The sequence below is a fragment of the Canis lupus genome, chromosome 13 (assembly GCF_048164855.1).
Source record: "Canis lupus baileyi chromosome 13, mCanLup2.hap1, whole genome shotgun sequence".
Lineage (NCBI taxonomy): Eukaryota > Metazoa > Chordata > Mammalia > Carnivora > Canidae > Canis > Canis lupus.
Genome location: NC_132850.1, coordinates 52,137,921 through 52,210,009, shown reverse-complemented (window position 1 = coordinate 52,210,009; position 72,089 = coordinate 52,137,921).

Below are 72,089 nucleotides of genomic sequence, written 5' to 3'. Positions count from 1 at the left end.
GAAACATTGATAAATTAGACTACATGAAAATAAAGAACTTCTGTTCATCAAAAGATACCATTTTAAGAGAGTAAAAAGGCAAGCCACAGACTGAAAAAAGAGATATGCAATATACATTTCTAACAAAGGACTCATTCAAAATGAATAAAGAAGTCCTTTAAGTTACTAAGAAAAAAAAAAACAGGAAAAAAAAAACTACAGAAAAATGGGCAAGAGACTTAGCATGCACATCACAACAGAGTATCTAAATGGCCAATACATGTCTGAAAAGTTGGTTAATCTCATTATTCATCAGAGAAATGCAAATTTTAAACCACAATTAGATACCACTTTTACCCACCAGGATGGCTAAGAGTAAAACAACTAAGTATTGGTGAGGATGTGGCGCAACTAGAAATCTCATATGTTATTGGTGGGTGTGCAAATTGGAACAACTTTGGAAAACTGAGAGTGCCCAATAATGCTGAATATGTGAATACATTATGACTCAGAAATCCCACTCATCAGCATGCATTCAACAGATGTGCATACATGTGTACACAAAAGACATAATTGCTCATAGTACTAGTTAACTAGTTATAATAATCAAAAACTAGAAACAACCCAAAGTCCCTCAATATTAGAGTAGACAAATTATAATAAATGGAATGTTATAAAGTGTTGAGAATTAATTAAATATTGTTCTATGCAATAATACAGATGATTCTCCCAGAAATAATGTTAAACAAAAGAGGTCAGAACCAAAATAATATATATGGAGTGGTTCCATTTATATAAAGTTCAAAACAGGGGCACCTGGGTGACTCAGTGAGTTAATCATTTGACTCTTGATCTCAGCTCAGATCTCGATCTCAGGGTTGTGAGTTCAACCCACGTTGGGCTCCATGCTGAGTGTGGAGCCTACTTAAAAACAACAACAATAACAACAACAACAACAACAGCCAATCAAAAAAACAAATAAAACAAACACCAAAGGCAACTACCTTACACGCATTAGCACAGAGAGTACAACAAACAACAACAACAACAAACAGAAGATAGTAAGTGTTGGTGAGGATGTGGAAAAATTAGAAGTCTTGTGGCTATTGATGGGAATGGAATATGATGCAGCCACTCTGGGAATATGGGTTCCTTAAAAAATTAAAAATAGAATTCCTATTTGATGCTGCAATGCCACTTTTGGGTATATATATTCTCAAAAGAATTTTAAGCAGGGTATCAGAGAGTTGTACACCCATGTCCATAGCAGCATTATTTACAATAGCCAAAAGGTAGAAGCAACTCAACTGCCCATTACAGATGAGTGAACGAAGCGTGGTCTATACATACAATGGAATATTATTCAGCGGTGTAAAGTAAAGAGATTCTCGGGACGCGTGGGTGGCTCGGCGGTTTGTCACCTGCCTTTGGCCCAGGGCGTGATCCTGGAGACCTCGGATCGAGTCCTGCATCAGGCTCCCTGCATGGAGCCTGCTTCTCTCTGTGTATCTCTCATTAATAAAAAATAAATAAAATCTTTAAAATAAAAAAGGAAAGAAATTCTGACACATACTACAGTGCAGATGAGCCTTGAAGACATGCTAAGTGAGATAAGCCAGTCACAGAAGAACAAATACTGTATGATTCCACTTCTATGAGGTACCTAGAGTAGTCAGATTTATAGAGGCAGGAAGTAGGAGGTTGGAGGGAGGGAGAAGTGCAGGGGTATTATTTAATACGAAGTTTTAATTTTGCAAGATGAAAAGGGTTCCGGAGATTGGTTGCACAATGATGTGAATGTACTTAACGTTGCTGAACTGTAAAAATGACTAACGGGGTACATTTTATGTTATATGATTTTACCATAATTAAAAACTTTTTAAAATAATAAACAAAGGCACAATGACTGTAGTGGTTGACATAGTACAGTGTTACCTTTGGTGAGGGGCTAGAGAATGGGAGTCACCAGGGAAGTTTTGGGAGTTCTAGGGATGCTCTGTTGCTTGATCTCGGTCGTAAGAACCAAGAGTTTTTAACTCTTAAAAATTGATCAAATTATATACTTTGACTTGTGCACTAGCTTCAATCAAACCAACAGTAAAAATTACTTTAAAAATAAGTTGAAGTAGGGACGCTTGAGCGGCTCAGTACATTGAGCATCCAACTCTTTGAGTTCAGCTCAGGTCATGATCTCATGGTCATGAGTTCGAGCCCAGGTAGGGCTCCACACTCAGTAGGGAGGCTGCTTGAGATTGTCTCTCTGCCTCTGTCCCTCCCTGACTCGCTTGCTTGTTGTGGGTACTCTCTCTCTGAAATAAATAAACAAATCTTAAAATAAATTGAAGTAAAACATATAAAAATACTCAGGGATTTGAGGGGGTAAAAGATGGGTAATGAGTGGGTACTTAGCTAATATCAAAATGTTGACACACAAAAATTCTGGTAGACGAAATTTGCATTTTTAAGAGGAATCATAAATATACTATAATAATCATATTATGCTTATGACTTTTTAAAATCACAGTGTCCCAAAATACGAATAAACTTTATCTCATTAAAAATAAATAGCTCCTAGGTTACCTGGATGGCTCAGATGGTTAAGGGTTTGCCTTGATCTCAGGGTCCTGGGATGGAGCCCTGCATTGTGCTCCCTGCTCAGTGGGGAGTCTGTTTCTCCCTCTCCCTGTCTCTCCCCTCTGCTGGTGCTCTCTCTCTCTCAAATGAAAAAATAAAAATCATTTTTAAAAATTCCAATTTAAAAAATAAAAAATAAATAGCTTCTATATGATGGAAAAACAATTTATAAACTCTAAGAATGCATGACAGCAAAGAGCTTATATTTTAACACATAAATAACTCTTAAAACTGAAAGAGAAAAGTAGTAACACTCTTTTAGAAAAATGGACAAAGGATATGAGGAGCTAATTCAGAAGAGAAAAAAAGAGAAAAGAAAAAAGCAAGTCCTAGAAAAACACATAAAATAAGTTCAATACCATAAGTAATCAAAGAAATGCAAATTAAAACTATTATATAAATGGGTTCATCAAATCGGTGAGGTTTAAAAAGAATCTCAGAACCTGGTATTGGCAAGTGTATGAAGAAATGGGTACTCTCATACTCTGGGATTGGGATTATAAACTACAGAGCAGAATAACAATCTGTATCAAAATTTAAATTAAGCTTTCCCTTTGGTCTAGCAATTTAATTTCTAGTGATTTACCTTTAGGTAATTAATCACCCAAATATCCAAAAGATGTCCACTGTACTGTACTTTATAAGAGTGAAATATTAGAAAAAACTGCAATGGGGCAGCCCAGGTGGCTCAGCGGTTTAGCGCCGCCTTCAGTCCAGGGCGTGATCCTGGAGACCCGGAATGGAGTCCCACATAGGGCTCCCTGCGTGGAGCCTGCTTCTCCCTCTGCCTGTGTCTCTGCCTCTCTCTGTGTCTCTCATGAATAAATAAATACAATCATAAAAAAAGAAAAAGAAAAAACTGCGATATGTATCAAATCAGAGTTGGTTAATACATCAGGATACTCACATACAATGGAATGCCAAGTAGTCATGCGAAATGGCTATATTTATTGTCCTATGTTGATGAATTTAAAAAGGCAATTACATAAAAACAAGCATAATATCATCCCCTAGATGTAAATGTATTTATAGGTACACACACATACACACCTATCTGGGAAAAATGTCCACCAAATTTTAATAGTCATTATCTCAGGGTCATGAAGTTCAGCTTTCTTTTTAATGCTTTTTAATGTTTGAATATGTTCAGTGAGCAATACATCACTTTTTATGATAAGAAAAAACAATGGTATTCTCTTTTCAAAAACAAAAAGTCATGGGACAATAATCTGGTCTGTTTTAGTCACAGGTAATACTTTCACATTCCTCTGAGGCTTGCCATTTTCCCGCGTGGCCTACTAACCCCCATTAAAACCACAAATCAGATTGAGGCCTGAAAGATGGAGAAGCTCTCTGGGCTTTACTTAAAGTCTTTGCGGCATTTACAGGGAGTGGTACCACCGAGGCCACCAGAAGGCTGCCTCCCCGCCCCCAGGAGTGATCTCTGGGCCTCCTCCCAGGAAGTCAGTGCCTGGGGTCCCCAAGCACCCCCACCTCCTACAAGGTTTTTTTGTTTGTTTGTTTTGAGGAGTTCAGGGATGTCTGGTGATTTGCATTTCTATAGGCCTTTCACTAGGGATCTCAACGCTGGGAGCCCTGAATTCTCGTGCAAATTCTGGAGGCCCCGGGGGGCCGTGGAAGAACTGGTTGGTTTGGGTTTTAGGGGAGACCTAATGCTGTCTATCCAGGACAGAGCATTCCACCAAAGGAAGTTTGAAATGTTCCATCCTACCCCTAATCTCTCCTCGACCGTGTATGCAAATCCTACATAGTTATAATTTTCATTTTAATTAGCAGCTAGGTGACGGTAACCCAGTTAACAGAAGGAAGCAAGCAGAAGAAAAAGGAAACTTTTGGGATCTGGTTCCCACAAGACACTTCCAAGAATCCAGAGTTACCACACCACTGAAATAAGAACTTTAATAATAAGTTTTGACTTTTTCTCCAGGGGCTCCTGCCAGTATAGACATTTCAATGCACTGGACGTTCTTTTTCAAGGGGCAAAGGGTGATGGATTTCCCATCTTTTTTTTTTTTTTTAAGATTTTATTTATTTGTTCATGAAACACAGAGAGAGAGAGAGGCAGAGACATAGGCAGAGGGAGAAGCAGGCTCCATGCAGGGAGCCCGATGCAGGACTCCATCCCAGGACTCCAGGATCACGCCCTGGGGGGGAAGGCAGGTGCTAAACTGCTGAGCCACCCAAGACTCCCCAACCAATCTTAAATAGTTACAGTTTTGAAAACTGGAGATGCTCAGAATATTGCCCCGAAAGTCTCAAAAATGGGCATCGGGACTTACCTGCACACAACCCTCCTCCCTGGCCCACAGAACACCTTTCCTTTAGAGAGCAGCCTGCCCAGGAAGCCCAGCAGGGTCACGTGCACCACCCTCATGCCAGCTCCCCGCTCCTTCATGGCACCTCCAAGCTAATCTGGAAGCTTGATTATAAGCCAAGGGGAACGGTTATATAACTCTGAAAGTTTAAACTTGGGAAAACACACACACACATATCTAAACAAGAGCCCAGTTAAAAGGAGAAAACCATAGCACTGGATCCCGTTTCCCTATTTTATTGCCCTGTAAAGCAGTAAGAACTGTATTAATTGTTCCATCTACCTGTGTGTCGTCCTGGCTGCCCAAATGGCCATGTCATCCAACTAATTAAAAAGTACTTGCTGCCTCCCAGGGCCCTTCAAATGTTATATGTGCAGATAAATGTGAAAATTTTTATAAATGGGGACGCCTGGGTGGCTCAGCGGTTGAGTGTCTGCCTTTGGCCCAGGGCATGATCCTGGGGTCCCCGGATCAAGTCCCACATGGGGCTCCCTGCAGGGAGCCTGCCTCTCCCTCTGCCTGTGTCTCTGCCCCTCTCTCTGCGTCTCTCATGAATAAATAAACTCTCATGAGTAAATAAAATCTTAAAATAATTATTATAAATGTCTACTGCACTCATCTTTGCATTTCTTTCTTGTGATAAGTACTGAAGGGTGCATCTCTCAGCCCAAGAAAGTGAAGATGGCTCCTTACCTGGAGCCCCTGAATGCTGCTGGTCAACCGGAAGCACCCCTTCCCCCTGCAAGAGAGCCTGAGTTCAGGGGCAGTGGCAGAGCCTTTAGGAGTCGCCTGGAATGGGAGCAACCTGAGGGGGATGGGCCAAGATCCCAGCGACATGGCCCAGCTTCCAGAACTCCCCTTTGGGCTGTGTGCTTCTGTTTTCCATCACCTCTATGCTGCCAGAAAGTTCTGTGGAAAGCAGCAGGGTCAGGAGGGAGTCTGAGCAGCTGCGAGGGGGACAGCTTTTCCAGGTGGGTGCAGGGAGAAGGAAAGAACATGCCTGCTGGGTGCAGGGAGAGCAGGAACCTGGGCCTCAGGTGCAGAGAGAAGGGAAGGACGTGCCTGCTTGGTGCGGGGAGAGCAGGAACCTGGGCCTCAGGTGCAGAGAGAAGGGAAGGACGTGCCTGCTTGGTGAGGGGAGAGCAGGAACCTGGGCCTCAGGTGCAGAGAGAAGGGAAGGACGTGCCTGCTTGGTGCGGGGAGAGCAGGAACCTGGGCCTCAGGTGCAGAGAGAAGGGAAGGACGTGCCTGCTTGGTGCGGGGAGAGCAGGAACCTGGGCCTCAGGTGCAGAGAGAAGGGAAGGACGTGCCTGCTTGGTGCGGGGAGAGCAGGAACCTGGGCCTCAGGTGCAGAGAGAAGGGAAGGATGGGCCTGCTCCTCTCAGTGCGGGGAGAGCAGGAGCTGGGCCTCAGGTGCAGAGAGAAGGGAAGGACGCGCCTGCTGGGTGCGAGGAGAGCAGGAGCTGGGCCTCAGGCTAATCCCCGTGAGAACTGTGCGCGGTGGAGACAAGGGCAGGAGTCCAGGAGCCGCCCCTGGGTGCTGTCCCACGAGACAGCTAATTCCACCGCCCTGTCCTGCCGGGCTCTGGGGGCCAGGGTCGTGCGGCGGTCGGGAGACAGCTTGGAACCAGGAGGGCCCTGTCCCTGGAACGACCCCCCCGCACCCCCCCCCCCCCCCCAGCATCCCGCACGCTCCAGGAATGGGCAGCGACTCTCCCCAGACTCGCTCTTCCGGCTGACAGTGGGCCCCTGCCCAGGGTTCTAGGAGGTTCTGAAGGGGAAGACAGGGGGCTTAGCCCAGCGCAAATTCGAGCATGTTGCTTTGGCAAAATGAGAAAAAGAAGGTCGAGGCAGTGAGATTTTCAAAAAGTTAAATGTATTCAATGTAAAGATTGCTCTTGTGCTAATGCTGGGGCAGGGGGGGTCTGATGTTTTGATTTGCTTTACTGGTGGCCGAGTAGGTGCTCGGACTTGCTAAGGCCCTTACAGCCGGCTTGCCCGTCGTTTTTTTTTTCCTTCTGATTTTATTAGCCCATGAAAGTCCAAATTCCCGAGGAGAGAAGCATCCCAGGGCCTTTTGGCCTTTTCTTCTGTGATGATTCCACCTGTATCTTATTTCAAACGACAAGCACCAAACCTTTGTTTCATTTAGTCATTTGACAGACATCAAATAAGCTGCCACTGCGTGTTGGACAAAAACTTTGTCAAGATGTCATGTTCCCTTGCAGGTGATAAAAGGATTTCGAACATTGCAGAAACGAACAACATAAAACAAAAGTATTAAGTGGCTATCGAATTTTCCCTGACACACTTGCCAGGATACATCTGTGCACAGATCAGCCACTAGCACTTCACCAAGAAACTTCCTCTTTGATCATGAAGCCTAGTTATTTTTTCTTAACAATATTATCATTTAAAAAACCATGACTCTACAGGGCACCTGGCTGGCTCAGTGGTTGGGCATCTGCCTTGGGCCCAGGGCGTGATCCCAGGGTCCTGGGATCGAGTCCTGCATCAGGCTCCCTGCATGGGGCCTGCTTCTCCCTCTGCCTGTGTTTCTGCCTCTCTCTCTCTCTCTCTCTGTGTCTCTCATGAATAGATAAATAAAATCTTTAAACAAACAAACCAAAAAACCATGACTCTAAATCCTCCTCCCCAGTCAGTTTGAAGTGACCACAGCTGCTCTCTAGATGTGCCTCTCCGCTTGCTTTACCAGTGAGTGTGTGTGGTGGAGACTTCCAGAGCTTTTCGGGCTTGTTCGGGACTGCAGCACGACCTAGTCAATCCAGACTCATATGGGGACTTACTAGTTTACCCTTCTTTCCCTTGAGGCCTGACGCAGCTGCTGGGGCCATCTCTGTGTGCTGCTCGGTGCCAAGTGTGGGCCAGCTAGAAGCAAGCTGTAGAGCCCAGGCTTTGATCTGGATGCTTCTGCGGTTGAGCCCTGGCCTGGTAACCTCAGGCCTCTCCAAGCTCCACTTCCCTCCGTTGTGATGTGAGATCATTCTAGTCCTTTCCTTGTGGGGCCACAGTAAAAAATAAGTGACATAATTTGTGTAAATCACTGGCTCTGGTGCCCACCACAGGGCAATAATCCAATGGTGATTGTTATCGTCATTGCACATATCAGTCTGCTAGGGCTGCTCTGAGAACCACAAACTGGGTGGCTGAAAACAACAGAAATGGGCCATCTCACAGTGCTGGAGGCTGGAGGCTGGAGGCTGGAGGCTGGAGGCTGGAAGGAAGGTGTTGGCAGGGAGGGTTCTTTCTGAAGACCGTGAGGGAGAATCCGTTCCCGGCCTCCCCCAGCAACTGGTGGATTGGGGCCCATCTTTGGTGTTCCTGCTACCTCACCCCCACGTCTGTCTTGACATCACGTGGTGTTCTCCTGGCGCATCTCTATCATCACACGTCCATCTTCTTAGAAGACACCAGTCCTACTGGATTAGGGGCCCATCCTACTCACTAAGATTTCATCTTAATTTAATCATATCTGCAAGAACACTATTTTTTTAAAAAGATTTATTTACTTATTCATGAGAGACACGGAGAGAAAGAGAGGCAGAGACACAGGCAGAGGGAGAAGCAGGCTCCATGCAGGGAGTCCGACATGGGACTTGATCCCGGGTCTCCAGGATCAGGCCCTGGGCCGAAGGCAGCGCCAAACTGCTGAGCCACCCAGGCTGCCCAAGAACACTATTTTTAAATGAGGTCACATTCTGAGGTAAAGGGTGTTAGGATCTCAATGTGTCCTAGGGTGACACAGTTCAATCCACAACATGGGGGGGGGGCGGGGGAGGGTAATAGGATTTTGCCTATTGCTGCTATCATGACTGTTTTCATCTTTTTTCTAACACTGGTTCACCTGCCACTGTGCACAGAGCATCACCAAATGCTGGCTGCATGGCAGTTTCTTCAAGCAATCTCCACCCAGCCCTCTGTTGGTGGCTCCCCTCCACCATCTGGGGCTCCCCTGGACCAGAGCAAGTTCTCCCCTTCTTTTCACCAGCTTCTACCCCAGAAGACCCTCTTGCTCCCCACTCCCCATGCCCTCCAGCACCTCTCCACCTTCTGCCCAGCACAGCACATTGGGTGAAGGGTGATGGCTCATGTGGGAGCAAGCAGCAGCCTGAGCTCACATGCTTGCAGCATGCCTGTAAAACAGAGAGACCTTCTGAGACCCTCCCCATGAGGTCTATGTGCTGCATGGCCACTCTTCATCCGACCACCCTGCACCCTGCACACCGTGGTCCTGGCTACCTGGAGCTGCCTGCCAGTGGCCGACCCTCCTCAGGCATAACTTGCTTTTGCAATCGCTGGCCTTCCTCAGGGTGGTGTACCCATGTTCCTCTTCCTTCTCTTTTTCAGTTGGCTTCCCGTGTTAAATACATGAGGGAAATTTCACTGATTAAGGAAAGCCTGTGGCCTAGCCTGTTGTCGGCGGATAAAATAATCACTACTGTATTTTTGGCAAATCCAGATTTTTCTATGTCTGGGTTGGCTGAAAGTAGGAGTGCACCCAGGCATAGCTCTGAGCTTAAAGGTTTGGGTGTGACTCTTAGTGCCAGAGAAAACGATGACAGACAATTTCAGGCCATGGATTTCTGACTGCTGGCAGGACCTGTAGATCGGGATCTCTCACTACCTGAGACCCAGCCTCTTCCCTCCCTGGAGGGTGGCTTCAGTGGGCCTGGGATACCAGGGAATCACATCTTCGCATCCCTCTCAGCCCCTCCCTGAGACCGCAGGAAGGAGTGAAGCTCTGGGGTGCTCCGGGGCTCCCAACCCCGGGAGCTGAATTGCCAAGCCCAGAAGAACCTTCTGACTACATTTATGATCCTACCTTCAAGTGAGGGGGAATAGAAAGGCAAGGTCTTTGCCTCTCCTTTAGAATTGCCAGATTTAGCAAATAAAAAAATATAGAACAACCCATTAATTAGACTATCCAATAACATCAAATCATTTTTTTGTCACCCTTACCATTTTTAAGTGTATGGTTCAGCAGTGTTAAGTATGCACATGACAACAAATGGTTTTTTTTTAATGTTAACTGCATCCCAATCAATATTTGGGACATACTTACACTAAAAGATAATTCAGTGTTTGTCTGAAATTCAAACTTAACTGGGCATCCTGTTTTTTATCTGGCAACTCTACTCCACTGGCCCTGGCTTATTTCATTTGTTTGTATTTCAGGTTCCTTGTCTCTATGAAGAGAAAGTATCCCCAGGGAATTGAGGCTGCCCTGCTCCCTGACCTCCTAGGTGAGAGGCTGGCAGCCTGGAACATATATACTGAAACCTTATTTTGTGTAGTCAAGATCCTGAACAAAGTGATAAGGAAGTGTATCTTTGGCACTTCCCCCTTTTCTACAGCATCCACTTGTTACCCTGCCCCTCCCTGGGCAGCCCCCTTCCAAGTCATTAACTCATCCTAGTCAAGCACTAACTGATAAAGGATACAGTGTTAGCTGCTGATATGATTAAAATGTGACCTCCTCTCAGCCATACTTCCCCCCACCACCACAGTGGACTCAAATGATCAAGAAAGGATGATGACCAGAGAGAGTGGGAGATGTTGCTGGTGTGGGGTGAGCCTGTCCAGTCCCTGGGCTGTGAAGCCCAAGATGCCGATGACCGCTCACCTCTGCCAAGACCCCTGTCCTTACAGATCTTCTGAGAGGAAGGAGTTATTTGCAAGAAACTCTTCAAGGACTCCTCATTTATTTTTATTATTTTTTAAAGATTTTATTCATCCATTCATGAGAGACACACACAGAATGGCAGAGACACAGTCAGAGGGAGAAGCAGGTCCTCTGCAGGGAGCCTGACGTGGGACTTGATCCCGGGACTCCAGGATCACGCCCTGGGCCAAAGGCAGGCGCTAAACCGCTGAGCCACTTAGGCGTCCCAAGGACTCCTCATTTAATGGAGAATTCAGATTGCCCTTGGTCTTCTATTTTTATAGTATCTAGATTCCCAGGTTCTAGTATCTAGAACCCCAAGTGAGAAATCTTTAGAGAATGAGTAGCTCTAGTCTAACTTCATGCAAACCTCTTGTGGCCTTAAGGCTCGGTGACAGACACAAAAAAGCTTTCTCTTCCTCGCTGTGCCAGGCGTCCTGGTTAGATTTGGGAATACCTGCCCAACTTGTGTGTTTCCACTGTACTCAGATACACATCAAGGTGGTGACGGACAGTGTGTTAGACACAATTAAAACACACACAGTGACCCACATGCACAACCAGTTCTTCCTTTCAGGACTTTTCTTGCAACCAATTATAGTGGTAATTAAATAAGGCCATGTATACATCTCAATAGGTTGCTATTAGAATAGCAACTCAGTTGAAAATAGATTGAGCACTGCCAAGCACCAGGCCCTGTGACAGAAGGTGAAGTATAAGGACATCTAAGCCATGTCCCCTCATGGAGATGCTTATGGTTAGCAGCACCAATCACAGCACAGAGTGGCTTGTGCTGTGGTAGAGGGAGGCTCAGACTGTGTAGGAACACCGAGGACAGTGATCCCCCAACCCAGGCGTGGAGAGATTGAGAGAGGTAGGCAAAGGAGGCAATTCCTAGCAAGATTGGAGAGAGCAAATGGCAAGTTAAAAGCATCCCTTCTGTGGCAGAGAAGGCTCTAAAATAATAGCCAACCCAAGTCAAGGTTAACGCGGGGCAGTAGAGACTTGGCCTGCCCCTGTCCCTGGCTCAGCTCTATCAACTCCACTATTCTGGCCCAAGACTTTCTTTTGAGTCTCCCCCAAGTGAACCTACCAGTCATGAGTAGACAGAAAAGTGGAATCCCTTTTCTTAAGCTTCCTATTTATTCATTTCAGCCAAGCAGTTAATTAATTTTGGGAGAATCCCAGAGTGATTCTAGCACTCCCATCCAAACTTCAATTAATGAAAAGCTTTACTGAGGTTGTTCTCCAGAGCATTCAGATTTATTCTTTCTTGTTTTAATACTGAATAAGCTGCCTTTGAGGCCAGCGGCTTAGGGGGCTGCTCAGTTGTTTGCTGGTTTCCATTTTCTGCAGCTCAGCTGTAACTAAGGATTTTGACCACCAACTGGGCTTTCAACACCACTTCTGCTCAAGAGCCTGGTCCTAAAGGCTATTCTTGGCTCAAAGAGGCCCTGTCCTGCCCCTGCCTCTATAGCCGTTTCTTCACAGCCATGTCAACAGTCATTCTGTTCACCCACTCGATTCACACATGGAGAACATTATAACCCAACTAAAATATCTGAAAATGAGTCAATGATAAGATTCTTGGAAGAGGCTTATATAATAAAACCTCAAGAGGGAACTCACCAAGTATTGATGTCAGGAAGGAGATGCGAACCCAAAGGCATCTCAGTCCAACGGAGAGCAGATGGAGGGCAATTGTTACATGTGGGCCTCAGGGTCCCTTTTGGATGAGAAGATTCTGCAGGCATTATACTGTCCCAAACCACATCAGATATATTTAGCCTGGGAAGATTTGCTTGAGGGATACAATAACTAGATACATCAAAATTTAAGGAGAGTGATTAAGAATAGCTCGAAGCAGGCAGAGAATATCTTTGGACAGTATATCTGCTGAGGCATGTGACATTAGAGGATCAGTAGCCCTCGGAGGTTCAAGTGTAATCTGTTCTAAGGTTGCCTTCTTCATTAATCCATCAGTATATGCATACCCTCTCCCTCTCTTCCCTTCTCTCTCCCTTTTTCATCTCTTCCTTCTACTTCCGCCCTCTCTCTTTACTTCCCTCCATCATTTACCATAGTACCCCCTCTCCCTACTTTGACTTCTACTCACTATGGGTCACATTTTACTATGGCACCTGGTTGATTTAAGCATGATTGAATTTGGGGCACCTGGATGGCTCAGTCAGTTATACATCTGCCTTCAGCTCAGGGTCCTGTGATCTCAGGGTCCTGGGATGGAGCTCTGTGTCAGGCTCTCTGCTCAGCAGGGAGTCTGCTTCTCCCTCTACCCCACCCTCTGCTCATGTTCATGCTCTCTCTCTCTCTCTCTTGCTCTCTCAAATAAGTAAATAAAATCTTTAGATATGATTAAATTTGCCTTTACCGTATCAATCACATCCTTATCTATTTCACTAAGACAAGGCCCAGACTCAGAACCATAACAGGGGTTAATAAGGCCAAATTCAAACCTAGAGGCTCAAAGAAATCTTAGAAAAGAGAGCTTGTTAAGGTCACATAGGCTGGAAAAACTTGTCAATAAAACAGTAGTGTTACTTTTCCATAGAAGAAGCAAACGAAATCTATATCACTAGAAGGATAGGAGTCCCACCAGATGGAAAGGTGAATTATTGGCACTAGTTTGTGCCTCCTGTTCTGAAAAAACAAATGTGCACACAATCCAATGTTCCTTTAAGTGACTTTTGTAGTTCTTTCCTTCCTATGACTATCAAACTTTTGAACCAGGTGGCAAAGACACCACTGCTTCTGTTTTCCTACCACCACTCTCCCTTTCTCCTCTGACTCAATGAAGCAACAGCCTCAGGAGTCACTCACTTTTGTCACTATGTTCACATCTAGTCCTCATTTCTTTTCCTTCTTTCCTTGATAGTAACCAATGATCAACTTCTTTACTTTGGGGGGCAGGGAGCAGATTTTATACTTATTTCATTTTTTTCAAGATTTTTTTTTTTTAATGTTCACTCTCTCATCTCAAATATAGACAAATACTGAACTGTTCCAAGCTTAAATACTTACCTAATACATAGCTAACATGTTGAAGCTTTCAGAAACAAAATAAGGTTTCAAAGCCAAACAGTGAGCAAGAGCTGAAATATAAGTAGCCAATAGGGATAACAGGATTGAATTTAGGCCTTAGCAATATGCACACAATATCCCATGCAATATGCAAGGAGAATTGGAACTCAGTTACCTGAATAAAATGAAGATCCAAGAATGGTTACCCACAGAAAACAAACTAGAAAAACTCCAACTACCAGGACAATGGAAAGAAATTTACTAGACATTGGGCCTGTGGATAGGGAAGAAATCATTCACAAAATCTAGAACCCAGACCAATGTCAAGTAGGCTGTGATGTAGGGAGCACAGACCAAAAGAGTAACATTAAAAATTGCTCCTGTATCTATTAATCATACAGGATCCCAGGACAGGCAAAGATAGACCAGCTGCTAAAGAGGTTTCTGGGGGCACCTGGTTGGCTCAGTTGTTGAGCATCTGCCTCTGGCTCAGGTCGTGATCTCGGGGTCCTGGGATCAAGTTCCGTATCAGGCTTCCTGCAGGGAGCCTGCTTCTCCCTCTGCCTATGTCTTTGCCTCTTTCTCTGTGTCTCTCATGAATAAATAAATAAAATCTTTAAAGCTTTTTTAAAATGAAAGAAAATAAAATAAAGGTGTTTCTGTCACCCAGGGTATATCACCTACTAAAACCATATTCCTGAGGATTACTTCATAATCAATAGTTAGAAATCACGCAAGGAGACAAACGACCATGGAGAGAACTAAGAATTATGAATAATAGAAATGAATCTGAAAAGATCTTTAAAACAAATTTTGGGAAAAACGTCGAATGTCATAAGGCAAGAGTATAAAAACTACTGGTTTATTTAAAAAAAAATACTTTTGAGGGCAGCCCCGGTGGCGCAGCGGTTTAGCGCCGCCTGCAGCCCGGGGTGTGATCCTGGAGACCCGGGATCGAGTCCCACGTCGGGCTCCCTGCATGGAGCCTGCTTCTCCCTCTGCCTGTGTCTCTGCCTCTCTCTCGCTCTCTCTGAATGAATAAATAAATAAATCTTTAAAAAAATACTTTTGATAAAATACCATAATTTACATACAAACACTGATGAACAAATAGATGGAACCATGAGCTGGATACAAAGAGAGAATTAGTCACTTTGAAGATAAATCTGATGATATCACCAGAATATAGCACAAAGAAGGAGAAATGAAAAATCTGGAAGAAATGTAGAAACCAGAACCTATAATGAAAATTTATGTTATAAGAGGAAAGAATGCAAGAGACATAATATTCAAATATCTGAGAATATTCCAGAATTGAAGAATGATAGGTATTCTCAAGTTGAAAGAATGTTTGTATCATGAGCTGGATACATTTGCTTTTATTTATTTATTTTTTAAAGATTTTATTTATTTATCCATGAGAGACACAGAGAGATGCAGAGAGAGAGGCAGAGACACAGGCAGAGGGAGAAGCAGGCTCCATGCAGGGAGCCCGACGTGGGACTTGATCCTGGGTCTGCAGGATCATGTCCTGGGCTGAAGGCGGTGCTAAACCGCAGAGCCACCTGGGATGCCCCCCCCCCCTTTTTTTTTAAGATTTTATTTATTTAAACATTTCCTTTTAATTCCTCATTGAGACAAATAACATTCAAACTTCAAAACAAACACAAAGAAAAGTTATAAAAGCTACCAAAGAGTTAAGACAGAGTATTTTTTAAAAGACAATTAAAATGACAGCTCACTTTTTTATCAGTGAAAGTAGATACCTAAAATGTAAATTTTTTTCTTCAAAAAGCAGGTGGAGAACACTTTTTAAAAAAAAACTTTACTTATTTATTTATTTATTTATTTTGAGAGAGAGTATGAGCAGGGGAGGAGAGAGACAGAGGGAGAGGGAAAAGCCAACTCTCAGCTGAGTGAGGACCCTGATTTGGGAGCTCAATCCCAGGACCCTGAGATCAGGACCTAAACTGAAGGCAGATGCTTAACCGACTGAGCCACCTAGGTGCCCCAGAAAATACTTTTTCTTTTTCTCTCTTTTTTAAAGATTTTATTTATTCATTCATGAGACACAGAGAGAGAACGAGGCAGAGACACAAGCAAAGAGAGAGAAGTAGGCTCCATGCAGGGAGCCCGACGTGGGACTCAACCTGGACTCCAGGATCACACCCTGGGCCGAAGGCAGGTGCTCCATGCTGAGCCACCTGAGTATCCCCAGAAAATACTTTTTCAATTAGAATTCTATAGCAGCCAAAGCATCATTCAAGGCTGAGAGAAAATAAAGACATTTTCAGACTTTCAAAAATTTAGAGAATTGACTATAGACTATCAGTCAAAGAACTATTGAATGATGCACATCAAAAAAAGAAATCAAAACCAAAAAAAGGTATGGGATGCAAAGAGTCATAAGGAAATTAATTGTTAACAAATTAGTTGGAAAATTTTAATAAGACTTTAAAATTTAACAAGGAAACTTCCCTTTGAAAGAAAGAATGGAGAATAAAGAAAATTCTATCAACACAAAAGCAGACAAGAAAGAAAAAATAAAACCACTAGTTTCTTCTAGTAATATAGAAGAAATAAGTCTAAATATAAGTATAAATATATTCATCATAATAGTAACATTAAACTTGCTAGTTAATACATGAAGGCACTCAATGGAAACAAACAAAATAAGAAATTCATGCATACAAGAGTCACACCAACATTAAAAGTAACGGCAGGGGAAAGTCTATAGCAGGAAGCTACTAATTGAAAGAAAGATGATGTAGTAATCTCAATATTATATAATGTAGAATTTAGGAAAACAAATATTAGTACAATTAAAGAAGAGCACTATATATTGGGAGAGAAAAAACAAGAAACAACCCACCAAGAAGATTTAGCAATCATAAACCTGCTTAGACCTAACAACATAAGTTTGAAAATCTACAAAGTAAAAATCAATCCATTTCAAGAAGAAAAAAAAAGCTTCTCTCAGAAACTTCTAGCCTGAGATATAAGGGCAGGATACCTGCAACTTAATATCAAATGACTTCAAAACCAAATTCGATCTTGATCTAAACCCGGACATAGATATTAAACAAATAATATCAAGCAAGCGTGATACATATTAACATCTTGGGGAATTAGGTGAAGAGAGTAAGGTAATTCCTTGTATTATTTTTGTAACTCTTTTGTAGGTTTGAAATAAAAAGTTTCAGAGTTTAAAAAAAAATACTCATGCACAGGACTCCTGGGTTCTTCGGGTCAAGCAACAAACTCATGATTTCAGCTAAGGTCATGATCTCAGGCTCCTAGGATCAAGCCCTACATCAGGCTCCAGGCTTACTAGGAGCCTGCTTGAGATTCTCTCTCTCCCTCTGCCCCTCCCCTTACTCATGTGCCCACGCTCTCTCTCTAAATAAAATAAATAAAATCTTAAAAAAAAAACATACTGATGTGAGTGCTACAACTGATTTCACCAGTTAGAAATTCTACTTTAAAAATTAGAGATGGGGATCCTTGGGTGGCGCAGCGGTTTAGCGCCTGCCTTTGGCCCAGGGCGCGATCCTGGAGACCTGGGATTGAATCCCACGTCGGGCTCCCAGTGCATGGAGCCTGCTTCTCCCTCTGCCTATGTCTCTTCCTCTCTCTCTGTGTGTGTGTGACTATCATAAATAAATAAATAATTTAAAAAAATAAGTAAATAAAAATAAAAATTAGGGATGTAAAAAAAATTAGGGATGCACTCCTAGCAACAGCATTTATTTAACACTTCTAGGTGATTCCAATATTTTTTAAAACCCCAATAAATCAAGCATATAGAAAATAAATAAAGATAGAGAAGATGTGACTAACACAATATTATCAAACATAATCCACTAGATCAATTGAGCAGATAGCTCCATTGAAAAAAAGAGCAAGACATTTAAATGGGCACTTCCCAAAAGAATTGACCATTACCATGGTCAATAAACGTGAGAAAAGCCCAACCATTTTTGTCACCAGCTAAATGCAAATTAAGACCACGATGAGAGGCCACTACACCCCTACCAGACTGGCTAAAATGGAAAAGATAATATGAAGTATTAGGGGAGATGTGGAGCAACCAGAACTCCTAAGCACCACTGCACAGAGCGTGAATTGGCACACCTGCTTTGGAAAACCGCTTGAAAGTATCTACCAAAGCTGTTTATGGGGCACTTAGGTGGCTCAATGGTTGAGCATCTGCCTTCAGCTCTGGGAGTGATTCTGGGGTCCTGGGGTTGAGTCCACATTGGGCTCCCCCCCGCCAGGGAGCCTGCTTCTCCCTCTGCCTACATCTCTGCATCTCTCTGTGTGTCTCTCATGAATGAATGAATGAATAAATAAATAAATAAATAAATAAATAAATAAATAAAGCTGGTTATATGCATGCCCTATGAACCAGCACTTCTACTCTTGAGGTATAGATCCAATAGAAAAGCATATGTGTGTTCACCAAAACACTGATACAACACTTCTAGTAGTAGTACTATTCATAGTAGCCAAAAACTTAGAAAAAAACCCCTAAATCTTCAATAGTAGAGTGGAGTAAAAACTGTGGTAAATTCATACAATAGAATACCATATATCAATGATAATAAGTAAGTTACAATCACAGTGAACATAAATGAAACGCAGAAATATAATGTTGAATAAAAGACATCAGACACACAGGAGTAAGTGTTGCATGATTCTATTTGTACAAAGTTCAAAACCCAGCAAAATCAATCAGTAGCATCAGAAGGCAGGACGGTGGTGGGAGGGTGAGGACATTAATTACTAAAAACACATGATTTTTCTGGGAAATAATAGATATGAAGAGAACTCTCATTCAGGAAATAGAAGCCAGGGCAGCCCCGGTGGCTCAGCGGTTTAGCACTGCCTTCGGCCCAGGGCCTGATCCTGGAGGCCTGGGATCGAGTCCCATGTCAGGCTCCCTGCATGGAACCTGCTCCTCCCTCTGCCTGTGTCTCTGCCTCTCTCTCTGTGTGTCTCTCATGAATAAATAAATAAAATCTTAAATTAAAAAAAAAGGAAATAGAAGCCATATTTTTTTTCACTCATTAATGAAACATGTATAAAGTTGACCAGAAAATATATCTCAACAAATTCCACAGAATAAATAAATATGGTTCTCTAAGTATAATGCAATTAAATAATATATGCTTATCGTGGAAAATTTGGAAAGTACAGGAAATAAGAACATTAAAATTGAAATTGCCTATACTCTCAAAATCCAGACATTTTCACTCAATATTTTAGAGCATACATCTCTTATTTTTACCTTGGTCTATTTTAACATGGCTGAAATCATTCTATATATATTGTTACCTAGAATAGCCAGGGTAATCTTGAAGGACAACACTGAAAGATTAACCATAGCAGATATTAAGATGTATTATAAAGGGCAGCCCTGGTAGTGCAGCGGTTTAGCACCGCCTGCAGCCCAGGGCATGATCCTGGAGACCCTGGATCAAGTTCCACGTCAGGCTCTCTGCATGGAGCCTGCTTCTCCCTCTGCTGTGTCTCTGCCTCTCATTCTCTCTGTGTGTCCCTATGAATAAATAAATAAAATCTTAAAAAAAAAAAAAAAGATGTATTATAAAGCCGCAGTAACCAAGACACCATGGTACTGGCACCAAGATATTCAAATAGATCCATGGAATGGACTTGAGAGCCCAGAAACAGACCTACACATATTCAATTACTTTATAACAAAGGTGTTTCTGCAATTCAGTGAGGGCAAGAGTAGTCCTTTCAATAAGCAGTCCCCGGGATGCTTGGGTGGCTCAGTGGTTGGGCTTCTGCCTTTGGCTCAGGGCATGATCCGGAGATCCTGGATCGGGTCCCACATCAGGATCCCTGTGGGGAGCCTGCTTCTCCCTCTGCCTGTGTTTCTGCCTCTCTCATGAATAAATAAATAAAACTTAAAAAAAAAAAAAAAAAGCAGTCCTGGATCAACTGTATATCTATATGAGAAAAATGAGCTTTGATCTCCCTTAACACTATACATAAAAATTAATTCAAAATGGATTATAGATCTTACCATGAAAGGTAAAACAATAAAGTTTCTAAAAGAAAACAGAAGAGAATATTTCCATGACTTTAAGAAGAGTCAAAGATTTCTCAAGGAGGGTAACAAAGGCACTAACCACTAAAACCAAGGCTGATTCATCGGACCACATTAAAGTTAAGAGCACTGTCTTCCCCCAAAAATACCATTAAGAGAGCAAAGAGAAAGGCAAACCACAGACTGACTTCACGATGCATATATCTGACAAAGTATTAGTGCCCAGATTATGTAGAAGCCTATGAATTAAAAAAAAAAAAGATAATCCAAGTTTTTAAGTGAGCAAAAGACTTAAACAGGCATTTTGCAATAGAGAATATCCAAATGGCTAAAAAGCATATAAAAGTTACTTAACATCAGTACTGCACCAGGAGATGCCAATTAAGATCACAATGAAATACTATCACACACCCACCAGAATGACTAAAACTAGAAGGCCAACAAGGCAAAGTATTGACAAGGTTATTGAGCAACTAAGACACTCAGACTTCACTGGTGGGAGTGTGAATTAGTACAACCATTTTGGAAAGCTATTTGGCAATCTTGACTACAGCTAAGCTATGATTACCCTAGGACCCAACAATCCCACTACTAGGTATACAGTCAGAACTGAGCTTGCCCACCAAGAGACCTGTGAGAGAATTTCCACAGCAGCTTAATTCAAAATAGCCAAAAATTGGAAACAACTCAACTGTCCACCAACAGTGGAATGGATAAACTAGGGAATATTCACACACTAGAAACAATAAAGAGTAACTCCTGCTACACACAGCACAAAAGAATCTCACAGACATGTGAGATAAGCAAAAAAAAAAAAAGGCCAAACATTAAAAGAGCACATATCCTGAGAGTCCATTCATGTGAATTTCAAGAATAGGCAAAACTATTGCATGGAGGGAAGAGTCACTGGGGTTATCTTGCCTGTGGCAGCAGATGGTATTAACACGGAAGGGACATTAGGAAGCATTAGAGAACTTCGAAGATATTAAAGTTATTTTTTATCTTTTTTTTTAAGATTTTATTTATTCATGAAAGACACAGGGAGAGAGAGGCAGGGACAGGCAGAGGGAGAAGCAGGCTCCATGCAGGGAGCCTGACGTGGGACTCGATCCCAGGACTCCAGGATCACGCCCTGGGCTGAAGGCAGATGCTCCACCACTGAGCCACCCAGGGATCCCGCTATTTTACATCTTGAATTGAAATGTCACATATGTATATACTCGTGTGTGTGTGTGTGCATGTGTATATGTGAGATGGAAAAATTCACTGGTCATACACTTGATATCTGTGCTCCTGGTCGTATATACGTGGGTGTGCATGTATGGGTGTGTATATATAAAATAAAACATTTCAATAAGAAATTTGAAAACTTTAAGTTAGGAATCTATTGCACTCTAATTGATACATAGAAGGAAAGAGGAATTCTACTCTAGATCTCCATGAATGGGAAGAAAAAAAATGGAAAAATTTGCTGGGAAAAATGTAATGGATTCAAGAATTGCAAAGTTTATTTTTAACTTGATTTGTGTAGCTTGCCACTGGCAAACTTCCACACAAGCACAGCTCTAGAATGTGCAGAGAACTCTTCTAATCTACCCGCTGGTGAGCACAAACCAGTTCAACAGTGAAACTCCTCTTTAGTGGGAGCAAACTCAGTTTCAAAGGAAAGTGAGCCTCAGCAGAGGGAAATTTGTAGGGAAATAAGGAAATGGTTGGACTCCAAAAGAGTTTTTGAATTGGTTTGGAGGAGTGAAGAGGAGAAAGTCTTCCAGGATCCTCCATCCTTCTTAAAGTGCAAGCTCTCCAACCCTCTGCTGCTGGAGCCAAGGCTGTGCCTGGAGGCATCAGTGGATGGGCATTCCAAGCAAGTCAGGTGCAAAAATCCCACTGTCCCTTGCAGTAAAGATGGTTTGGAGGTTCAGAAGTAAGGGAAATAAATGGCAGGAAAATAAAAGTCAAGGTATTGAATTCTGTAAATCAGTGGGAGAAACTGCTTACTGGTCTCTGCAATAAGCATGTCAGGTAGGATGCCAGGATATGATCAAGGAGAATGAACCAGCATGGATAAAGCTCTCAAGAGAGAAAAGAAGAAGAGAATCCAGTCTAGAGCCAAGACAGGGTTGTCCCCTGGCCACCAGTGGCTGAAGTTTTAAAAATATCCTGGTGGAGTGGGATTGGGAGTTACCATCACAATCATCATCAATAACTATGCTATTTTACATATAATTCCCATTTAATCTGCAATAGTCCTACACATATAAAGTAGTACTATTATTATCCTTATTTTACATATCAGGAAACTGAGGCTTAGAAAAGTGAAGTAACTTGCTAAAGGTCAACACAGCTAGTCAAACACCAGAACAATTCCCAGTTATACCTGTGGGACTCATCTGTGGCCACACCCCACTCACAGGAACTGGTCCAGCCCAGTGAAGGTGAGAAGGTTGAGCTGTTGCCAGGCCAGGATCCTGGAACTGGGCCAGATAGATAACAGGATCTGAGAGTAAGGGCAAGATCATGTCTAGTGCTTTAAGTGTCTACGATCACCGCTATGCAAGTGGCTAGTTAGTGGTAGTGTGGCTCAGAACTTTTCATTGCTGTGTCCTGGGCTTTGATGAAAGAATGAAAGTAAGTGGAGGCTTGGCAGTGGAAGGATGGTTTTGGGATTGATTGCCTCTGCAGTGGATATGCAGAGGGAGGTCTAGGCAAAGGGTCTCTGGGGGATGTGGGAAGAAGGTATTAGGGGTGGAGAAGAGACCCTGCCAGGAGAGGACTTTCCAGCAGATGCTACCTCAAGTTAGCTGATTACACTTAAAAACATCAAACAAGCCCGATGAGACGTTTTGGTGCTTATAATAAGAGGGAGTTGTGGCTCAGAATCAAATATTACAGTTCCAGAAAGAAATGCATTGTTACATGAGAAAAAAGTTAGAGAAGGAGCGGAAAGATGAGACCACGTCCTTAGAATAAATGCACCAAAAAAAAAAAAAAAAAAGAAGAAGAAGAAGAAGAAGAAGAAGAAATGCACCAATTGCACATTTGCAGCCTTCCCAGCTCTCTGCCATTAGCCTGGGAAACCAGGGACCCTGCCTTGTGATGTTCTGGAGCAGGCCCCAAAACCCCTCTCCAAACTCCGGATGTCGAACTTAGCCTAAGGGAACAACATGGAGCAAACCAAAATACGGATTTACGGTAGTTATCAAATCACTCAAAACAGTTCTCCTGGGTATTTGCCAGTTGCCTGCTGTCAATCACTCGGCATCTAAAGCTGAACTATTTTTGTCTTCCATGTCTGAAATAAAAAGATTCCAATACGGAAACAGTTTAATTTTTTAACAAGTGTACCTTGTAGCAAAATCTGTCCCTCACCTTATGCTGAGGTGAAGGCGAGTAGAAGGCATGGCTGTTACTGATATTTTTTTAAATTACATTCAATATATTAATTATGATACTTCATGAACTATCAAACTGCTGCCATCTGAAATTCTTCCTGTGGAATTAGAGACAGCCTGGACTGGAAGTGAGTGGACACAAAGGGCATCATATTCCTGCCTTCAACTCTCACCCCCTCTGCCCTTCCCGTCTATAGAACCCCCCTCCCCGCCCCCGGCTTCCATTCCCATGCCCCCAGTAGGGCTTTTCCAAGGATGGAAATCCAATATGACTGCCTCTGCAGTGAGGCCACAGGCCTGGAAATGAATACCAAGAGATAAGGTTGACTAGAAGCCACCTTATAGGTTTGGTAAAAGGCAGACTCTTGTGTATGAATGTTACTTTGATGTTAAAAAAAAAAAAAAAAAAAAAAAAAAAGTTAACCATACCGTTTTAACTGATTGCTTGCCAATGCTGTGATTTGCAAATACAAAAGCAAACACAAGGCACTATAATCCCATGTTTCTGTTCTGAACAGCTATCCGATGGTCCAGAACTTTTTTTTTTAAGATTTTATTTATTTATTCATGAGAGACACACACAGAGAGAGAGGCAGAGACACAGGCAGAGGGAGACACAGGCTCCATGCAGGGAGCCCAACATGGGACTCGATCCCAGGACTCCAGGATCATGCCCTGAGCCAAAGGCTGGCGCTCAACCGCTGAGTCACCCGGGCTGGCTGGTCCAGGGCTTTCAAAGTCCTCCTAAGTTTATAGTTCCCTAAAAATTTGTTTGCAGACTTCTAGGAGTCTATAGCCTACAATTTGAAAAAAGCTGCTCTGGATCACATTTTTAAAATCCCGTTGGGATTAGGATTATGTCAAACTCAAGAATGTTTTGGGTGGGGATCCCTGGGTGGCGCAGCGGTTTGGCGCCTGCCTTTGGCCCAGGGGGCGATCCTGGAGACCCGGGATCGAATCCCACATCGGGCTCCCAGTGCATGGAGCCTGCTTCTCCCTCTGCCTGAGTCTCTGCCTCTCTCTCTCTCTCTGTGACTATCATAAATAAATAAAAAAAAAAAAAAAAAAAAAAAAGAATGTTTTGGGTGCCATTAGGTTTCCGTAGAAGACAGTAAGACTTGGTAGCCCAGTCCCCATGCAGTGCGGGGTCTCCCCATCCCTTGTAACTCTGCTCCATGGAGCCGCGTGACAGGGTCAGATGTCCTCCTGTGGTGACACCTCCAGTACATAGACTCTTTATTCCTTCCCCTTTCTGTAGCTTTCACAAGGCTCAGACTAGAACAAAGGCTCCCGTCTAATTCCACAGAATGAATAAAAACAGGCCAAGGCCACATTGTTACGTGGGCCTTTTAGAGGTAAGCTTGCCTCACCTGCAAGCTTGAGAGTCTAACTTGTGGTAATGAAAGTGATTTTATCTCCTCCAAAGTATTGCTTTTCTCAACAGTTCTATGCCTCTCTAGGGCAAAACCAACCAAAGGAAAAAGCACTTCTTCCAATAATTACATGGGGTTTCTGGGTCCAGGTTCAGCATTTTTACCATCTAGCTTTAGCTGCCTTTCCAGCAGAAGGATCATGGACTCAGAAGACTGGTAGGACACCAGATAGAACCAGCCCTTCACTCCACGCAGCCAAGAATGAACACTTCTAGGAATTTACTAGCCCACCAGTCAGTACATTCCATTATTGGGGAGGGGAGAAGCAGGTTTGCTGACCAACACAGTGGTAACTCCAGAAAAGCCTTGGTCAGACCCTGTAACCATGGCTGCCCATTCCGTGAGCTTCAATACAACCATCTTCACTCTTCTCTGTACCTGTGTGCGCTTATCAATGAGTGTGTGCATGTACGTATGTGCATGTGAGTGTGCGCACACATACAATCGTACAGAGGCTAAGTCAGAGTTCTTAAGATAAGGCACACTCTTTTTGAGATCTTTTTTCAATGACTTAGATGATTGAGGTACTTGAGAAAATCATTACAGTAAAACTAAATAGTGTTTTGGGTACTTGCGAACTAAGGCTTTGATCTTCTATGATGTAATGAGAAAGACTTTGGTAGGCTTTCCATAAAAGTTGTTCTAGGCACTTGGTATACTTAATGAGAAGCAGCAGGCCAACTTCTTGGGACACCTTGGTTCTCCAAAATAAACATCCAAACGCACCACGATGGTGGGTGTGGGGGTTGTGTCTGGGGTAACAAAGCCAAAGAGATGAGAACATGACAAGAAAACCAACTCCCGGGGCGCCTGGCTGGCTCATTCAGTAGAGCATGTGACTCTTGATCTCAGGGTTGTAAATTCTCAAGACCCACGTTGGGGGTAGAGGTTACTTTAAAATGAAAACCTTTAAAGAAACAAACAAACAAAGAAACAATTCCTTGGCAGGAAGGGAGCAATTTCATACATGTGCCTTCATATAATGGTCCTGATGCATCTCTGTGTCACAAAATCAGGAAGTGGAAATCTCTGGCTCAAACTAGAAAGGTGGCGGCCCAGAAACCACAGGAAGGAAATGACTGTGTGGGGAACGGCCTGGCTACTCTGTAACCATCCCAGAGAAAGCCAGTTGAGCATTATGTTTCCATCATTGTCTTAAATTCTGGTGGTGGGAAGTAGAGGAAAACATCACTATTTGGGAAGTGGCTATAGGAGTAGAGAGTCCGGGTTCAAAAAGAAGAAAATTAGTATTCCTACTGTTTATATACCCCAAATAGAATGTAAATTAGGGGACCAAATGGCCTACATCCTAATAAATTCCCTTAGACAGGATCATCATGATTTTTTAAAGTCTGTAGTAAGCACCATCCGAGATGCTGTTAATTCAAGAACAACAGATTGTAGACTTAATGCTCACACGATAATTAATATCTTCAGTATTTATTTTTCTTATCATAAAACTAACACAAAAATGAGTAGTAAGAAAAATTAAAATCCCACTGCCAGTTCATTCCCTTTCTCCTCTCTCTCTTCCTGGCTGACCCAGTCGTGCCCTGCAGGACTGTGCCAGGATCTCTGGGATCTGGAGGGCCCGTGGTGCCCATCCCAGGGGCCCACATCAAGGGGTCTGGCGGACTTGGAGGGCACGAGAGCGCCTTTGTCTCTGTCATTGAAGCTGAGTGAGAGCCCTGCCCGGGCCTGCCCCTCCCCACAGCAGGCTGGGTCCCCAGATTGTGCGGATGACTGTGGTTCCTCTGGACTGCACAAAGAAAGACTTCATTGTAGAGGGGATTTTGATCCCAAATTCAAATTGGGCGACTCCCTCCTCTTGCCTCACTCCCTTGCATTCTTCTCTCTCTCCCTCAGTATGTTTTAAATCATGCTAACTTGCTCCTTTGAATGAAAGGTCTGTCATTCTCCAAACAGTCCCTGGTGTTCCCCCAGAGGAGAGGTGACCAGGGGCAGAGTGGCACAGTGGCTAGACCACAAGTAGTGAAGTCGGAAAGAGCGGAATTGAAATCTGAACTTCACTGTGTAAACTTGGGCAAATCCCTTAACGTCTCTGAGCCTTTGTCTACTTACCATTACCCCAGGTTAGCTAACATTTGAGCTAATGCGTGTTCAGAGCTTAGCACCTTGTCTGGCACATAATGGGCCTTAATAAATGGTGGTGATTAATAAATGGTGGTTATTCCTTCACATCCCTGGAAGTTCAGCTTTCAACTAGGGTGGTGTTTCTCAGCTTTGGCTACCCATGGGGATCACCTAGAAAGCACTGACAAATCCTGATGCCCAGGCCTCACCCCCAGCCTCATTACATCAGAATCTCCGAGGCTGGGACCCAGATACTGGGCTTTTAAAAACTGCCCAGAAAAAAAAAATAAAATAAAAAAAATAAAAACTGCCCAGGTGATTCCACTGTGTGGGAAAAATGAAGAAGCACTGGAAATGAAGCTGTGATAAACCACCAAGGCAACTTGTCCCTTTGCTGCAGTAAACATACTACTCAGAGAGGAGCCCCCTCACTCCAGGAATCCCCTGGGAGCTAATTGCCAAGGTGCATCATGCAGTCCAGAGCTAAGATACCCCAACACCGGCTGGTTGGAAGGCAACCGAAGCATTTGCAGCCCTCGCGGGGGGTCTTGGGGCCTTGGCATCCCTCCTGACACCCTGGATAAGTGGAAGTGGCTCACTTTCCCTCTGCCCCAGCAAGGAAACAGGCTCTGATCTGCTCTTCCCATTGAGACCGTACCTGTCTGCTTCTAGCAAAGAGCAAGCCGGCCCTGGTCCTCTCACCTTGGGACACCTCACCATGCAATGTTTCTATTTTCAGATTGTCCCGCTGCATTCATAAGTAACTCCTGGGAAATACTGAGTAGGTCCCAGGGCTGTTTACCTTTATGCCCAGGAAATAGACAGGGAGTTCAACAGACCCAATATCTGCAGTCCCCAGAGGCTAATTATGCTGATGACAAACGTTGAAAGAAAAACCCAAGCTGCATTTGGGTCACAGGAAGCCCAAGGGTGGGATTTTCTAGAGGCCACCAGTGCCCTGCCCTCTCCTGCTTTTCTGATGGTGAGAATTTTGTTCCTGCGCATAGATCCACAGGGAACTTCGGGATATGGAATTTGGTGGCCCTTTCTCAAGTGTCTGTGGCAGAGAATAGGGTGGAGGGAAAATGAATAAGAAGAGCAGAGAGTAGAACAGACCTTAAAACTCTAAAGCAGAGCACTTTGGCCTTTTGAATGAATCTCTGAAAGGAAAAAGAAATAGGGAATTTAAAGATGGAAAGAAGGTAGAATGGAGAAGTTAAAGCAAGTGAAGAAAGGATGCTAAAAATATTCTTTTTTCATCTCTGAGTACTAGAATGATGGGTTTTTCTCTTTTTTTTTCTACTAAAAAACTATTTAAGGAATATAGGTTTCTATACAACAAAATAAACACTCTTAACCTAAAGAAAGGATGGGATTATAAATCCGCACAATCCAGATGGGATTATAAATCAGCACAAAGCCTTTGGAAAAGAGTACAGCTGCCCATATAGCACAATCCAGCAATTCCAATTTTAGGTATATCCCTAGAGGCACAGGCGCTCATCAAATATACAGATAGGAATGAACCGTAGGGACAAGTGTCCACAAGGATGAAACTCATAAGCATAATATTGAGAAACAACATTAACCCCAAGGCTGCACCGAAAAAGATGGTATAGCACTTACACAAACACCTCCCAAAAGCAATAAATTGTTTAGTGATAATCACATGTGATAAAAGTATATAAAATCCACAAAATTTAGGATAGTGGTAATTACTTGCAGGAGGAAGAAGAAGAGAAACAATCACTGAGCCTTAGACTCCTGAGATAGACTTATTTGTGTTCCCCTGAAATTCAATTCATGTTGAAACCTAACCTCTAATGCAATAGTATTGGGAGGTGGGATCTTTGGGAAGTGAGTAGGTCATGAGGGTGGAGCCCTTGTGAATGGAATTAATGCCCTTTAAAAGAGGCCCCAGAGAGCCCCTTAGCCTCTTCCTCCACGAGAAGGCACTGTGAGAAGTCTGCCCTCTGTGTACCAGGAACTGGGCTCTCACCAGCCACAGAATCTGCCATGCTTTGATCTTAGATTTCCCAGCCTCTAGAACTGGGGAAAATAAATGTTTGTTGTTTATGGGACCCAGTCTATGATAATTTTGTTCTAACAGTCTAAATGGACTATGACAGCACCTACATCAACCTGCCTGTTGGACATCTCTACTTGGCCATCCAAGCAGATACCCAAATGCCTTGGGCCTGGAAATGAGCAATTTCTTCCCTTCCACATTGCTTTTTCTTCTGTGATCTCTTCCCACCCTAAATGGTACCCACCTACCCAGTGGTTAGCATCATAGGAGTTATCTTTGTCTATTTCCTTATCCTCTTGCTCCATATTATATAAACTCTTGAACTTTTTCAATACTTCTTTATATGTCTCAAGTTTTTTGTGCATTTTCTCCCCAATCTCTACTGTTGGAGCCTCTCTATATCTTTCCTAGATATCTACAACAGCTTTTTTTTTTTTAATTTTTATTTATTTATGATAGTCACAGAGAGAGAGAGAGGGGCAGAGACACAGGCAGAGGGAGAAGCAGGCTCCATGCACCGGGAGCCTGATGTGGGATTCGATCCCGGGTCTCCAGGATCGCGCCCTGGGCTAAAGGCAGGCGCCAAACCGCTGCGCCACCCAGGAATCCCTACAACAGCTTTTTAAGTAGTCTCCCAGACTTTAGGTTGGGTGCCCTTGATTTCCCCTGCCACTTACCACCAGAATGATCTGTCTGGAAAAGAAATCTGACCGCATGAATCTCCTGCTTAAAATCTGAATGTCTGCTCACCACCTACAGGATCAACTTCAAGTACCTTAGCATCACACTCAGACCTTGCCAGAATCTGGCCCATTTTGACCCTCTAACCTCATCTTTACTCCTCCTGACTCTCAAAAATTTTTTTTTAATTTCATTTATTTATTCATGAGAGATACACAGAGAGAAGCAGAGACATAGGCAGAAGCAGGCTCCCTGTGGGGAGCCCAGTGAGGGACTCAATCCCTGGATCCGGGATCAAGACCTAAGCTGAAGGCAGGCACTCATGGAACCATTTGTAGTTCACCCCACACATACAAATCCTCTGCTTCTAGTGTCTAGTGTCCACTCATCCTTTTAAGACCAACATATCATATCCCAAGAAAGCAGTTGCTTCTTAGGGCCAGCAGATTGTTGCCCAAGTCAAAATAGTGCCCCCAAGTTTATCAAATATTCCATTTCTTCCTAAGAGAAATCAGAAAGCTCAGTTTGGGGGCATCTGGGTGGCTCAGTTGATTAAGCATCCACCTTCAGTTCAGGTCATGATCTCAGGGTCCTGGGAACAAGCCCTGTGTTGGGCTCCCTGCTGAGCAGGGAGTCTGTTTCTCCCTTTCCCTCTGCCCCTCTCCCCTTCACTCATTCTCTCTCACAATAAATAAATCAATAAATCAATAAATATTTTTAAAAGTAATTTCAGTTTCAATGACAAACCACTGATTTTTATGGGAAAAAATGATGATGTTTCAACATTGCCTCAAGTTTTTACAAACACTGTAGACTCAAACAAAACATCTCTGAATTTTTAATTCAAGCTGAGCACCATTTTGCAAATTTTGAGGTATCCTACCCTGTTTCCTAAATTTGCTTTTTAATAATTTACCTCATCATCACATATTCTTATTTCTCGAAGAGTAAAGCTCATGGCTCTCTATACAGATTTAACCAACAGATTGCCCAAAACTACAGAAGCCAAGTTCAGCACACGTTTTCAGAAGAAAATAAATATATTTTAAAGCCTAGACATTAATATTTAGAAATACACTGAAAAACTGGTATATACTAGATACCTGTTATGACTTAGCTCAAGTATTCTTTACCTTCCCCTCAACCCCAGTGTTATAGGAAATTGAGTCACATGTGTCTCTCTCGTGTTCCTATAATTCTCTTGGAACAACTCCACCATTACATCCACCATATTGTTCTATATTTATCTATTTAAGTGTTTGTCTTTCTCAAAAGAGTATACACTCTTGGCAGGGACAAATAAAATATGTATAGTATAAGGTTGTTAGGAGACTTTAGTCTCCAATTGTGTCATTTATGACACAATATAATAAAGTGTCTAGAACAGTGTCTGGCATATAGTAGAGTATGTACAAGTGCTTGTTTAAAAACTCATTTTTTGTAGCCTAGCCTAGCATCCATTTTATAGTAGTTGTAACTATTTAAGGAGTGAAAAAAGTAAATGAATGAATTCAACTTGAACTAAAAATCTAGTTGTATGATATATATCCCTCCTGGAAACAGCCGCAAACCGTAGTGAAATCTTCTATTCATATATCCTTCAGGGATTCCAAATATGAATTAAATCTCCTTATAACAAACCTGAGGACTGGGTAATTGCTATTGTAAGTAGGCCACAGCTGGGACTTGGAAATGTTTTATTTTATAGAGTTTTTATTGTTGTTCTACTTACATGTGTTGGAAGTGAATTTAAGAGCTCTTCTAAATCATGCATATACTCCCCAAACCCATGAAGACTTAAAGAAAATGCACAGGACAATAAGGTCATGTCCTTATTTCTCTATTAGCAGAACTACAATGCATGCAGTCATTTCCAAGATGCCTCGAGGGACTGGAACCTTTGGCTTCTGACCTCCTGTGATGCCAAGAAGACAATTTCTGGTTTTAAGCAGCGTCCTTCCAAATTATTTCTGACTCTGGGGCTCACCAGCCTACGCCTTGTGCCCAAAGTGAGGTCCTTTAAAACATGATTTTAATCTCAGAAGTCCTTTCAATGAACAAATTAAACTAAATTAAATTAACTAAAAATAATTTAGGATATTGCAAAAAAGCAATATCCCCTGCACCTGAATTTCCCCCTGAATGGAATCCCAGGACATTTTCTTTTTTTTTTTTTCTTTTTTTTCCCCCCAGGACATTTTCTACAGAGTTCTAGAACAACCCAAAATGGCAAGTTCCTATCTACTTTGACACTGGCTCGACATCTAGCTGGCTAAATGTGACTTGGTTAGTTCAACAACTAGCTGAGCACTAACCCTGGGTGACTCTGTGCTGGCAGCAGGGGTGGCAGGCACAGTGGCTAAGGCACAGACCAGTTCTCTGAGAGGGAAATTCACAGGGAAACAGACCATCACGTCACCCTGCAACCGTGCTCCTTGCAGACAAACTAGAGAGTACAAAGGGGGTCCTGTTGTCTGCAGTTATAAGTCAAAACCTATCAGGGCTTTCATAAGAGTTTTGCAGCTAATCTCTTCTTAGATCTTCCCCGAGTGTTTCAGAATAAGACGCAAACCTTTCTCCACAAAGAGAGAACAAAACAAAATCACACCTAATCATCTCTTACTGAGATGTCTTCCCAGATTTGAGTTACTGACCATTTACTGCTTCAAAGCAAATGGCTTTAAAAGCTTGCCATGGCTTTCCCTATTCGGACAAGTGTCTGATCTTGTTTTTATCTTTGCTTAGTTATTTGCTCTAATAATAACTTGTGGCAGTGAGTTCTCCTGGGTTACTATTCACTGTGAAAGGGAAAGAACTCTTTGTTTCGTTGGTTTAGATTCATGGTGGAGCCATTATGCTCTGCTAAGAGAAAAGCTAAGTACACATAAGCTGGTTAACAGCCACTAAAAGGAGCCATTCATTGCTCTGCTGGGAATATGGATGGCGAAGAGGGTCAGGAGTCCTGGCACCTGGTCCCCATTCTGCTTCCCTGTACAAGCTATTCCAATCTTTCGATATCTTCATCAATGAAGAGAGAATGTCTTTTAAAGGCATTTGAAATGTTACCTAATAGGCTCTGTGATCCACAGAGGAGCTCCTTGCTCTCTGAGGGTTCACTGCAGCATCGTGGCACACACATCAACAAAGGAGCACCTGGAGAGGCATCAAAGAGGCAAGGACCATGTATTCTACACTATATGTATTTGCAATCTTCTCCCGGGGAAATCTTTCTCTACTTCTTTACTTCCAACCACTTCATTTGCCCAGTCTCTGGGCAGTCTTTTGAACCAAGGTTTTTAATAATCCATTATCAAATCAATGGATTTATTGGACACCTAAATAAAGCCTTAGGGCTAAGAACTCGAGGGCAGTGGCTGTCAAGTATGGTTCAGAAACCCCTGGTGCTCTCAGACACCTCCTTGGGGCTCCATAAGGCCAAAAGTCAAGCATGCATCCTTTCAAAGTGGAAGGTAGCTTAATGCATTTTTAACATTTTTTTTCACATTTTTTAATTTAAATTCAATTTAATTAACATATAGTGTGTTGTTCGTTTCAGAGACTGAATTTAGTGATTCATCAATTGCATACAACACCCAGTGCTGCCCATCACCCAGTTATTCCATCCACCCATCCAATTCTCCCGCCCTGCAACCCTCAGTTCATTTCCTATACTTAAGAGTCTCTTGTGGTTTGTCTCCCTCTCTGTTTCCATCTTATTTTTCCTTCCTTTTACCTATGTTCTGTTTTGTTTCTTAAATTCCACATATGAGTGAAATCATATATTTGTCTTTCTCTGACTTATTTCGCTTAGCACAATACTCTCTAGCAGTTCCATTTATGTCCTTGCAAATGGCAAGATTTCATTCTTTTTGTTGGCTGAGTAATATTCCATTGTATATATGTACCTCATCTTCTTTATCCATTAATTTGTCAAAGGACATCTGAGCTCTTTCCATATTTTGGCTTTCAAAGTGTAAGGTGGATTAATGTATTTTAATGTAACACAATATCAAAGGCTCATTGATACAGTTTCAGGTTCCAAATTGCAACCAATCTTTAAAAAACTATCACTTGTCAAGTTTTTATGTAGAATGAAAAGAATAACCACAATTATTTGAAAAGATTGTTAACATATTCTTCTCAGGCAGCCTGGGTGGCTCAGCTGTTTAGCGCTGCTGCCTTCAGCCCAGGGAGTGATCCTGGAGTCCTGGGATCGAGTCCCACGTCGGGCTCCCTGCATGGAGCCTGCTTCCCCCCCGCCTGTGTCTCTGCCTCTGTGTGTGTGTGTGTGTGTGTGTCACAAATAAATAAATAAAATCTTAAAAAAATATATTCTTCTCTTTTCCAATAATGTATCAAAGTGAGGTTGGATTGTCTTCATATCCTTTAACTAAAACAACGTATTGCAAGAAATAGAATGTGAAAGCACGTGTGAGAATCTAGCTGTCTTCTATGAAGCCAAACACTACAAAAGCCTGAAAAATGCAAAACAATGTCACTTTTCTCACTAACTTTCCTTTGTTTTGGAATATATATTTCGTAAACCGTGCTATTTGCATTGCTATGTATTAGATATATTATTGGTATTTTCAAATGAGTTAAGTAAATTTTTTAAATGTCTATTTTCACTTTTAATATGGAAAATATCAATAGATATAACCAACATAAGCTCTTTGTTGTCTTCAATAATTTTTTCAGTTAAATTGTTTATGTGGTAAGTAAATTCATATACAAAGGAATAACACACAGAGATATGCTTTTGCTCTTACTCAGTGTCCTAAGGAACAATGGTACCATCTTTGCAAAGCTATAGTACAGTATCACACCAGGTATTGACATTGATACAGTCAAGATTCAGAACATTTCCATCACCAGTAGGATTGTCCTTCATAACCACCCCACTTTTCTCCTACCTACCCTTTATCTGTTCTACATTTCTATAGTTTTATCATTCCAAGAATGTTATATAAATTAAACCACACAATATGTAACCTTTTATTTTTAAAAGATTTTATTTATTTATTTGTTTGTTTATTTATTTGTTTATTTATTTATTAAAGACTTTATTTATTTATTCATGAGAGACACACACACACACAGAGAAGCACAGACACAGAGGGAGAAGCAGGCTCCATGCAGGGAGCCTGATGTGGGACTCAATTCAGGGTCTCCAGGATCACACCCTGGGCTGAAAGCAGCACTAAACTGCTGAGCCACCCAGGCTGCCCAATACGTAGCCTTTTAAAATCGGCTTTTTTCACTCAGCATAATTCCTTAGAGATTAACCCAGGTTTTTACATATATTACTGGTTCATTCTCTTTTATTGCTGTGCCATAGTTTAGTTTGCCATTCATTCACTGAAGGACATTCAGGTTGCTTTCAGGTTTTGGCTACTACCAATAAAACTTCCATACACATTGTTATAGGGGGTTTTGTGTGAGCATAAATCTTCATTTCTCTGGGACAAATGTCCAGGAGAATAACTGCTAGATCATATGGTAGTTGCATGTTTATTTTTTAAAGAAACTGCCAAATTGTTTTCCAGAGCAGCTGTACCTTTTTACATTCCCACCAGCTAACTATAAGTGATCCAGTATCTTCGATTATATCTCTACCAGCATTTGTTGTTACTGTTTCTTACTTAGGCATTCTGATATGTTTGTAGTGATGGCCCAACATAGTTTAGGTCTGCATTCCCCTAGTGGCTAGTGCTATTGAACATTTTTATGATGCGATTATTTGCTTTCTGTATTTCTTCTTTGATAAATGTCTCTTCATGTCCTTCATCCATGCGTTAATTGGACTGTTGAGTTTGAAGAGTTCTTTACATATTTTATATAATGGTCCTTTGTTGGATATGTGGTTTGCAAATATTTTTTCCGTTCTGTAGTTGGTCTCTCTTCCTCTTTAACAAGATCTTTTGCAGAGCAGACTGTATGCCATTAATTTCCCTTTCTTGCATTATCACGCTGGCTAGAACTTCTAGCCAGTTGAGTAAGAGTGGTGAGAGTACACATCCTGTCTTATTCCTGATCCTAGGGGAAAGCATTCAGTCCTTTACCATTAGGTATAATGTTAGCTATGGGTTCTTTAACAGATTGAGGAAGTTCATTTGTGTTCTTATATGCCCAAGAGTTTTCAACACAAATGAATGTTGAATTTTGTCAAATGCTTTTGCTACATTGATATGATCACATGATTTTTTTTTCTTCTTTAGCTTATTAATATGATGGGTTACACTGATTGATTTTCAAATATTAAACCAGGCTTGTCTCTCTGGAATAAATCCCACTTGGTCATGGTATAGAATTCTTTTTATATATTGCTGAATTCTATTTGATAATATTTTGTAACAGATTTTTACATCCATATTCATGAAGCATATTGGTTTGAACTTTTCTCTACTGTCTTTGATTTTGGTATCAGGGTAATATTAGTTTCATAAAATGAATTGGGAAGTGTTCTCTCTGGCTATTTACTGGAAGTGATTGTATATAATTTGTATTAATTCTGCTTTAAGTGAGTAGTAGAATTCTCCAGAGAAACCATCTGGACCTAGATTTCCTTTATGAGTGATTTCTTTATGAATTCAATTTCCTTAATAGTTATAAGCCTATTCAAATGATCTATTTCATATAGTGTGAGTTATAGTTGTTTGTGTTTTTTGAGAAAGTGGTCCATTTTGTCAACTCAGTGGGCGGGGGGGGGGGGATGAGGAACGGGAGATGGAAAGCCCATTATAGTTATCCATATTTTGTTCATTATAGGCTGGCAGGGATGAAAGTTCCAGCTTCCTACTTGGCCTTTTCTGACATTACCCTGGTGGGGTGTTTGGGATGCTTCATTACCTCAGCCTGCTGAGGTTAGGAGTCTGGACTGCACAACTGGCCTTTGCTAGATGGATTTTGGTAGGGCTATGGTTTTTGGTTGGAGTGGAGTGGCCATTGTCTAAAAGTTTCCTATCTAGCAAAGTTGCCCCTCTCTTGGTCCCTTAGCTAAGGAAAGGAGACTTCTGTTGGAGTTTCTCTTATCTGCATACATTGGTGTCTCTGGGTTGCAGCTCCCTTAACTCCAAGTCAGGGATAATAGGAATAGGAAGCAAAAGGTAAAGCCAGACACCTGCCACTGCATCATCCATTGGGTTCCTAAGTCCTTAGCCAGACTACCAACTTCTCTCCACATTTCAGAGCTTTCTTACATTTGCTTTATGTATAATGTCTAGGGCCAGTTGGTCTCTCTTCCTTCTCACTAAATGAAAAGAATATGGAAAATTTTGTCTTACCCATATTCCAGAAGCAAAAGTGTCCTCAGTAATTTACGAGTATGAAGTTTGAGGACCACTGGTCTAGGGTATATGAGCTACATAAATTATAGATCTTTGCTCTTGCATTTGTAACCTTGCTCTGAATGTGACATGTCAGGAATTTTAAATATTTAGCTCTTTCTGTTAAACTACATACATTTTTTTTTTTAAAAAAGAAGCTACCACCAATTACATGTGGTCAAAAAAATTCCTTTCTGGTTTTTCTGTTATTGTAGAGGCTTGCTTTTCTGCTCTGCCCCCCAGCATATCATACTGCACCACATCACACTGTCATGACTGGGATAGCAACAATTTACATTTGTATCGCCCATGACTACTTTCAAAGTGTTCTCATGTACATTATGACATTTGATCCACACAACAGCCATATAAGGTCAGTAGAACTAGCATTATCACACCAGGGCTGACATTTGGCTGGCACACACCAGTACAGTTGTACTGGCTGTAAAATAACAAAATATTTCTATAAAAGTTGCTGCCTTAAGTCCCCAGATATCCCCCTGCCACCAGTTCCCCCCACCTCCCAATGATCCTGCAGTTAAAAGGTTAACGCTGGGATCCCTGGGTGGCGCAGCGGTTTGGCGCCTGCCTTTGGCCCAGGGCGCGATCCTGGAGACCCGGGATCGAATCCCACGTCAGGCTCCCTGCATGGAGCCTGCTTCTCCCTCTGCCTCTCTCTCTCTCTCTCTGTGACTATCATAAATAAATAAAAATTTAAAAAAAAAAAAAAAAAAAAAGGTTAACGCTAGGCCAAGATGAGACCTTGCCAGTGTCAAATCTGATTGGGTGGTACCTGAGTCACTCCTATTTGCCAGATGCCTTAACTGTCACCTCTTAGTCTCCTTCTCATGAGATGGAAGCTCTGAGAACAAGTGACCTGTTCCTGTCTCTGAGCAGATCCTTCCTGAGCCAGTGAATGGATGGAGACTTCCAGGTAGTGGGGCTGACAGGTAGCCCCCTGAGGCACCCCCTCATACACCTGCTTATTTCTCCTGCCTCTCTGGGCCTTGGCACCTGCTATTTTCCAAACAACTGAGAGTGCCTCTGCCTGAAGCCTTCTCTAGGAACCTGGCCCCCACCATCTTCCCCTTCTAAACTGCTCTGAGCCCACACATACCAGCTCTTTTTTTCTGGGGCCCCAGGGCGCGGGAGGGGGGAGGCAACTCTATAATGAATCATGCATGTGTGTTTTATATTCTACCCAAAGATCATACAGTCCTTAAGGAGAAGGACCAAGTCCCAAATCAGCTGGAAGACGATGTTAGGCACATAATGGGTTCTCTCGAGCTCATAAGGAATACTGGCTGATTGGCAGGTTATCGGAGGCAGAGCACAGATGTGGACGGGAAATGCGTTCACACAACACTCTGCTCCCCTGGCTGGTTTTCCACCCACTTACAGTTTCATGCACATAAACACACCCATGAAACAAGATACACAGCACTCCAAGTGTGTTCTTGTGCCTTTGTGCACGGAAGGACAGGTTTTCACTTGACAGTTATATGATTGGTGTGTGCTCCCTCCCCACATAATTTCTTAGGGTACGTACATTTATCAACGACACCAAAGAATGACATAAACTCTGGTGAGTAAAGGGGGAACTGGAACTTAGCAGAACTCCTCAGCTCTGCCCATCTGGGGATGCCTGGGCCGGCAAGTGCCGGCAGAGTAACCAGGCCAGCGGCCCAGCGTGGAAGATCCCATCTGTGCTGCCACATGTCCCCCAAGTGGCCCTCCAGGGACAACACTATCGTTTTCAGAAAACATAGCATGAAACCCCCTCAGTCTATGGTGGCCAACTTGGTGTGATATGACCCTAATAGAAATGAGATGGTTCTTGGTTTCTGAGACCTGACAGGTGGAGGTGACACTGACCCATCCATTGATGGCGGTGGCTGGACAGGTCTGTGAGGGGACAGCCCGGATGAAGAATTCTTCTTGACCTGCCGCAGCCCAGCACCCTGCATGGGACACTCAGACAGCCTCCCTCAGCTCCGGGCCCTTCCTGGGCCCCCTCCTGTCTGCCCCAGGGGCTGCCCCTGTCAGGACCTTTGAGGTAAAACCTGTTCCCAACACGCTTAAGATTCAGAAAATTCCTGTGAGTGGCCAGCTCTGCGCCTTAGCCTGCAGTTTGCTTCTCTCTTGAGAAAGACACCAGGTGAGGAGGAAGGTGAGAGATTTGAAGACAACAAGGAAGAGAGGCGCCCCGGGGTGCCTGCCAGCGCTGTGGGGGCCACAGCCCCGCCGTCAGTGAGCGCAGGGGTGGCTCCGGGCCCTGAGGGGACGCCGCACAGGGACACGCAGACACCCGCCCTGCGGACAGGACGCTTCTCGGGCCCCGGCACCTACATGTTTGTTTTCCCAGAACTTCACGAGAAAACAACCTGAAGCATAAAGCTTGCCGTCTCTTTGCTGCCTTCAGAGTGGAAAAGTTGGGGTGACAGAGGAGTGTACGTGTGGCAGGGCGTAGACAGCAAGAGTGGCCGGCGTGGGCCGCCTGGAGGGGCCCCCACAGCCCACTTCCCGTAAACCAAGCCTAGTAGCTGGTTCATGCTCTCCCTCTCCCTCTCCCTGTCTCGTAAACAAGCCCACAGACACACGCATACACAACGTGCACGCTGCCCTCGCTTCTAAGCCAACATGCCCCTGGTCTCCTCAGGTCAGAAGCCCAACTGAACTTAGAAACTCCTCAAATCCCTCTGCCCTGTAACCTGTGTCTTATGGGCCTTTTTTAAAAAAAAAAAAAAACAAAAAACAAAAAAAACAAAAAAACACAGGCCTTTTTTAAGACAAGGCCACACCCCCAGACAACACCCAGCCCGCCCGGGCGCAGCGGTGCGGTGACCAGACTGGGTGTCGCGTCCCTCAATCCCACCGCGGGCCCGGGCCTGACCCCACCACACTCGGGGCCCTCACCTTGGCCCTCGTGTGGGCTACGGCTACGGGAATCTTACTTCACACAACCGTGACGGCGGGTGGCTGCAGTAAGTAAAGAAAAACACAACAAAACAAAATCTCTTTATGTTTTTTCCTGTTGTAAACATTCTATCCCCCAAGGGTTGGCCAAGTGGAAGGAGAGCGGTTTTCCCCACGATAATTACATCTTGAAGAAAACTGCAGCCCCGTGTCTGAATCCGCAGTGCCCAGGGAGTTGTTTATTTGACGCGAGCCACACCCACTGTTTAGTTCTCTGAAAGCCTGAGGACGGTGTCCAGGGGCCCCCACACCCGGCCGGCACCCCGACTGTTCCAGGCAGGACGCAGGACGGGCCCCAGTGGGCGCCCGCTGCTCTACCCGCCCAGCCGTGGGCGGCCCAGGTGGAAAACAATACCCTCTTTCATGGGAGGCAGGTGGTTCCATTGCAACATAGAGTGAGAAGAATCAAGTCCAACTGTGAGAGGCTGTTTTGGAAATGGGAGGAAATGTATTTCCAGAGGGAAGGGGCCGACCACGTGCTGCTGAAGCGCCCAACCTTCATGCCACTGCAGGGCCGCCAGCCAGCTGGTAAACTCAGGCACGGCCGAACCGGTCGTTAAAATACTGAAATGCTCTGAATCTGAGTGGCAAATAGCGGCTGTCCCGAGCCCCAGCGGGTCCCCTGCTGCCTGGGCCTACCTCTGCACGTGTGGTGCAGGTCCCTGGACTTTCTCACAGCCCGACTTCGGAGGACCCGGCCCAGGAACTTGGTCTTCCCTCACTCGTGCTGTCAGTTCTGACTCTTCAATTCTTTTTAATTGAGGTATAATTGACATATGACATTATATTAGTTTCAGGTGCACCATATAATGATTGGATGTATGTGTACACCGCGAAGAGCTCACAATAAGTCTAGTTAGCAGTTGTCATCATGCAAAGAACATGCAAAAAACAACAAAACATTTTTTCTTATTCAATCTCTTGGCAACTTTCAAGTATGCACTATAATATTATTGACCACAGTCACCATGATGTGTATCACTCCCATGACTTACTTACTTTATTTTTAAGATTTTATTTATTTATTCATGAGAGAGACACACAGAGAGAGGCAGAGACACAGGCAGAGGGAGAAGCAGGCTCCATGCAGGGAACCCGACATGGGACTGGATCCCGGGTCTCCAGGATCACGCCCCGGGCCAAAGGCGGTGCTAAACCACTGAGCCACCCGGGCTGCCCGACTTACTTATTTTATGACTGGAAGTTTGTAGCTCTTGATCCTCTTCACCTGTTTCACTCATCCCTCAACCTCCCCCACCCTTCTGGCAACTATCATTCTGTGCTCCATATCTGTGAGTTTTGCTTTGTTTTTTAGATTCTACATGTAAGTGAAATCATATGGTATTTGTCTTTCTCTATCTGCCTTATTTCACTTAGAATCATACCCTCCCGCTCCATCCATGGGTCACAAATGGCAAGATTTCTTTCTTTTTGATGGCTGAGTGGTATTTCATTTCATATATATACTACAGCTTTTTTAATCCACCAGTGGAGACTATGGTTATTTCCGTATCTTGGCTATTAGAAATGATGCTGCAATGAACATAGAAGCATATATATCTTTTTTGAGTTAGTGCTTTTGTTTTCTTCAGGTAAATACCTAATCGTCGAATTGCTAGATTGTATGGTAGTTCTATTTTTAATTTTTTGAGGAAGCTCCATACTGTTTTCTATGGCTGCCCCAGTTTACATTTGCACCAACAATGCGAGAGGGTTCCTTTTTTTCCACATCCTCATCAACACTTGTTATTTCTTATACTTTTAATACTAACCAATCCAACAGGTGTGAGGTGATATCTTACTGTGGTTTTAATTTGCATTTCCCTGATGATGAGTGATGTTGAGCATCTTTTCATGTGTCTGTTGGCCATCTGCATGTCTTCTTTGGAAGAATGTCTATTGACATCCACTGTCCACTTAAAAATTTGTTTTTGCATTATTGAATTGTAGAGTTCTTTATATATTTTGGATATTAACCTCTTCTTGGATATATGATTTGCAAATATTTTCTTCCATTCATTAGGTTGCCTTTCATTTTGTTGATGGTTTTCTTTGTTGTGCAGAAGCTTTTTATATAGTCCTATTTTTAAATTTTTGTTGCCTTTGCTTTTGGAGTCAGATACAAAAAATCTTTGCCAAGACAACATCAAAGAATTTATTTCCTATGTTTTCTTCTAGGAGTTTTAAAGTTTCAGGTCTTACGTTTAAGCCTTTAATCCATTCTGAGGTAATTTTTGTGTATGGCACAAGATGGTAATCTAGTTACCTTTTTTTGCATGCAGCTATCCAGCTTTGCCAACATTGCTTATTGAAGAGATTGTACTTTCCCCATTGTCTATTCTTGGCTCCTTTGTTGTAAAATAATTGATCATATATGCCCATGCATATTTCTGGGATCTCTATTCTGTTCCATTGATCTATGTGTCTGTTTTTATGCCAATACTATACTGTTTTAATTCATATAGCTTTGTTATATGGTTTGAAATCAGGGAGCATGATGCTTCAGGCTTCATTCTTCTTTCTCAAGATCACTTTGGTTTTTCAGGATATATTGTGGTTCCATACAAATTTTAGGATCATTTCTTCTATTTCTGCAATAAATGCCATTGGAATTATGATAGGGATTACATTGAATCTGTGGATCGCTTTGGAGGTATAGACATTTTAACAATATCAATTCTTCCAATTCATGAGCATAGTATGTCTTTCCATTTATTTGTGTCATCTTAGACTTCTTTCATCAATGTCTTATAGTTTTCAACAACCAGGTCTTTTACCTCCTCAATTAAATTTTTTCCTAAGTATTTTATTCTTTTTAATGCAATTGTAAACGGGATTGGTTTTTAAATTTCTCTAATAGTTCATTGTTAGTGTGTATAAGTCCGACAGATTTTTGTATGTTAATTTTGTATCCTGCAACTTTACTGAATTTATTAGTGCTAATGGTTTCTTGGCGGTTTTTACAGTTTTCAATGTATAAAATTATGCCATTTGCAAATAGTGGCCATTTTACTTTTTCTTTCTGATCTGAATGCCTTTATTTCTTTTTCTTGCCTAAATGCTCTGTTAGGACTTCCAATACTCTGTTGAATAAAAATGGCGAGAGCAGACATCCTTGTCTATTCCTGATCTTGGAGGAAAAGCTTTCAGCTTTTCACTGTTGAGTATGATGTAAGCTGTGGGCTTGTCATTATGGCCTTTATTATCTGGAGTTAAGTTATATTCCCTCTTGAGAGCTTCTATCATAAATGGATGTTGAATTTTGTCAAATGCTTTTTCTGCATTTATTGAGGTAATCATAAGGTTGTGATCCTTTGTTTTGTTAATGTGGTATATCACACTGATTGATTTACAGAGAACGATGCCTGTAGATTCAGTGTGTCCAGTGGGAGGAGGTGGGGTCCGGACCTTCCTACACCACTGTCTTGGACAATGGTAAATATTTTTCATCACAACCTGTAGCACCTCTTCTGTAAAAGGTCACACAGACACACACCCCAATCAGAATTAATTGCCCTTTGAGAAATCAGATAGCACATTGCTTATACTTTGGGCATTTACCGCAGTCTTTCATCTTATTTCTGTTATATGGGTCATTTATATTCAGGTCTCCTCCTTCCCAGGGCCTGTGTACCCTTTATCCAGGGTTCCCCAGCGCCTCATACAGACTAAATGCCACATACATGTGGCATTGGTTTGAATTAGGGTTGGCTTAGAGGTGGAGAAACAGGATGAGACAGAAGTCCTGTTGAGACAAGGGACATTTCCCCGTGTGCATATGTGCGTAGGGCCTGAGGGGCCATTTCTGCCTTCTCTGATGATCTGAATGTAGAGAATGAAGACGGGCTTGGGTGGAGGTGGAGAAGCCACATATCAGGACAGCCAGGAGTAAGAGCAGCCAGACTGGAATGGTGACAGGCCTTTCCCAGGGCTTGACTCTCCCATCAGGCTTTTTGGCTCCACTCAAAATGAGACAGCCTGTTGGAAATGTCAACTTCTGGTTACTGAGGCTCCAAAGGAAAGTGTTTTTATGTAGTTACCCAGGAGGTGCTTGGCCAGAGAGACCCCAAGAACACCTGTAATTCAGCCATTTGGCCCTCAAATGGATAAAACAACCTACCATTGGCCTGTCCTTCCAAGGCCTTCCAGACTGGTGAGGCTTCCTGGGAATGGAAGAATGACAGAATGGGAGCGGAAACCTAAGAGAGACTGCAGTCCTGCCCCCTCTGAGGCCACAACTGGGGTAGAGTACAAGTGGGAGGGGTGGCTATGGGGCAGCAGCAGAGCTAGAGCTCATGGAGCCCAGATCTTATACTATTTGGGGGACATTCTTTAAGAGAAATAATCTAAAATTACGAGGACAAAATGAGGTACAAGGTCTTGGAAGGAGCTCACATAGGTAAGGGGCCTGAACCTTATGCTTCATTAGCTTTACAGTAAATTTACCTCTGGTACAATCCTCAAAAAAGCAGGAAAAGGTGGCTACCGACTTTCTACAGCTGCTGTAACCAAGGACCACAAACTGGGTGGATTCAAACACCACAAATGGACTGTCTCACAGTTCCAGAGGCTAGATGTCTGACATCCCAGTGTGGGCAGGGCTTCACGCCTTCTGAGACCTGTCAGGGACTCCCTCCTGGTTTCCTCTCAGCTTCCAGTGCTTTGAGGGCAGCCCTGGGCATTCCTTGGCTTGCAGCTACCTTACTCTGCTCCCTCCGTGGATCACAGAGCACCTTCCATGTGTCACTGTCTTCACATGGCCTTCTAAGGACACCAGTTACTGGGTTAGAGAGTCCACAAGCTGGCAAAACACTATGGGCACAGACTGACCCCAGAAAACACCGTGTGGATGTATCCACAACCCAAGGATCGTGAGAGCCAGCTCCCAGTGCTCATGGAGCTAAGCCAAGGGGAGGGTGGTTCAAGCAGCAGGTACTGTGGGCCAGAATGCATCACTGATTATGGTTTTCTTTCCACTAAAAGGTTTGTCCTCTTAATTATGCTTTGCTTAATCTCTAAAATGAATTTAAGTTTGTTGGGCACATAGCAAGGGGTGGGAGCAGCCTGGAGAGCTCTAGGTGGCAGGCAGACTGGGATTAAAAACAGACAGATCATCACAAGAAAGGTGACCCACGTACATTCAGTAACTGGGCCTGCCCAGCAAGCTCGACCATGGGCTGGCCTGGTTGCTTCAGCGTTCTAATTAACCAAATGCTAAAGAGGCCATTCCATTTTCAGAGTCATGATTCAATTAAATACATCCAACATTTCAAATGCTACTCCACATGGGTCATCTATTGTCATTCAATCACCCTCTCAGAATCCAGGAGTGCCCCCAAGGACATCATTTTGAGTGTGAATCATCCATGGATATAGTACTGCACTCGTGAGTGATGTGGGGACTGACGACATCTTGCTGACCCTGTGAAGAAGTGGCTTCCCGGTCTCTTAGGTCAGGATAGAAAATAATGGTCATGTGAGCTTGTAGTTGTTTGAGTTCCAGATTAAGAAGAATATGATGGTCGCCTGGGTGGCTCAGTGGTTGGGCGCCCGCCTTCAGCTCAGGTCATGATCTGGGTCCAGGGATCAAGTCCCGCATCCGGCTCCCTGTGGAGAGCCTGCTTCTCCCTCTCCTATGTCTCTGCCTCTCTCTCTCTCTCATGAGTAAACAAATAAAATCTTAAAAAAAAAAAAAAAAAAAAGCAGCAGCAATATGATAATGGACGTTTGATTGCATCCGCCTGTGAGGGCAAAGAACAAGCTCATGGATTGACCAGTTGTGGTGAGTGCATGTTTGATCGTACCGGGCTAGGAAAGGCAGGATCTGTACCCACACAGCCCCCACCCACCCAAAGGAGAAGGGCAACCCCTCTGGCCATCGAATGGTACCATTAAGACCCTGTGTGACTCTTTGACTGGACTTTGGACCATCCTGCTATGGGCTCATGGGCATTCACTGAAAAAATCTAAATTTCCACCCATTCTGCAGGATAGGCCCCTGGCCCTTGTCCTACCTTTCTGTGGGATAACAGAATTTCTCCTTTCCCTGTGCTTCCACTCAGAAGCAGCTATCAGAAAGCAAGGATGCCCCTCAGAGTCCACCGCTGACAGCCACCTCCTACTAGTCCCACTGGCATCTCCAGCCCCACGGAGGACCACAGAACAGCAGACCACGGATGTGGATGCATGCATCTGCTATATTCAATGGGTTCGGCGGGTGTGCCCCACAGGAAACGTCTGTTTGCAGCCACCACCATGCTGGTCATGAGATAAGTGCTGGTAGTTGAGGCTGAAAGCTGCTCCACGTCTGCTTTGGGTATGTCACCTCCCTCTGGGGCTTTTATTTGGCCTCTGTGCTGATCCCCAAGGCACTGAAAACTGGAAACATCTGTTCAATAATTAATATATGAATCAACAAGGACCAAGTTTATTTTCGCTCTTGGTATAGCCCAGGAACCAGTAGAGTACCCCACTCAGGAGAAACCCTAAATAGTTTTGAGGTAAAGGAACAAATGAGTCAATAAATGAATGAATGACATATCAAAACAAGTGTCATTTTGACAGTAGGAACAGAAAGGACCCAGGTGAACCAAAGCAACGAGGGGCGTTTCCACAGAGGAATAACAACTGGGCAGCTGTGGGGTGCCTGGGGGGCTCAGTGGTTGAGCATCTGCCTTCGGCTCAGGGTATGAGCCTGGGGTCCTGGGATCAAGTCCCACATTGGGCTTCCTGTGGGAGGAGCCTGCTTCTCCCTCTGCCTCTGCCTCTTTCTGTGTCTCTCATGAATAAATAAATAAAATCTTGAGAGAGAGAGAGAGAGAGAGAAAGAAAGAAAGAAAGAAAGAAAGAAAGAAAGAAAGAAAGAAAGAAAGAAAGAAAGAGGGATCCCTAGGTGGTGCAGCGGTTTGGCGCCTGCCTTCGGCCTAGGGCGCGATCCTGGAGACCCAGGATCGAATCCCACATCGGGCTCCCGGTGCATGGAGCCTGCTTCTCCCTCTGCCTGTGTCTCTGCCTCTCTCTCTCTCTCCCTCTGTGACTATCATAAATAAATAAAAATTAAAAAAAAAAAAGAAAGAAAGAAAGAAAGAAAAAGAGGAAGGAAGGAAGGAAGGAAGAAAAGAAAGAAAGAAAGAAAGAAAGAAAAAAAAAAGAAAGAAAGAAAGAAAAAAAAAAAAAAGAACTGGGTGGCTGAGCTGAGCCGCATCGAACTAAGTAGGGAGAGGGTGAAGCCAGAACAATTTCTGTTGAAGATCTTCTAGGGAGGGAAAGGCCGGTGCTGGGAGGGATGTTGGGGCTCAGTCAATTAACAGCCATCATCCTGGAGGCTCAGCTGATTATTTTCCCATGGGACCAAGTTAGGGGCTGACTTGGACAAATTCTAGGAATTTGAGCTCACGCTGCGCAGTCCAGCAGGTAGTACAACCATGAATCCAGCAACAAATGTGAACTCATGTTCTGCTCTGGCAAAGGGGCCCCAAGTGAGTGTGTTTTATGTTCTGAAGGAGAAGGATTAGGGAAAGTCAACATCTCCCTCCCTCTCAGTACCTTGGACTCTCAACCACTTGCATCATCGGGTCTTCTATTCAAGCTTCTTGGATTTCCCCTTAGGAGGCTTTTCAACAGCACCAGCTACTCGGGGAGTCTCATCTTCATTCCCACACAGACTCATCCAGTCCACACATACTTGTCAAGCACCCACCGTGCACCAAAAATTCTCCTAGTGACAGCAGAGAGCAGGACACGCATGGTCGCTGGTATCATGCACCTTACATTCTCCAGGAAAAGAGGACAACAAACAAGTAAGGAAAGGAAAAAGAAGGGGCACTTGGATGGCTCAGATGGTTGAGTGTCTGCCTTGGGCTCGAGTCATGATCCCAGGGTCCTGAGGTCCAGCCCCACGCACTCGGCTCCCTGCTCCATGGAAGAGTCTGCTTCTCCCTCTCCTTCCCCCTGCTTGTGCATGCTCTCTCTCACTCAATCTCTCTCTCTCTCAAATAAATAAAAATTTAAAATCTTAAAAAAAAAAAAGAAAGGGGAAAAAAGATAATTCCTGGTGTAGGTGGCGCATTAAGGACTATCTATCAACCAGGGCAACATGATAAAGAATGACGAGGTGAGGGGTGGTGGCTTTATATATGGTGGGTGGTAGAGAAGGTAGCTTTGAAGAAGTGACATTTGAGCTGAAAGTTATAGGTAAAATAAACCCATGCCAAAAGTCAATAAAAAATAGAGAATACAGTTCTGATACTGCATCAATTAGAAACTGAGATTAATTGATATTAACAAGAAATAACCAAAGTGGCTCAAGTAAGTCACAGGTTTATTTTTCCCAAGCAAAACAAGTACAAAAGTAGGTAGCCCCCAGCTAGGTCGGTAGCACATCAGACGCCAGCTCTTTCTAATTTTTGTTCAGCCATTTCTAGAGCCTGATTTCTAGTTTGCTGGTCACATTGTGGTTCAAGACTGGTGCTGGAGCTCCAGCCATTGCATCTGTATTCCAGGCAGGAAGACAAGAAAGAGAAAGGGACAACTGGGGGCACTGCCTACTATCTGTCTCCCTTTGAAGGAACTTCCCTGAAAATCCCACTCAGTGAGTTCTCTGCAGCTGTTTGACCAGAATTTAGTCCATGGCAACAGAACAAAAGGAAGGCAGAGAGTCATTTAGCTGGGGACTGTCACTGATGTATCAGGTGGCTAACTAGTCATCTCTGCCACCAGAGGCCAAAAGATAGTTCTGCTCCAGACCCGAGAGCATGAGCTGCTGTTGACCACATCGATGATACAGAATTTAAGATGGGGCCACTTCCCCACAGGTGGCATCAGTGATGTAGATTAGAACTCAGAGGCTGGCTGCCCCCCCCCACCCCACATACAGATCCTACCCTCAGTTGTCCCTACTTTTTTTTTAACGTAAATTTATTTTTTTAGACTTATTTTATTTATTTATTTATAGATATATTTTAAAGATTTTATTTATTTATTCATGAGAGACACACAGAGAGAGAGGCAGAGACACAGGCAGAGGGAGAAGCAGGCTCCATGCGGGGATCCCGGGTCTCCAGGATCATGCCCTGGGCCGAAGGCAGACACTAAACCTCTGAGCCACCCGGGCTGCCAAACTTATTTTATTTAAATTTATTTATTTAAATTTATTTAAGTTTGTTTAAATTAAATTAGTTAACATATTGTGTATTATTAGTTTCAGACGTAGAGATCTGTGATTCATCGGTTGCACACAACACCCAGTGCTCATTACATCACGTGCCCTCCTTAATGCCCATCACCCAGTTACCCCATCGCCCACTCCCTCCCCTCCAGCAGCCCTCAGTTTGTTTCCTAGAGTTAAGAGGCTCTTAAGGTTTGTCTCCTCAGTTATCCCTACTTTACTCCTGTATAGTCAAGTCACTGGGCTGCCTACTGTTCTCTTCACTGAAGAATAAGGACTGAGTGTTTTTTAAGTGTGTAAGTAGGTTTACTAGGGGCCACTCACAGATGTCAAAGCCTCAATCTGGAACTTGAAAATGTTACTTTATTTGGGAAAAGGGTCTTTGCAGTTGTGACTAAATCAATGGTTTTGAGAATGGATTATCTAAATAGGCCCTGGATGCCATCACCAGTAGAGTTCTGAGAGGCACAGAACAAGAAGAAGTTGGGATGTCTGGGTGGCTCATCAGCTGAGCATCTGCCTTCGGCCCAGGGCATGATCCCAGGGGCCCTGGATCCAGTCCTGAATTGGGCTCCCTGCATGGAGCCTGCTTCTCCTTCTCCCTGTGTCTCTGCCTCTCTGTCTCTCTCTCTGTGTGTGTGTGTGTGTGTGTGTGTGTCTCATGAATAAATAAACATAATCTTTAAAGAAAAAAGAAGAAGAAGAAGCAATGTGACCATGAAGGCAGAAGCTAGAGCAATACAGCCAAAGGCCAAGGGGCACCCAGGGCCAGCAGTGGGAAGAGGCAAGGAACTGATCCTTGTTCCCCTGGAGCCTCCAGAGGAAGATGGCCCTGCCAACACTTTGATTTTGGACTTCTGGCCTCCAGAACTGGTAGAGAACAAATATCTGTTGTTTTAAGCCACCCAGTTTGTGATACTTTGTTACGACAGCTCTAGCAAATGAATGTAGTAGTATACCAGCCTGGGGGAAAATAGTGAGTAAGAGGCATACCTTACATTATATACATTAGTGGATTAAAAAAAAAATCACAATTTTTTAAAAAATTACAATTTAAAAGAAATTAAATTGTTGAAACAACAGTAGAAAATGGGAAATCACACTTGTGAGAGTATAATGATGTTCTTAGTTGAAGAAATGTAAAAAAGTCTCTGGGAAAAATCTACAAATGTGGACATATAAAATAAAATTGCAAAGCTTCTATAATGAAAATGATGAAACTAAAATATTTAAAGCTTATATGACAAAAGACTATAAAGCCAAAAAATAAATGAAGAATTCATTCAAATTTATTAGAAAAACAACTAGACCCTAACATAAATGGAGGAAATATATGAATGGCTCTCACAGTGGAAAATTCAACAAATGAGCACATGACATCATAATAAAATAGTTGTTTTTCTTGCATCAGGCTCTATGTTAGGCCCTTCGGAAACATTGTCTCATATCCCTATACAAACCCTGCAAGGCAGGTGTTATCATCCCCATTTTGTAGATGAGTAAACTAAGGCCCAGGGAGTGTAGACAAAGCTTAGGGAGATGGAATTTGGACCCAAGTCGGAGAACATAATTATTGCAGGTAATCACGCATTTTACCTCTACCCTGTGGGGCTAGGTACTGTGCTAAATAGAACTGGGATATAAAGGTGGACAAGTTGCTTTCCCTTTTCTTAGGGACCTGGAAACTAGAGGAGCAGGTAGACAGTGAGCCTTCAATCACAGATTGTGATCAGAGCCCATGGAGGAGAACCAAAGAAACACCTGTTGGATGTTCCCATTCGCACCTGGGCTGACTTTCAAGCTAACATCCAACAGCAGCGCCAGAGTGTAGGGCCAGCTTCGGAAAGCCATTTTGTTAAGTCCTGCTCAGCGGGAGCCAAAAAGATATTGATGCTTCTTGGCCTAGTCATGCACTCCTGGGAATTTTTTTTTTTTTAAGATTTTTTTATTTATTCACAGAGATGCAGAGAGAGAGAGAGAGAGGCAGAGACACAAGCAGGCTCCATGCAGAGAGCCTGACATGGGACTCGATCCAGGGTCTCCAGGATCATGCCCTGGGCTGCAGGCGGCGCTAAACCGCTGCGCCACCGGGGCTGCCCCTGGGAATTTATTTTAATAAAATCATTCAGGGCAGCCCGGGTGGCTCAGTGGTTTAGCTCTGCCTTCAGCTCAGGGCGTGATCCTGGAGTCCTGAGATCGAGTCCCATATCGGGCTCCCTGCATGGAGCCTGCTTCTCCCTCTGCCTGTGTCCCTGCCTCTCTCTCTCTCTGTGTCTCTCTTGAATAAATAAATACAATTTAAAAGATAAATAAATAAAAAATAAAATAATTCAAAAGAAGACAAAAGAACTATGCTACCACAGGTCTATTGTAGCACATACAAAACAATGGGAAGCTGAGAGGAAGCAAGAGGCATATTGAGAAGCACTCTGAGACTGAACCCCTGGAGTCCTGGTCCCCCCACCCCAACCCCGGCCTCCAGTGCACCCTTCACCTCTGCCTCTGTCACAGTTCGGTGTGTCCTTGTCCCAGCATGTGTCCCTGTGAGCAGCTTCGCTCAGATCCACTGTGTACCCACAGCCACGAGGCCACCGTGAGAGGAAGGTGTGTTTATAGAATATGGTAGATAAACACGATGAAATATCATTCAGCTGCTACCAAAAAAATCAGGAAGGCTGTGTTGAAATATGGAAAAGTGTTGTACAGCAGAAACAGCCTAGATGACGGCGAGAGGAAAGATTTAATGGGTCATGACAGATCAACACAATGGAACATTACAGGAACTGTTTTAAAAAGGGGGATTATGAAAACCATGTAAGGACATGACAAAAACTGTTGGATATTGTGATAAGTAAAAATAGCTGAATACAGAATTATATATGCAAACAGACTATAGAAAAGGTTTCTCTAGTTGTCATGTCTATGTTATGTAACTTACATTATAAAAATGCGATGTCTACAAATAGTGACATGCAAAATTTTTGAGTTATGGTAGAATGAGCGATTTAAAACTATTCTTTCTCACTCACACTATCTCAGTGGCTTTTCAGTGAGATGGACACAGTTTTTAAAAGATAATCTATTTTGGGCGCCTGGCTGGCTCAGCTGGTGGAGTGACTCTTGATCTCAGGGTCATGAGTTTGGGTCCCACGTTGGGTGTGGAGCTCGCTAAAAAAATAAAAATAAAGATAATAAATTTCAAAATGAAGAGAACTCTTCCAAACCAGGAGAGAAGTAAATCTTTCTTAAGGGTCTTTAAAAACATTGTTCTAGGTTCTGGTGCTAACAGGTGAAGAAGCCAGGCTGAGGGGCGCCTTGGCTTAAACGCCTGCCTTTGGCTCAGGGCGTGATCCCAGGGCCCTGGGATCGAGTCCCACAGCAGGGTCCCCACAGGGAGCCTGCTTCTCCCTCTGCCTGTGTCTCTGCCTCTCTCTCTGTGTCTCTCATGAAGAAATAAATAAAGTCTTAAAAAAAAAAAAAAAAAGAGAAGAAGAAGAAGAAAAAGAAGAAGCCAGGCCGGGCGTTGGCTTTTGGGCTGTTCATGCTTATCCATCCCCGTCTTTGTGGTAGATTGCCTGCAAAAATTAGCCTCCCACAGTTCCTCCATTCCTATGCATGTTCCTCCCATGAAGATATGGGAACCATTTACCTCCCCTTAAATCTGGGCAGGCCCTATGACTTGCTTTGACCACAAAATGTGGTGGAGGTCACAGTACGTAACTTTGGGACCTGGGCCTTCTCCTCATCCGTCCTGCTAGACAGAGGCTGCATGGTGAGAGAGGTGCTGGGGGCACAGGGGCAGCTCAGCCGGCCCCTGATGTCAGCAAAGCTACCAGGCCGCCTCTAGCCCCACTGGAGCTACCCAGCCAAGACTACGTACAGCGGAGGCCCCATGCCCTGAGCCCTGCTCACATGCAGAGCTGTGAGCAAATAAACGTTTGTCATCGTTTGTAGTCACTAAGTTTGGGGTGTTTTGTTATGTGACAAAAACGAACTGAAACAACACTAACCTCCCCTGGCTTTGCATTCCCCTCCCTGGCACAGAGCCTGGCACGTCGATGGGTGGGTTCAGGGGAGAGAGAGAAGAGAAGCCAAATAGGAATATTAAAAACTAAAATTTATTGAGCACATTTTATTGTATTTTTTAAAGATTTTATTCATTTATTCATGAGAGACACAGAGAAAGAGGCAGAGACACAGGCAGAGGGAGAAGCAGGCTCCATGCAGGGACCCCGACGCGGGACTCGATCCTAGGACCCTGGGATCATGACCTGAGCCAAAGGCAGACGCTCAGCCGCTAGCCACCCAGGTGCCCCATATTGAGCACATTTTAAATCTTTTCTACATGTTGACTCTGTTATTCCATTCATGACACTGGTGAGGAAATGTCACACAGAGAGATAAGTAATTCAGCCAGGGTCACTCACTGTGACAGAGTTGAGTTTCTAATCCAGGCAGTCCAGAGCCCTTGCGATGGACAATTTTGTTATACAACCTCTCAGAATAACCTGATGATGAAGATTAAGAAGGAGTCTGAACGCTGGCTCTGGACAAGCTCCTTCCTGAGTAAGTATAGAGAGAACAGGGTAATTACCAGGGCAGGCCTGTGGCTAAGGGGTGTTCCTGGGTGGAGGGGGGAGCTGGGGCCTGGTGGCAGCGAGCCCCGCTTCCACGGCAGTTCTGTGCACGCAGCCCCCAGAGCAGGCCAGCTCCACTGCGCCCACAGCCTCCTGGACACCCCCACCCTGCCACAGATTTCTGGAATTCAGGGGTTCTCCTGGGCTCACTCATGTAGGTGGGACATAGAGGAAGGCGAATGGGGAAACCAGCCTCACATTGGTTCTAATTCTATATAAACACTGTGCTGGGGATGTGGGGAATCTCCAGAGGCCTGGACTATCTAGCCCAGAGGTTGGCAAAATGAGGCCCGTGAGCTGAATCCAGCCTGCCGTGTTTTTGTATGACTTGCAAGCTAAGGATGTTTTTCAGCGAATGAATGTTTTCTTTTTTCAATGAATGTTTTTCATTCTTTAATGGTTGAAAAAAAATGGTGTGTTTTTTTTTTCAGGGAATGTTTTTCAATTTTTTCGAATTTTTTAAAAAAATTTTTATTTATTCATGAGAGACACAGAGAGAGAGAAGCAGAGACACAGGCAGAGGGAGAAGCAGGCTCCCCATGGAGGGCCTGATGCGGGATTTGATCCCAGGACCCCGGGATCGCACCCTGGGGTGAAGGCAGATGCTCAACTACTGAGCCACCCAGGTGTCCCTGTTTTTCGGCTTTTAATGGCTAGAAATATCAAAAGAATGATTTTGTTTTGTGGCATGTGAAAACCATATGAAATTCACATTTTAGTGCCCATAAATAAAAATTTGTCAGAATACAGCCATACTCATCTATTTACTTATGTGCATGTTTGCCTTCATGCTGCAATGACAGAGCTAGAGAGGCTTTCTGACCCACAAACCAAATAAGATTTACAAAATGCCTGGGTGCCTCAGCGGGTTGAGCATCTGACTCTTGATTTCAGCTCAGGTCATGATCTCAGGGTCGTGAGACTGAGCCCTGCATCTGGCTCCAAGCTGGCCATGGAGCCTCCTTAAGATTCTGTCTCTCAGGGGCACCTGGGTGGCTCAGTCTGCCTTCAGCTCAGATTGTGATCTCAGGATCCTGGGATCAAGCCCCATGTGGGGCTCCGTGCTCAGTGGGGAGTCTGCTTCTCCCTCTTCCTCTGCCTCTCCCCACTGCTTGCGCTCTCTCAAATAAAAAAGATCTTAAAAAAAAAATCTCTCTCCCTTTACCTCCCTCCTCCCCCACCTTGTGCACACACGTGAACTCTCTCTCTCTCTAAACAAAACAAAAAACAATGGCCTTTTATGGAAAATGTTTGTCAACTCTTGCTCTAGAGAATACTTCACGTGTTGATATGATCTTAGGCAGCCTATTTTCTACATAAATTGCTCAAAATATTATGGTATTGACAAGGAATGTTAGATACTTTTCCTGGTATCAGGTTGAGGATCTAAAGAAAAGGGTTAGGGCACCTGGGTGCTCAGCCAGTTAAGCATCTGCCTTTGCTAGGGTCATGGTCACCTGCCTTTGCTAAGGTTATGGTCCCTCCTGGGGGTCCTGGGATAGAGTCTATAGGGCTTTGTGCTCAGCAGGGAGCCTGCTTCTCTTTCCCTCTGCCCCTCCCCCTGTTCATGCTCATTCTCTCTCAAATAAACAAAATCTTTAAAAATAAAATAAAGACAAGGGTTACAGGCTGAGCTGGGATATTTTTGCATGACGTGGCCAGATCTTTCAACCTCCCTTAGCTTTACTATCTCCTTCCTAAAATGGTGAGGGGCAGGGCTAGTATTCAGCTGTGTGCACAGGTGAAAGCAAAACAAGTTGCTAAAAGCAGAGATTTCTGTATCACTGAGTGAATAACTGAGCTGCTGGGGTTCCTCTGCCCCCTGTCCCTTCCCCCACAGCCTCTGTCATCTCCCCGGTTCAGCAACTAGAGGGTTAACATCTGATGCTGCAGATAGAGCTCTCCAAGACCCCAGGTGCCCTCCTTCTGGTTGTTCAGGACCTGTGCTTATGGGTCAAGGGTCATTAAAGTATTTTTGTTGTCACCCTCTGAAGTGCCCTGTGCACAATCTACCAAGAAGATGCATCTATTTTTTTTCTAAAACACATTTTCAATCCCTGAGCTCAAAAATCTGTCTTCTGAAATAGTCATAATCTTAAAGCTCTAATCTTTGTCAGAACTCAGTCCCCATGTGAGCAATTAAAATGAAAAAAAAAAAAAAAATCTTCCCAAAGATGGGAACGAAGGCAGGAGTGTGACAGTTCATGGACTCCAGTCCCTTGGGTCTTGGGCCACGCAGGTCACCGAGGTTGAGAGGAAAGAGCCAGCAAAGCCCGCTCCCCACCATCCCCTCAGCTTGCTCCTCCAGACAACTCCAAGTTAACTCATCTTCTAGAATGTGCTTGCCTCCACCGCAAGGATTCCCATAGGCATCTTCTACGGGGTAGAAGAGAAGAAAGCGGTCTCAGCAACACGGAGCATGGCCAGCTGCTGCCTGCCAGACCTGGGCCCATCCCCATCTCCTGGCCACACTGGGGCAAAGGCAACTGGATACAACCAGCACCTCCCCCTCTGCAGGTCAAACGTGCTCAGGAGCAGCAGCAACCCGGTGATTGCCTCCCTCAGGAACTCAACTCCCATTTGTTTGCAAGCAAACAACCCCCCTCTGTCTGACAGAGGTCTTTGCAACTCCCTGTTTTCAGCAACTGCGATGAACCACTCCCACGGCCTGGGTGGAAGGGGCCCATTGGGAGCCAAGAGACCTGCGTTCAAACCCAGCTTCTGACATTTCAGCCAGCGAATTCACCCACCTGCACGATAGGGTGAATGCGTGTCCTGCAACCACATGCGCCTGTCTTAATGCTCAAAAGAGATAAAGCAGGAAAGAGATCCCGTAAACACAGAGCCTTCCTGTGCCTGTCTGTCTTCCACATCCTCTCTCTTAGGATGTCATTTGCCTCCTTGGGAAGCAACTGAGAGATGGTGAGGCCCTTTACCAGAAAAGGAGAAAAGGAAGGAAGGGGTTGCCCGTCCCCCACTCGTCGCCCACTCCCATCTAAGTGATGCAAACACAGAGCTCTGGTGACCAAGGCTGAAGGGAATAGCTCAGAGGAACCATGGTCAATCTTGCTTATTTTTTTAACCTGTTTTTTAATTGGGAAAAGTTTCATCGTATTCAAAGGAATACCAATTAAAACTAGAATAAGATACAATCTTCCTCCTTCATTCATTATGTCTCTGATGCTCTTTTTTTCTTTATGTAAATCCAGGTTTTTCATCTATATCAATTATCTTCTTTCTAAAGAACTTATTTTAACGTTTCTTTTCTTTTTTTTTTTCTTTTTTTTTTTTTTTAAGATTTCTTTTATTTATTTATGAGAGACACAGAGAGAGGCAGAGACAATAGGCAGAGGAGAAGCAGGCATCATGCCGATCCCAGGACTCCGGGATCATGACCTAAGCCACCCAGGTGTCCCTCTTTTAATGTTTCTTACAAGACAAATCTAATGGCAACAAATTGCCCCAGTTGTCCAAGAAAGTCTTTATTTCTCCTTATTTTTGAAGGCTAACTCCACAGAGTACAGAATTGGTGGTTTATCTTTTTCAACACTTCATCTCATCCTACTCCCTTCATGCCTGGTATCTGAAAAGTCAGATTTAACTCTTATTTTTGTTCTCTAAGTAGGGTGTTTTTTCTTCTGGCTTCTGTCAGGATTTCTATCTTTGATTCTCTGTGGTTTGAAAATGACATGTCTAAGTGTAGTTTTTTGGTCGTTTCTCCTGCTTGGTGTTCTCTGAGCTTCCTGGATCTGACATTAATTTGGGGAAATTCTCAGTCATTAGTTTCAAATATTCTTTCATTCCTTTCTTCTCCTTCTGGAATTCTCATTACACATGTTACACCTTTTCAGTTGTCCCACAGTTCTTGAATATTCTGTTCTTTTTTTCTCCCTAGTCTTTGTTTTCTCTTTGCTTTTCAGTTTGGGAAGTTTCTATTATGATATCTTCAAGTTCAGTGATTCTTTCCTCAGCTGTGTCTAGTCTACTAAGAAGCCCATCAGAGGCATTCTTCATTTCTGTTATAGTGGTTTTTATCTCTAGCGTTTCTTCTTGGTTCTTTTCCAGGATTTCCATCTCTCTGTCATATTGCCCATCTGGTCTTGCATGCTGTCTATTTTATTATTACAGCTGTTGGTTTATTCATTATTGTTGCTTTAAATCCCTGGTCTGATAGTTCCTGCCATGTCTGAGTCTGGTTCCGATGCTTGCTCTGTCTTTTCCAATTTTGTTTTTACTGTGTCTTAGAGTTTTTTCTGGATAGCTGGGCACAATGGGTTGGATGAAAGGAACTCCTATAAACAGTCCTTTCTGTGCCCAGCAGTGTGGTGCTGAGGTGTGGAGGAAGGGGAAGCACTGCGTCCTCCCGTGATTCAGTCTCAGTGTTTTAATGAGCTCATGGCTCTGGACTGTGCTTTTCTGTTTCCCCCCTTAGGTGGGACAGGGTGGCTCTAGATGGCCAGACTTTGAATATTTCCCTTCCTCCAGGCCAATTAGGCTCTGATAGAACCCTTATCGGGTTAGGCTCTGGTTACCTGGTTTTCCCTGAGGGCAGGCCTTGTTGCGAGCGGAGCTTAGGTGTATCTCAAAACAGTTCCTTTTTCTCTCCCCCAGCTAAGAGCACAAGGGGAATTTTTTTTTTTTTTTAAATATTCACTGTGAGGATCTTGTAGAGCTCCAGGAGGTGAAACTCACTGAGGTATAGGGGATCACCATAACTGAGTCCCCTAGGGTTTTATGGCTCTCAGAATTGTCCACACTGAGCCTCTAGCGATTCATCAGTTATCGTTCAGATTTCCCTACCCCAGCACTGATTCCAAGGACGTTCCCACTCGTGGGGTTCTGCTCCAGTAACCCGTGATTCTCTGTATTTGCCTCCCAGTCTCTCCAATTTAAGGGGCTGCAGTTTGTCCTGTAACCTCACTTTTCTTACAGACCTAAGACATACTGGTTTTTGTTTATTCAGTTTTGACTTGTTAGGACAGAGGAGTGGAAATTCTAAGCTTCAGAATTGCCGGACTAGCACTGGAAGTTGAATCTTGCTTAATTTTTTCAACCAACTTCTCTTTATTGAGAAAAGTGACTGGAATACATCATGTCCTGTGCTCGGCCCTGAATGGACTGTCTATGCTGGTTGGTAAGATGTGGAGACCGGGGTGTGGAGAGGTTAAGTGACTGGGTGCCCTCATCCATGACATAAGTCGGAGGTAGTGGTTTTAAAACAGCATCGTCTTCTCCTTCTGATGGGTAAGTTTGATGAACCTAGACCAGACTCATTAGGAGTCTGAACAGAGGTTCCCAGGGGATGTTCCTACAAATGCTATTTCTGCCACATGCTGATTTTTTTAAAAAAAGACTTTATTTATTTGAGAGGGAGAGAGAGAGCACGAGTGGGAGAGGGGCAGAGAGGGAGAAGCAGACTCTTCGCTGAGCAGGAAGCCCATGTGGGATTCGATCCCAGGACCCCGGGATCATGCCCTGAGCAAAAGGCAGAGACACGCCCTCCCCTATGTCCTGCATCTCCTCTTTCTAATAGGTAGACTGGACGAACCTAGACCAGATTCCTAACATGGAGTCTGAACCGTGGTTCCCAAAGTGTGGTCCTAGAAACACTGTCCAGCCTGGAGGCTCTTGGGGGGGTGGGGTGGGGAGTGTCCTAAAGTCAAATTTGGAGATCATTGCACACAAATTTAATTTATAGTAAAGGCTTTGAGAAGCTCTGAAGTCAAGAAAATGGTCCAGCTCAGGTGTAATAATTTGCCAGGGTGGCAGTCACAACGTACCATGGACTGGGTGACTTCAACCACAGCCATTCCTTGTCTCACATTTCTGAAAGCTGGAAGTCAGAGATCAGAGTGTCAGCAGGGGGGGTTCCTTCCAAGGGCTGAGAGAGAGAATCTGTATTGGGCCTGCCCCCTGCGTGGGGGCTTTGCCGGCAATCCTTGGCATTCCTTGGTTTGAAGAAGCATCATCCCAATCTCCGCCTTCAGCTTCACATGATCGTCTCCCTGTGTCCCTGTTCAAATTTCCCCCATTTCATGAGGATGCCCCTCATGTTGGCTTAGGGGCCTAATATTCCATCCAGTATGATCTCATCTTAACCTAATAACCTCTGCAATAACTGATCTCCATACAAGGTCACATTCTGAGGTTCTGAGGGTTCGGACTTCAACATGTGCATTCTGAGGGGCACAATTCAACCCACAACACCAGGATTTCCCACACACTTCTGGACTGGAAAAATCAGCCCCTACAGCCCCCTTTGAAACTTCCCCAAACCTGAGTGTCAGTGAAGGGACCGCTGCCCCTTTGGAATGCCTGCTCTAAGCATCTGGGGAAACTGAGAAGGAGCTCAGATGAGAAGCTTCAAGAAGTCAATGAGAGGGTAGCCCAAACCCCAGCCCAAAGAAGAAACAGAATCACTTGCTTGTTCCTTCTCTCAGTGCTGGGTGCTGGCAGGAGGCACCACGCCACAGTGCCTGCCCTCCAGATTGAAGAAGGAAAGATCAATTCTCTCTTGATATTCGGCAGCCCTTGGGCATTCACAGTGTCCCATATTTAAGGGGAACTGAGGCTTTGAGACATGTAGAAATGTGTCATTTGTTTGGAGTGTGAACTTGACACATATGGTGACATATGGAAGTCACTTAGCAATGAGCAGGCCCAGCCAAGCACCTGCTTGGCATGAGTATTGTGGTGGCCTTCCTCCCTTTCCCCCCACACACTCTGGGGAAGTGATCAAGGCTTTCTTGGAAAAGAATGGCCTGTTGGAGCTCTCTCTTCTGATTTTCCCAAAGAACAGAGGAGAAATAGAAGGGTTCTTATTAAAATTGGATGCCCAGATGGCCCTCAACACATCAGCGAAGTTGACATTAGCATCTTATTAACCAGAGGCTCACTCAAATGCCACAGTAGGGAGACTGTCCTGAGATATTATTGGCACAAAAAGTCACATTGAAGGGGACTAGACGGGTGGCATTTAGATGAGCTCAGAGAATGAGCGGGGCCGGACAAGGAGGAGGGAACTTCTGGTTTGAGAGATGAAAGTCTGAGAAAGAATATGCTTAATGTCTAAGAGATCATAGACATCTCAGAGCAGGAGAACATTCTGAAAAACTTGAATGAACAAGTAGTTCTTCAAAGCTTGGAAAAAGCAGTTGTAGGACAGATTAAAGCAAATACTACTTTTAGGGTAGGTGGTAAACAATTCATGAGCTCGAGATACAATACAAGCTGATATTATAAATAAGTTTGAAGAGTGTAAATCAGACTCAATCATGGAAATAAATGTAGCTAAGTGACAGTTGGAAACCAAAATTCTCAATGGGAATTGGTTTAAAATTGCACAAACCATGGGGTACCTGAGTGGCTCAGTTGCTTGAGTGTCTGTCTTCAACTCAGGTTGTGATCCTGGGGCCCTGGGGTCGAGCCCTGCATCAGGCTCCCTGCTCTCAGCAAGCTTTCCACTGCCTCTGCCTCTCTCTCTTTCTCTCTCTCTCACTGTATGTGGGTCTCATGAATAAGTAAATAAAAATCTTTAAAAAAAAATAAAAGCTGCACAATCCAGATTTGAACCCAAAGCCTGATGCAAATCCCTAACATTTACCAACGTGGTTCTAGTTTTATAAGATCTTTCCCCTTTCCTGCTCTGATTCTTATCTTCCTTATACTAGTAACCACTGTAGCATAATATAATGGAAAGAAGGTCACAGGCTTAAGAACCAGAGGGTCAGCTAATTTCTGGTTCTGCTCCTCACAGGGATAAATTAGGTGAATTATTAAGTTTTATTTTTTATTTTATTTTTATTAATTAATTAATTTATTTATTTTTATTATTTTTTTAAAATTTATTTCTACATCCAACATGGGCCTTGAATGCATGACCCCAAGATAGAGTCACATGCCCCTCCCACTGAGCCAGCCAGGCGTCTCTAAGAGAGTTACTGAACTTCATTCTCTCCACAAAGGAGTAGTGTGATCAAACTAGATTTTTATGAATTATAAATTATCAGTGTGATAATTTATGTAAAGCGCTTGGCACATGGTAGATGCTCAATAAAATTAGCTCCTTCCTCCTCGTCCCCTCCTCAGAATTCTAGAGGAGAAATCAGCTTTTCCTGGGGCAGGACAGACAAAGCACAGATGCTGGCTAGATGGAGCGATAGAGAAGGTTCATCTAAACTTACACCTTCGTCCCACTTTCTTGCTTCTAATCTTCCTGATCTTGCTCCCTGTGTGAATGGGACTTTCTGAGGAGCTGGAGGCCAGGAGGCCCTCCTTGCAGTCACCCCTCAAAGTGACCTGGACATTGGAGTTGAGGCTACTCGCCACTTGCCTAAAGGGCCTGCCCACACTCAAAATGTTTAAGAGAAGGAATTTGTAAATAAATTAGCAGTTTGAACGACCCCTTCTCCTTCTCTCTCTCCTTATGTGTCATCACATGCCACCTTTGTTAAAAACAATCTTGAGGTGGCCCAGGCGGCTCAGCGGTTTAGCGCCGCCTTCAGCCCAGGGCCTGATCCTGGAGATGGAGGCCCATGTCGGGCTCCCTGCGTGGAGCCTGCTTCTCCCTCTGCCTGTGTCTCTGCTCTCTCTGTCTGTGTCTGTCATGAATAAATAAATCTTTAAGAAAAAATCTTCTTTTGCATTGGTATATATATATATTTTTTTGCATTGGTATATTCTTTGAACACATATTTAGGTTCCCGCTCAGGAGACAGTGGGCCACAGGCAAGACCCAGCACCCACCTTTGTGGGACTCAGAAGCCCAGGGGGAAAGAAAAGATAACATTTCCTCTGTGAAAGGTTTTCTTTCCCTTAAACATGTAAGAAGTTCTGAGGCAGGGAATAGGCCCCGGGCAAGGGACCTGAGGCATCAGGATGGAGGAAAACAGGAAGTGGTAAAAACAAAGAATGAGAGTGGGATGGAGATCCAGGGAGGAAGGGAGTGCTTTGCTGGGGAGGTGAAGGGGTGAGGGAGGCAGCATGTGGGGGGGGTGGTTGGGGGTTACGGGAGGGAGCTGCCCCTCCAAGAGCAGGGGGGGCCTCAATCCCGCCCACAGGCCTGTTGGCCCCCACTCCCCAGGCTAAACATCTGGCTGTAGACAAAGTGGGTGAAGGCCAGGACAAATAGGGCCTGGGCGTGGTTCTGCCCAGGACTGGGCTGCCTGTTTCCACCCATGTGCACAGACCCCAGAGGAAGCTGTGTGGACTCCCCTCTCCTCTGCTCCCCCATTGGGGTGGCGGCACTTCTACACAGTTGTCCCAAGGCACCCTCCCCCTCAGGTAGTGATTTAAATGAAAAAGTGAGGGAAAGAAAGAAAAGAAGTGCCCCAGAGCAGGCCAACTAACTTCCCTCCCAGGCCCCAGTGTCCCCCTCCCCAAGCAGACCAGCAGCCTGCCCCCATCCAGCCCTGTGGGGCCCTCGGTGGCAGCAGGGTCACATTTGGGATCATCTGCTGTTTTAAATGTCCTAATGAACACTGTTTCTTTATCCTAGTTGGCTGACCCCGCCCCTTCTTCAGGCCACATCCGGGGCAAGACAAAAGCTGCTAGAAAGCTGCTACCTTGACCAGCTTGTCTGCTTTGCCTGGGACTGTCCGAACAAAGAAAGTCACACGTCCCAGGAACCTTCTCGGTCCTGAGTCACCCTAAAGCTTGCTCAGGGCCACACCAGCTTTGGGGGTTTTCTGTGGACCCCGTAGGCAGGTTCCAGGCTCACGAAGGATTCACGTCTGAGGACTTGCCCAGCGCTCGGTCCCCACTGCAGATGGGTCCCAGGGGACTGGGCTCACTTCCCCCCAGACAGTTCTCCGTCATCCTGGCCCAGTGCCCTCAGTGGGGGCTGTTCCAAAGCGGGCTCCTACAGTCTCCCACACCACCCTCCCCACCAGTCTGCAAGGGTCAGGAGATGAGGAAAATGAGCCATAGGCAAGCGGTGGATGTGGACTAAAACCCAGGGCTGGCAACTCCAGACCCCATTCTCTGAAAAATAAGAAATAAATGTGTGTGTGGAGCAGGTTTGGGGGGATGGTGGGAAGTCATTGGGCAGTTGGAGAGTGAGTCCCTTCTGGGCCAAGGCCAGTCCCCTCCACCCTCCAGATTCAGAATGGGGTGGGGAAGAGGCAAGTACTTTCCTACCAAGCACTCCAGGAGGCTCTGACCCATTCCCCACCCCATCACCCTGAGGACCACTGGGAAAGGCCTGGCTCTTCCAAGCCCAAGGATGGGAATAAGAGCATCTTGAGCTTTTGCAAACGCACTGAATCTCTGAGATCTATAAATCTATCAGGAACACGGGCGTAGCTTCTGTAGGAGCACGGCTCCTCATTTGATACCCCTCTTCCCTGGGAAGGACTAGGCTGCGAAGGTAGCATGCTTCAGAGACGGCTGTGGGTAACTCTTTCAGGAACGCTGTGCCTTGCAGCCTGAGCTTCCTCTGGGTACAGCTGCAAGGGATTATCTTCAAACATAAACCAAGCTAGAGGCCCATAGACATCTCTTTAAGGGCCAGAGGAAAAGCCTGAGTACCACCAACTAGGTAATGTTTTTCAGTTTATTAAATAGTATTATTATTAAATATTATATTTAAAATATTTTATTTTAATACTTTTCTCATTCTCCTTGTGACTCTATCAATGCTTGACTGATGTAGAAAGTATTTTATTTTAACGTAGGTTTTGTTTTTTAAGATTTTATTTATTTATTCATGAGAGACACAGAGAGAGGCAGAGACATAGGCAGAGGGAGAAGCAGGATCCTCACAGGGAGCCGGATGCAGGACTCGACCCCGGATCCCGGGATGACGCCCAGAGCCAACCACTGAGCCACCCAGGCATCCCTTAACATACGTTTTTTAATTTGCCACCAGCAAAGGCTTAGGGCATTGCTACGTGTTTCAGAACCTCAGGCCAAAATTTCCCAGGAATCTCTCTCTCTTTTTAAAGATTTATTTATTTATTTACTTACTTTTACTTACTTGAGAGACAGACGAGGAGCAGAAGGAGAGGGACAAGAGGCTCCACACGGAGCACAGAGGCTGATGCGGGGCATAATCTCACAACACTGAGATCATGATCCTGAGACCACGACCCAAAACCAAAACCAAGAGTCTGACGCTCAACCAACTGAACCATCCAGTTGCCTCTTTCAGGAATATCTCTTAATGTCCTTTAGCTGCAAGATTAACCTATCTCTAGTCCTTTCTAGAGGTTCCAGAAAGCATTTCTTTAATATCATATAATCTCGGGATCCCTGGGTGGCCCAGCGGTTTGGCGCCTGCCTTTGGCCCAGGACGCGACCCTGGAGACCCGGGATCGAATCCCACGTCGGGCTCCCGGTGCATGGAGCCTGCTTCTCCCTCTGCCTGTGTCTCTGCCTCTCTCTCTCTCTCTCTGTGTGACTATCATGAATAAATAAATAAACATTAAAAAAAACATATCATATAATCTCTTTTAATTATAAAATGGAAAAGTCTCCAGTCCTTTCTTTAATCCCAAGGAAGTGCTTTCCTGAGCTATTGGGAGGAGACAAAGAGGCATCTCTTAGTGGCTTGCTGTGGTCCTTAGAGCTTCCTCCCCCCACCCCCCCACCCCCTCTCCGCTGTCAGTTCTCATGGGTCTCCTGGGTCAGCTTTGGCCTCCAGACCCCACGCCTTTAGGTTGCACACACTGAACATGGTACTCCGTCCCAAGCACCTGCCAGGGACTCTCCGGTGCAGGTGTATTCCTTGAGCTCTATCCATGCCAGCCTCTTCTTTGATATTAGATTTCTCCAACTGGTCACAGTGCCTGCCATGAGGCTGGCACTCAATGGTAGTGTTTTATTGTTGTGCTTAACATTATTCTATTTCACTTTCATCATTATCCCCAGATGGGCATCTCTCCACTTAACAGGTGAGGCTCTGAAAAGTTCACTGGCTCTCCCAGAGTCATGTAACCAGAGAATGACATTTGTGGGATCTCAAGCTCTAAGTGGGTGCCCCTTCCCCCATGACCCTTGTTTGCAAAGGTCCTCACACAAAAATCAGGCACTGGGTGCCCACTGAGCTAAGTGCCAGGGACACAAAGGAGTACAAGAAGCCAACAGAGTCCAAGAGGGACACATAAAGGGATTGTCTAATCTGAGTGACAGCGAGCCTGGAGGTGTGTTTTGCTGCTGGGAGAAACACCACGAAAGAGGGCTGGGTCACCTCCACCTCAGTGCAGGTCAGGTCAACTTTCCCAGAGCCAGTGACCCTTGAAATGGGCCCTCAAGGCTGAGTGGGATCTCCAGGCAGCTGGGGGAGTGGGGAGGCAGCCGGCCAGTTCCAAGCTCAGGGTGATTTTCTTTGCCTGGACCCTGGGCTGCTGGGGTGAGAGGTGATGGAAATGGAAGGGTCCTATTTGCCCTTCACCTGCTCCCCCTCATTTGCCCTCGCACAGGTATCCCTCCATCCCCAGCTTTAAGAAGGGATTTTGCTACAGCCCCTCTACAGGGCATAACTGCAAACATGAGACACGGGAGCAGAGGTTCAGGGTAGAATTGGGAAGGACTGATTTTGTAACTTTTTGCAATGTATAAACCTGCCCCCACACTTACCTCCAGGCCGAATGCAAGCACCGGACGCGTCCCAGGGCCCACCAGCCACCCCTCCAAGATCCCTCCCACCTCTGGTCATAGTGAGAGTCTGCAGGCAGTTGAGATGTCCCTGGCACCCCAGGCCTGAACAGCACCCACCATTTATCTTCCCACAGTAAGTGAGAGTGGTTTGGACGCAGAGGCAGTGTGAGGAGGCCTCTCTGCCTGTCTCTGGAAACCTCAGCCAAGCTCCCAGAGCGCAAGTGCGTCTGCTGGTACCTCCCCACCTCCCCACCTCGCTGTGGATTTGTCATGGAATGAGAATGACTCTGGCAGAAGTGCAGAGGCAAGAACTCCGTGCGGCTTACACACAGGAAGCCATGGGGAGCTCGGACATCAGTGGGAGTCAGGCGAATTCCCAAGAGTCCTGGCCCGGCAGGAAAATGACAGATGTTTGGAGGTCAGTGCTGTCCCTTCTTCCCCTCAGCCCCCACCCCTTCCACTCTGCCCACCCACCCCTCCTTAAAGAAGTACAAAGTGGGGAAGGTTCACCCACAGCCTCCGAGCAAGTGCCCCGCTCTTTGTGTGCAGACCCATCTGATCCAGAATGTTCCTGCAATGGCAAGTCCCAGGTTCAGAGCTTGAAGGTGGTGAGGTTTGATGCTGTCAGCCTCTTCATTTATTTCAACCCCACTCACACCCCTACACGCTGCCTCTGTCTGTAGCCGTCCTGGTTCCCTGAGAAGAGTCACAAGCCTCAATGGCGTGAATAATTGGATGTCACAGGAGCAGTGATGTATGAGTCTCTTTGACCGGCTTGCTTGCTTGCGCTCATATGTCATTCACGGTTCCTAAGCCTCCTGCGCTGCGGATGAGCATGAATCAGACAGGAAAGGAGGTTTCCAGGGAGCCCTCCGACCCCCTAAAATAGAGGCCCTACTACTTCTGTGTTGTCAGGTGTGTGCCATTCCCATCCGGCCAAGACAGGAAAACCTCAATGGGTTGAATTTCACAACGCTACACCTGCTGGAGTCCCAGGAGCCCAGGGTCCCAGCCCCCCAGGCACTGTGCCTGCTTTCTAAGTGACATGTGAACCTGTAAATTAAAAAAAGAAAGAAACTGTATGAGTCACTGCGCTTTGAGGGGAGGAGAAGGTAAAGCTCGTCTCCACTCCTTCCTCCCACCTCTGGTTCTCAAGGGCTAAACTGGTCCTCTCTGCAGAGCAGGATTTTCTCGGTGGAACTTGAACTCAGTTCCCCTTTTGGGCCGGCCCTGAGAGCACTCGGAAAACCAGATCTGCTGGTCCTGTTTGCAGCACAGCCATGCCAAGGGGATTTACTTGGTGTAGCTGGGATGCGACATGTGGACTCCTCAGCCAACAGGTGTGCTGCAGCTGGGGTTCTTCCTCCCTCCCTCCCCATGATTTATGGCTGCGTGAGCCCAGCTGTCCAGGGCTCTCAAATTCTAGAGAACCATCTGCCCTTCCTCCCACCTGGGCTCTTAGCAGAGGCCCAGAGGGCACAAGGCCAATTTGAGTGATACAGAAGGCATTGGTTTCGAGGCTGGGTTCCTCTTCCTGCTGTTCCGTGTTCTCTAGACCTTTGACCATTGTTTGATGAGGGATTTTAACAAAGATCTCCCTTCCTAGAGGTTGTAACCACAGAAAAGGGATTCTGGGAAGAGTTAGTCATAGAACATCCCGCTTGAACTTCCTGTGTGCTGTCTCTATGGAGAGGAGACGTGAGGTGACCTGGCCTGACACCTTCACTGTGCAATAGAAGAAAGTGACGTCTGGGCCTTGTCCCAGGTGGCACGGTGGCTTTTCCGGGAGACTAGAGCTGCCCCAAGTCTGCTGATCCTCAGCCACCCTTCCAGAACCGTGGGCTCACCCTGTCCTGTGTGCCGTCTGGCTGTGACCGTATTTCCAAGATCATTGCCCATCTTTCCTGCGCCCACCGGTCCACCCGCACACCAGCTCCTGGGACTTCCTTCCTCTCATCTCCGCCACATCGCCGTGTGTGAACGGTGACACCCAGGAGGACCTCGATTAGTAGCCCTGAGCCGATCGATGGGCTCGGAGTCCAGTGCCCTTTCCAGGCCTCTGATCTGCCTTCGGGAGCCCCCACGAGCCCCGCACTTGGGAGGAACCCCCAATGCAGAGACTTGCTCAGGTCATGAGAGCGCTCATCCTTTTCGGCCCTCTCCCACGGGAAGCGGGCTAGTGGCACACGGGACAGACAGGGACAGCCTGCGCCATCGTCAATCAGTTGCCTCCCTCCCTCTGGCACCCGGGAGGTGACCTCACCCAGCGCAAGGCAGGAAGCCGCTGGGTTACTCACCTGCCCGGCAGCAGCAGCGCCGACAAGGGAGAGGTGGTGGCAGCCGGTGGCCAGAGCAGGTCCCCACGCCAGGGCTCCTGGAGCTGGCGCTGGCTGTGTCTGCGTGGGGCGCTGGGCGTGCAGGTGTACTTGTGTGCCCGTGCGCCCCTGTGCCTGTGTATCCCTGTGCCCCTGTGCCCGTGCGCCCCAGTGTCCATGTGCTCATGTGCCTGTGCACCCCTGTGCCCATGTGCGTGTGTGCCCGTGTGCCCCTGTGCCCGTGCACCCCCGTGCCCCTGCGCCCCTACTCCCCTGTGCCTGTGTGCTGGCTGGCGGCTGGGGGATCGGGAGGGCAACTCCTGCTTCGCCCTGTATAAACCTGGGCAGCGTACGGGTTTGAGGTTTAAAAACAAACAATCTGCTGCCAATAACTAAGTAAATATATTCTCCCCAAGAACCCAAATAGCTATTTTGTCCCCTCCTGCTTTCTCAGCTCCTCCTCTTCCTACCCTACCCTCCGGGCTGTGCGCAGACCCCGGAACTCAAAAACCTGGCCCAGGGCCGCCCGGGTGGCTCAGTGGTTGAGCGTCTGCCTTCAGCTCAGGTCGTGATCCTGGAGACCCGGGATCGAGTCCCACATCGGGCTCCCTGCTTGGAGCCTGCTTCTCCCTCTGCCTGTGTCTCTGCCTCTCTCTGTGTGGCTCTCATGAATAAATAAATAAATAAATAAATAAATAAATAAATAAATAAAATCTTAAAAAAAAAAAAAAAAAGCACCTGGCCCGAAGGGTAGCCAAAATTGCTGGATTCAAAGACAGAGAAGGTCTAGGCTTCCAGTATTTAGGGCCCTGAGGAATGCGGTCAAAGGTGCCACTGACCAAGGGGCCAAATAGCTGGCTGGGTTCCATGGACACCGATGGCCCCTCCAACCCCAAGCAACCGCCTCCTTTTTTTTGTTTCTGCCCACTTTCCCAGGCCTTCACTCCCTGGAGACACAGGCCTAGATTTAGCGTCTCAATGACCTGGCTGGCTCCTTGTGCAAACAGTGCACTAACAATTCATGATAGGGTGGCACTTTGCAGACCCCAGGTTGCACCAAATCCACCCCCTCCCCAGAAGATCTGCCAAGACTGGCATCCTACTGAGGTTTCCTGAGGTCCCTCTATGGCCAGTAGAGTATTAGTGAGGGAGAAGAGGAGGAGGAAGAAAAGAAGGGGGATCAGTATAGGTGTCATCGCTGAACTTTTGGCAAAAAAAAACAAAAACAAAAAAACAAAAACTGAGGGGCACCTGGCTGTCTCCGTGGGTAGAGTCTGTGACTCTTGACCCCAGGGTGGTGAGTTCGAGCCCCACATTGGGCTTAAAACCTACTTGAATGAAAACAAAGGTGAATTTATGATTGTTTTTTTCCTAAAGCACATTTTTTGGTGGTTTCGCTCTTTCCCGAGGAGGAGAGCCACAGCTACGTGCCCCTGTAACCAAGCTGGGCTGAACCACATCCACAAGTCCTGTGGGCATAGAGACTGGGAACACTTGGACCTCCTTCAGGACAGGCCCGAAGGCGCTAGAGGGCCGCAAGAGGAAAGTAAGTGTCACCACTGTTGAAACGACGTTACACACCAATTTTTGGCACCATTTCTAAGCAAGGGGAGCTGGCCGTAGCCTGGGGTTTTCCTGGTCGGACAGATTTCACGGCCCTTAGAGGGGACCTGGCCGGGCATCGCCTGCTGCTGCTGCTTCCAGAAGCTGGAAGGCCTCGGGGAAGGAGGACAGCAGAGGCTGCACCGGTTTTCAGCTCGGCCACCTGGCAAGGGATCTGAGGTCAGGGGACAAAGAAGAGATTCAAAGAAAACAAACAAACCAACGGGAGCCGGTGGTGGTGGGGGCTGTGGGAGGAGAATAGGACCTAAAGGGAAGGACACCCCAAAAAACTTTCTCAGAGAGCCGCCGAGCCTGAAAGTCCAGTTTGGGAAAAAAAAATGGGTGGAGAGGAAACGACAAGAATTTCTCTCCAGCAAATCGAACATTGAAGTAAGCAGAAAGATAATTCTTTCTCTCTCGGGTAATGAGGCTTCCTTGGTATGGCAGTGTCACGATGGTCCTACTGATCTGAAAGGCTGCTTTTTTGAGGTTTCAGTTTCAGGAGAGAGGAGAGAAACAGCCTCCCATCCCGGCTGGTGAGCACAGGGACCTCCTGGTGGTGCCGGGGAGCCGCCCCTGCCCTGGGCCCCTGGGGAAAGGTGTCAGCCGAGTCCCCTCCCTGCCAAGAATGAGGACAACCAGGGAGACCGGATGGCCTTTCGTAGGGTCTAGTTGGGCAGGGACACATCTTTCATCTTCTGGGCAAGGCTGACGTTTGCCCAGCGGCCTCTCTGGCTTCTGGAAAACAACTTCACTGATGTGGTTTGCTTTATGGGGCCGGGGACCCCTACTCCATAAAGGAGGCATTTCTCTGGCTCTTTCTATTACCTCAGTGAGACCCTACACCCTGGCTTCCCAGGTGCCTCAGCTCTTCTCTGGAACCCCAGGGCCCTCTGTTTACTGGTACAAATGTGAAGTCGTCTTCTTCTTTTTTTAATTAATTTTTAAAATATTTATTTATTTATTTATTTATTTATTTATTTATTTATTTATTTATTTCTGACACACAGAGAGAGGCAGAGACAGGCAGAGGGAGAAGCAGGCTCCCCGCAGGGAGCCCGACGTGGGACTCGATGCAGGGACTCCAGGATCACGCCCTGGGCCAAAGGCAGACGCTCAACCGCTGAGCCACCCAGGCGCCCCTGGACATCATTTTACTTCCCTGCACCTCTACACTTTCAATCCCCTTCTCCTCAGTGGGCACCCACCACAATGCACTTGATATCTGTTCTTAGATGTGTGTGCGTGTAGACGTGTGTGTACCTACATGTCGACATGGAGACATATCCTTGTAAAATAGGTAGCATTGTTAGGATGCGGATTTTTAATTTACGTAAGTTAGAGCCTTACTGTGAATCCCGCTCTGTTTCTTCATCCTACACCCTGTGTTTTACGATCTCTCCATGTGGCTGTGTGCACCTGTAGCTTGTTAATTCTTACTGATGCACAAATTCTTGAGTCTGTGACCACCGCATTGTTCTTGGCCTTTCCTCTGTTGATGGACACCTGGTGACTCACACGTTGTGTTACCACACACAGCTCCGCAGCGAACATTTTCACACACATCTACTTCAGAAGCCCAGAGAGAGTTTCTCAGGAACTGCTGCCTCATACGGTCTAGGTAACAGTCGCTGTCACTAGGGGTGGGGACAGGGCAGACAACTGCACGGTGCTGGAGAGCCGGAGCCCAGGCCCGGGCCTGCTGGACCGCAGCGCTGCTTGGCTCCTTGTCTGGCGCGGGCTCCAGATCCCGTTGTCCGGGGCAGAAGGCACATCTCGCACTGATTGGCTCCGGGTTTGAGAGCCACCGTCTCCTTCCTGCACAACGGTTTGTCATTAAATACAATTCAATTTACTAATTGATTGTCTTCCCTGGTCCTAGCCTACAAGTTCTTCAAGGGCAGGCCCGGTGCTTTCTCCCCCCTGGTTGTGCTACGCCCCAGGCCTACGACAGAGCGCACGCAGGAGATGCCTTGCAGACACCTGCCAGATTTACTCATCAGTGAGGGAACTCGGGCTGTAAGGAGTAGGAACCGAGCCTCGGCAAGGCCGGGACCACGGTGCAAAATTTAAAAAGACCTTGTGTCAACTGCAC